Source organism: Ascaphus truei, unplaced genomic scaffold (assembly GCF_040206685.1).
Source record: "Ascaphus truei isolate aAscTru1 unplaced genomic scaffold, aAscTru1.hap1 HAP1_SCAFFOLD_1594, whole genome shotgun sequence".
Lineage (NCBI taxonomy): Eukaryota > Metazoa > Chordata > Amphibia > Anura > Ascaphidae > Ascaphus > Ascaphus truei.
Window position 1 is genome coordinate 1,880 of NW_027454485.1, and position 72,089 is coordinate 73,968.

Sequence of the window (72,089 nt, forward strand, 5' to 3'; positions counted from 1 at the left end):
TTTCATACACAAGAGCCCCACAAACAGGGGTGGTTGAGCCTTTCAGGTACAGACACATCTCAAATAAACACTGATACCTTATGAATATTTCTCTATTAAACAGAAAGTAATCAGCAGCTTTGTGCTTTTTCAGTAACAGACCCTCTTTAATCACAGAAGATTCCCAGAGATAAAAAATAAAGCAACTTACTGTATTTGAGACACACACCACTCGGTTAAACACTTTGAATTGAAGCCCAGGCCCATCTGACATCACATGATCAGTGACCAATTAGAGAATTTGTAGCAGAGACAAAAAAACTACAGTGCCCATGAAGCTTTGCTGCAAACTCATCCTGGAGTTCAAGAGTTTACAATGATTGATGTCTTACAACTGGAGTGAGACAAATTGTAACAAAAACTAAATGTATCTATTCTGCTTATTGTATGTCAGTGTGTGTGTCTGAGGTCCAGGGATATGTCATTTAATTGTGTGTGTGTGTGTATGTGTGTGTGTCATCTTAAATCAATCTATTCTTAACAAATAAAAATATTTACATGTACTAATTCTCTAATTTCTTTTAATTCACTATGAATTGACTGAATTATTTTAGTATTTTTCTCTCCGCTCTTAATTATTGCTTAATTATATATTTTTTCATGTTTGTGGTTCTGAATCCACACATTAGGAAGTATAGACAGTTGCTTTCTTTCTTTCTTGCTTTCTTGCACTCTTGCACTCTTGCACTCTTGCACTCTTGCACTCTTGCACTCTTGTGGAGAGGGAGTGGCTCAGTGAGTAAAAGACACTGAGTGGCACTGAGAGTTTGAAGCCTGGGGCCTGGTTCAATTCTGGTGTCAGATCCTTGTGACCTTGGGCAAGTCACTTTATCTCCCTGTGCCTCAGGCACCAAAAACATAGATTGTAAGCTCCATGGGGCAGGGACCTATATTATATTATTATAAATTATATTATTATATTATTGAGCATTTCCCATTTTAAATGCAAAATTACTAACTAATATGTTTTTCTCCTTGTGCTATGAAATGCCTTATTTGAATCCAAAACTCATTGTATGAGGATAGACGCCATTGATTTTTCTTTCATTATTGCACATATGAATGTACAGCTGCAGCAGCAGCGGCCTTTATTCGAACACTTCACGCTGTGTATACTTCAGAATACCCATGTAGTGGCACGTGATCTCTTCCAACCTTCCCGCCTTATCAGCCACTATCACTGCTTACTGAATAGCAGTAGGCATTAAGTGCTTGATAAGTGGCTTATGAACGCTTACTGCATAGGCGTGTGTGTGTGTCTGTGTCTATCTGAGGTACTGAGATACAGTAGGTCATTTAATTGTGTGTGTGTGCATGTACAAACTAAAAAAAAGTAACAGTGTTATTATAGGCAATTACCAGTGTTACAAATATAGAAGTGCAAATAGCTAAAATGTAAGGAATCTACCGTTTTTTTTAAAAAAGGGGGGGGACTATTCCATTGTGCATTTCACTTAATGTGACTTATTACCTTGCAATTAGATTTCTAGATATCTCTTGTATTTTCTAGGGTTACTCTTTGGGAGTATGTGTGAGAGCAAGAGACGGGTTGAGTGAAAGAAATAGAGTGGAGTCAGGTGAAAAAATGGAGAGAAGGGAAAGTGAGAGAGAAGGGCAATGTGAGATAGAAGGGAAAATGAGAGAGAAGGGAGAGGGAAGAGAGAAGGGAGAGGGAGAGAGAGCAGAGGTAAAGAGTGGTGTTTAAAGAGGGGGCAGTTTTAGTCGGGGAAGTAAGGCAAGGGTCATATCGAGAGAGATAAAGGGGGAGTGAGTGATAAAGGGAGAGAGAAAGGGGAGAGAATGAGCTCTTAAAACAGGACTGCTTTAATGTTTTTAAAGCCTAAGAAATCAGATCAACATACACTGAAAATGAAGGATTTTTTAAAACCGATCGAATTGGCAGAACCAGACTGAAACAGCTTCGTACAAAGCCTTTTAATATACAGATTGGACATGCGAGAAGGGCTTGCAGCATAGCAAACCATGCCAATTCGCATCTAGAGTGCTCTTTCGAAGTGATTTGTCTCACTTCAGAGTTTCTAGACTAGGCCGCAAAATCCTTTACGGTGTACAGGAAAAAAGAGACATAAAATACCAAGTCTATTTCAAAACAATGAATGCAACTTAAAGACTCAACATATCTGGCTGATGAATGCAAGGGTTAAACCTGGGAATACTATATTTTCAGTGTGACATGACCCTATTAAGATGCATTTCTCAAGGTTTACAAGTTACTGTATGGTTATTTTGCTGTTTAAAGTTTTTCTACCTTTTTTGTTTAATTTCTTGAAATTACCTATGTACTGGTAGAGAATAAATGTTTGAACAGGGGTTCTCAACTCCAGTACTCAAGCCTGTCCAACAGGTCAGGTTTTCAGGATATCCCACCTTAAGCACATGTGGTTCCATCAGGGGCTCAGTTTCAACCAAGCCTCTGATTGAGCCAAGATATATGACACATATTACTAATGCAGGAATAAGTCATCAGAATAGGCCCCTTGTTCAAAACAATATAACCATTTTCTCCTGGGATGTTGGAAGCATTAATATGCCTGATGACGCCATATGCTGGCACAATGACCGAGATAGCAGCTGAGAGAAAGAGCAGAGAATGTAATAGTGTTTAAAATTGTTTCCCAATAGCTCAGATATAGCGATCAGTGAAAGAACAGTGTCCCATCAGCAGTGCTGGACTGGATGTCTTGCTCACAAGTGCTATGTAATGTGGAAAAATGTTGCACACCAAAAATCAAATAAATCTGAGATACTAATACCAGTGGGAGTCCGAGTGAAAAAATGGAGAGAAGGGAGAGTGAGAGAGAAGGGAGCGAGAAGGGAGTGGGAGAGGGAGAAGAGGTAGAGAGAGGTGATTAAAGATTGATTAGTTTGAGTCAGGGGAAGTGAGGCAAGGGTCATATAGAAGGAGATAAAGGGGGAGTGAGTGATAAAGGGAGAGAGAAAAGTTGAGAGATAAAGGGGGAGAGAATGAGCACTAAAACAGGACTGCTATAACATCTTGAAAGCCTAAGAAATCAGATCACATACATAGACCTGAAAATGGAGGATTTTTAAACCGATCGAATTGGCAGAACCAGACTGAAACAGCTTCTTATCAGCCGTCTACCACTGAGATGTATATTCTTTCAGTGGTAGAGAATGTATCATACCTCCATTAGCAGTGTCTGATTACAATGGCTGCAGTGAAAGAAGTTAGGGTTAGGGTATCCTGAAAACCTGGCCTGTTTGCGGCTCTCGAGGACTGGAACTGTGCAGGCCTGGCTTACAGCATAGCAAAGTAGGCCAATTCACATAAAGAGAGCTATTTAGAAGTGGTTTGCCTCACTCAGAGTTACTAGAATAGGCCACAAAATCCTTTGCGGTGTACAGGAAAAAAGAGGCATACATACAGGCTGCCATCTCTTAATATTACAAGGTTACTAGATGCTCTGCAGAATTTTATAAATGCAGTAATTAATTGAAGCCAACTAAAGTGTCACTAATTTTAAATATCTTGGCATTTGGTTTCACTCCCATTTAAAATTTGAGTTGCATATTGATAATCTGACATCCAAAATCATTGCCAAACTGGGTGTACTTTATAGGAACAAATCCTCCCTAGGCCAAGGTGCATGATGGGTTAACTTTTGTATCTTACAGACATGCTTAAATGTAGTTAGTACTGCATTGCTGTGAACAGGACACATAGTGGAAAGTTACCTTAATTAAGAGAAACTCTCCAGAGTTGTATGGGAGTCTCCTGGGCCCTCCCCCTAGGTCATGCTTATAGTGCCAGCAACGCGACTGGCGAAGTGACGGGTGACCGTCACCTGCGAAAGTTATAATTTAACTTTCGGGGATGTCGCTGGCGACATGGGCATTGATTGGTTCAGAGGCTGTCACATGTGGCGACAGCCTCTGAAAAATCTGATTTCCCCAGCTCCAAATTTTGAGTCGCCAGCGTTACTCCCGTCGCGTCGCACTGTACTATAAGCGCTGCCTAACTGGGATGTATACTGAATGCCTGGATGTGTTCTCTGACACATTTGTACAGCAGAGAAATGTGCCAGACTCTCAACTGTGGCAAAGCTGATAGTATACTCAGGACTGCGTGCAGTAAAAATTGATCACATAATAGCAACTATTGGGAGTCCCCTGGTTGTTGATGACATCATGAGCGCTATCCTGAGTGTCATAGAATGCTGAAATATATCCAAAGCTATGTATCCAATAAATTGAGCAGAAAGAGATAGGGGAAACTGTCAAGCATTGCTGGGAGTCAGAGGTAATATGGACCGCAGCCAGTTTGTTCAACTATCTGGGCTGTGAAATACCAGATGGGTAGTGTAGGGTGGCTGTGCACTGTAGAACCCTAAACACAGTAGTGCCACTGTTGGTCGCTGTCATCGCTGACGTAGTTACTTTGGTGGAACATATGCTGTGAAGTATGTATATACAATTATACCAAGGTACAAAAATAGGAGAATGAGAAAAGGAACATAGAGTAGTACGTCTTTGGCTAAGAGAAGAAGAAACACTTGATTGTCTCTCTCTCTCTCTCTCTCTCTCTTTTTATATATATATAAAATATAAAAAAGTGTAAAATGGGGGGGTTTGCGAGGTGTGAAATAGGCCTTGCAACACTACCATTTGAGTAAAAGTTGTGCCCTAAAAAAAATGTCATGGTAGGTGTGCTATGGGGTAGGGAGGGGGGCCTGATCCTTGCATTTGTCCTGGGCCCCAAGATTTCTGCTGCGGCCCCTACTGACAAGGGATTCCTCAAATTGGGCCCAGCAGAAGCTACTTCCCAAGCAAGCAATTGCCTTTTTATATTATTTGTTCTGCTTTTTACTATTATCAGTATATATATGTAACATCGCCAAAGAAGGGTCGTGCGGTCACTGCTGTATTTCATCTCCTGTCTGCACCGCTGATAAGAGGCATAGAGGAATTTGTGAGGGCGGACCCTCGCTCTCGCAGAGGGGAGGGGTTTGATGTCTGTCTGTGTGTGTGTGTGTGTGTGAGAGGGAGAGAGAGAGTGTGTGTGTGTGTGTGTGTGTGTGTGTGTGTGTGTGTGTGTGTGTGTGTGTGTGTGTGTGTGTGTGTGTGTGTGTGTGTGTCTCACCCACCCTGTTTCCCTCTGTCTCACTTTCTGTCGCCCTCTGTCTCACTTTCTGTCACCCTCTGTCTCACTTTCTGTCACCCTCTGTTTCCCCCTGTCACCCTCTGTCTCACCCTGTCACCCTCTGTCTCACCCTGTCACCCTGTGTCACACCATGTCACCCTGTGTCACACCATGTCACCCATTTTCTCCCTGTCATTCTCTGTCTCACCCTGTCACCCTCTGCCTCACCCTGTCACCCTCTGCCTCACCCTATCTCACACACTCTCTGTGTCTCACACACTCTCTGTGTCTCACACACTCTCTGTGTCTCACACACTCTCTGTGTCACACACACACGCACACTCTCTCTGTGTCACACACACACTCTTAACAAGGACTAATTGTAGTATAATGTAATACAATAAATAAACATGTCAAAAACGAATGTTGTTCTTACTAGGAATTTATTCAATTTTTTTTAAAGCGGGCCTGGGGCGGGGCTAGGTGATGAGTAGATTTTTTTGTTCAGCGAGTAGATTTTTGGGTGATTTGTCAACCACAATATATATATATATATATGTAAGGGGGCCACTCCCGGCTTCCCTGATGTTCCTTTGCCCCTTGCCTTACCCCTGTGGCAGTGGGGGAAGGGGATGGCGACTTTTCCCAGTTGGCGCCGCTATCTGTGCCGGCGCCGTCGGGGGCCCTGATGCTCGAGCATGCGCAGATAGCCACAGCGGCCATGTTGTGTTTGGTGCGAGGTTCGCGCAATACGCAGAGGTTGGCAAGGGTAGTGGTGGCCATTACAAGTGTACAGGAGATCTGGTAGGTTGCGCAGGTGCAGTTATGTGTAGCGGTGGCCACTACAGCTTTGCACAGGTACAGTAGAGACCGCGCACACAGACCCCATAGGAAAGAGGTTCTGAGTGGACTACATCCCCCAGCAGCCTCTGGTGAATGCCCTATGTTCCCTGTCACCTGCAACCAACCAGCCACTGAGACTTGCAGATTCTCTGCAGCAGGGAATTTGATACATTGTTTTGTGCAGTCAGGAAGCAGACTGGGAAGCACGTGAGTGAGTGAGACTTAGGGGACAAAGGGGGAAAGAAGGTGGGCAGAGAGCTGCGAGATTCTGCCCTAGGCCAGAAATCCCCAGGCTAGAGTTGAGGCCCTGACTTCCCACTAGTGAGGGTGGGTGGTCACAGGGACAGGCCCTAGTACAGGAACCTGTCACTTTAGAGAGAGAGAGAAGTGAAGGAAGCAGAGACTGTCGCAGCACCATTACAGAGGTTTAGGATCAGACCTCTTCAAGCACAGCAGCAACCAACCGGGTGGGATCGCCCTGGAAGGTAACCCTGACGTATCTTCACCGTCGGATCCTTTGCGAAGTCTGTTTGCAGGTCCTAGCGCTGGAGCGCTCGGCAGGTAACATCCATAAGTGCACCAACTATAAATCAGTACATAGTGGCTGTGCAGTCACACACACACACACATACCTTACTTTGGGGGTGGGGTTGTGGTGTGGGGAGTTGGACATGGTGTGGGTACACGGTGAGGGGTTGCATCCTGCGAGACACGTGAGTTACTGTGTCTCCTAGAAGAGAGACACTTAATGTATGACATGCATAGTTATGTTACTGTTAGAAAAGTCACTGTTCTTTTATATGCTGTGTGCGTGATATTATATTATTGTCCTGTGAGGAACAACTCCCGCTCTGCTTGGAGCCATCACAGGTGGAGGCGCTGCACCATATAGTATTGTTCAGGAGGATACACCCCAGGCTCTCATTGGCGGAGGCTCAGGCCTCCTGTGAGCCTCACAGGTAAAGCACCACACTGGGTAATACATATAGCTCCCCTCACATGCACCCTATCTGCGATTGGGTGGGGGAATATGGGTTACATATATATATATATATATATATATATATATATATATATATATATATATATATATAGTACCGACACACTTTATTCGAGTGTGGCCGGTACCGCAAGCCGGGAGATTTCCCGGCTTGCTAGTGGCCGCCCCTCGGCATGCCGCGCGTCATAGACGCGCGGTCACGTGTCTTCGGGAGCGTGCGCCCCCTGCACGCGCGTCCAGGGGCTCCCCGAGGGAGCCCTGGTGTCCCGCGATCGCGGGACAGCGGCAGGGGGTTCCGGGGGACCCGGCGGACCCGGCAGCGGTAGGGAGAGCGCCCCGATCGGAGGGCGCTCTTCCGCTGCTTCGGCGCGCGCCCGTCACTCTCGGGCGCGCGCCAGGCTACTGCTGCGGCCAAGAACGGGCAAATGCTCGAATAAACTTGGCCGCAGCAGTATATATATATATATATATATATATATACAGTGGTTGACAAATCACCAAAAAATCTACTCGCCACACAAAAAAAATCTACTCGCCACCTAGTACCAAACGTGTGCTGCTTGGGCCAATATTTACTCGCCCGGGGGTTAAATCCACTCGCCCGGGGCGAGCAAATGTATAGGTTTGTCGAACACTGTATATATATATATATATATATATATATATATATATATATATATATATATATATATATACTTATTATTAGGCTATAACTGCAGCACTGATTATTGTGCTACCTAGTTCTTGTTGGTTCTTAATAGATTGCTATGAGGGATATTGTTATATGCACTTATGATATAATACACCTCATTTAGCAATCAGGACGCCACACTCCATATATTTTAGCACCCTCCCCATCAGTTACATATGTTGCTGGTACCATGGTTTTTTACCTCACTACTTCTTATTGGGACTCACACTGGTACTGTCATTTAGCGCATGAATATTTATTTTGTTCTAACAAAATTAACACAGTATAGGAAAATATGCATTTGTCAGAGGGAAAGGCCAATAATCTGGAGTCAGGTCACCCTAATGTATATTAAAAATAAACACAGGCCTGTCTGATACTCCCTGATATTATAAAGTAAAGAGGCCACTCTATAATAAATATTTACACAGGCCTTTTTAAGTCTGTCCCTAATAATCTGTAATCAGGAGGTCATTATAAGTGTTAAAACAGTAGTGGTACTGTGATATTAAAGTGACAATCCCATACAAGTTTAATTCAGCCCAAATCCACACAATAATGTTAATAAATGCATTATAAATATCACATGACCATATGTATACTGTCTTAGTTCATGGCTGTGTTATTACATCATTACATGTGTAATTAAATCCGTGACATTCTCAGGCTCCCCCCTTCTGTGACAATCATACAGCCGGGCCGTTACATTGCAACACACTAATCCCGCCCCTAGTGACATCACGTAATCAGTAACCAGTCAGAGAAGCTAGCAGGCAAAGAACTACATTTCCCACAATGCACCTCGTGGAGTGTGGCTAGCAGCTACACCTTCTCTCACTAGTTTGTCTCCTGCGAGCTTCCGTACACAGCGTCTTGTTAGAGTGGGGCGTGGACATGTGTAAACTTCAATGGTGGGAAAATGAGACAGTTTTAGCTGCTAGCTGAGCAGTGGTACAGCGCTCTGTAGAAGGCGCTCTCAGTCGGGTGAGTGATTTTTCAATGTGTGTGTTTATTTTATTTCATTTCTCATTTTACTTTCACTTTAAGTACTGCTGTGAGCCGATTCCTCCATTGAAGGAGGAGCTATGAGGCCAACCTATCACAGCTACTGTACCATCTTCAGTTGCTTTCAGTATACTGATTAATCCACGGCACAGAATATGCAACTTCAAATACATCTATCAACTGTCTATATGTTAAGCCCCCGGACAAGCAAGTGGTGAAACATGCATGTCAGGACTTGTCTGTCTCATCTAGGATGTGGTGGTGATCTCAGCTGTTTCTCCTTCTCTCCGCTGAATCTTGCAGTCTGTGCTCCAAGCAACCCTGGGAGCATGTGCTGAGACTCACTCTCCCTGAACCTACGAGCAGTTAAGCTGTGGATATATGCTATCACTCTGCTGGACACTTTGCTGTACACTCAGGACTGGTCTAAGTACTTTTGCTACCTATTTTGGCTTGTTAGTTATATCTGCCAATTTTTTGCTCATCTGTGTGTTTCATATCTATAGGCTTGGATCATATTACTAACTTATATAATTAACTTATTCATTTCCTTGCTTGTTAGTTATACACTAGTTTCATACAAGCACTTCACACAGGGGGCTTCAACTTAGGTAGTACTTGACCGGCCGGTCTGAGTGTTCTCATTTCCATATATTTCTTGCCTCTACACTTTATTTACACATGTTGTACTTATTACTGCAGTGTAGCATTTTTCCCCACACCTTAAGGTTCAGTTTATAACAGCTTTGTAGGTCACCACTGCTCCTCATTTTAACCATTTATGTGTATGTGATTAATAAACCTTTATTGATACAATTTGTGTATGTTAGAGTGCTATTCAGGGGATTATTTTTTTCTGTGTTAGTTTTCATATATATGTGTGTGTGTGTGTGTGTGTGTGTGTGTGTGTGTGTGTGTATATATGTATATATTTATGTATATATATTTGTGTGTGTGTGACCTTGGGCAAGTCACTTCATATCCTCTGTGCCTCAGGCACCAATGTCATAGATTGTAAGCTCTATGGGGCAGGGACTTGTGTCTGCAAAATGTCTCTGTATAGCGCTACGTAAAACTAGCAGCGCTTTAAAAGAACATGCTGTTATTATTATTATATATAAATGTGTATGTATTTATTTATATAGCACTATTAATGTATATAGCGTTTCACAGTAGTAATACATGTGAAAATCCTATAAATAACAAATACAAATATCAGGTCATGGGAATAAGTGATTTGGACATAAAAGTAACATTTCGGAAGTGTGGACAACTAATACATCTTGTAGATTGCCTTTACAGTGTGATGTCATTGATTCAGTAGATTGTGTGCAGAGCAGGACTGCAGTACAGTGTCACTCACATGGATGACTTGCGTTTTAGAAGCTCAAGAACAAGGATGTCAAACTCCAGTCCTCGAGGGCAGCAAACAGGCCAGGTTTTCAGGATATCCCTACTGAAAACCTGGCCTGTTTGGGACCCTCGAGGACTGGAGTTTGACATGCATGCTCTAGACGGAGCACAGCTGTGGGTGGGAGGTGGATTTGCTTTGCATCAAATGGTTTGGAGCAAGGTTTATTGTATGTATTATCATAATAACAATGCAATGCTTAACTTTTATTTCAGGAGGGATGACTGCAGAACAGAAGTGAATATTGAAGCCATGTGTTCCTTTTCTTGCAAAAGAGAAAATTTGAAGGACAGTTGAACAGAATGAAAATTACTACACAGAGACAGATAAGCAATGTGTATATTTCTCATTTACCATTTAGTATTTGTCGTTTTATTGACTCCACACAATCCGGCTGCTACGGGTTTCACATTGAACATTTTCATCTCTACTCTACCCCTTCCTGTGATCTGAACCATGCAAGTTTTCATTGATTCAATACATCATGAGTAGAGTGTGGCTACAGTATGAAGTAAAGACCCAAGGACCACATCTACTACCATTCATAACAAGAACATGTGCAGTAGCGCACAGCTGCAGTTCTATGTGATTGTTATGAAAGGTTGAGGTGGTTCAATTCTATGAATCTGGAGTGGGATGGATCCTGTTTGCATCACATGGTTTCATCTAGGCCAGTAGATTATATAACTCTCAGTACAGGTTACACATGGCATCAGTATTAGTGATGTAAAGAGGAGGAAAGCTTCAATGTGGAGAACAAAGCCAAGTAATGTTGAAGTTACTCCTTTTACCATTTACTTGGTCAGTCTGTACTGTCTACTCCCCACACAGCTGCTAAGGATCTTCCATTTTAAATACTTTCACCTCCTATTCTGCACTGCTTTGCTGCCCATTATTCAGAGATGCGTTCCAGTCATGTTTACCACTCTGAATCTCTCTGCAGTCATTGGTTCAGCACATCATGGGTAGAGCATGGCTACAGATACAGTCCATAGTCCATAATATTGCATTAAAACATAGAATATCACTTAATTTCCAAAAGATTCAGTGATGCTGATAATGCAGAATCTCACAACATTTCCCATCATAATGCCATAATGCACCAGAGGAAGAAATAATCCTTGCTATATCTGTACATTGTGTGACGTATTACCTCCATGACCATTGATAGCAAGTACATCTTCTGTATAGAGCGGCTGTGATGCAGTTATTGATCATCATTGACATAATCACAAGAATCTTATGCAAAGGGAAATTGTCCGCAGCGAAGTGAGATGTGTGCCTGTTTTAAGTCCTCCAGCTTAACGCCCCTACACCTCCCACTACACAGACATACTTACTTATGCATACACTGACATCTGGCATACCTACACACACCCCAGGGCCACTTCCTTCCCCTGATGTCAGGGAGAGGATGGGCATGCAGAGTGCAGTAAGTCTCCACGTTACTCTGGCCAACAGTCTTGGCCTACCCCCAGCATCTGTCACCCACAACATCTGTTCCCTCCTTGTAAAGTGCTGAACTATCTCACCTGGGTCAGTGCTATAGCTGATCACAGTGCCCGATCATGATGTCACTGTGACAGGCAGCAGTGCAGATTGACCGGTCAATCAATGCAGTGCCGCACCATATGCACTAAATGAGATTTCCGTGCCCCCTGTCAGGTTACTCCCTGGGCAGTGACCCTGCTCACCCCCTCCCCTAGTTCCACCTCTGACCACAATTATCTCTCTTGGAGAGTGTAGCAAATTGGTGTTGGTGGAATCTCACCTCTGCCATGCATGGTCACAATCTGGGCACAGGACCCAAATAGTGGGCAATGTGGCACTTCTTACAGTAGAGAATAAGTAACTATATTCTTTACTTGTGTATTGAGGACCTTATTTGCATTAAAATTCAGTCCCCATGGGACCAAGACTTTCTGGCTTACTGAACAAAGTGGAATTGTTTCGTAGAGGGTGGAGAATTGTATTTTATCTGAAATTACCCCCTCTGCACAAAATACAAACAATTATACACATACATGTACCTTGTGGAAGTTGTTGCCCTCTATCTTCCTGTGGTCTCTCCCTGTTTCTCACCGTGCCTCCTCCCATTTCCTTGCACCTCTGCGTCTCCGCATATATCCCTATACTCAGAGCCGGCTCCGGTCAGTGACATGGGATGCCCAAATATGAGCATATCCATACATGGGCATCCATGCCACTGACCGGAGCCCACTCTGTTGCGGATATGGAGAGAGACTGGGAGATTTACATCCCCTTATAATTCATATGGTGCATAGTACCGGCACGTATTGTTTTACCGTTACTGTGTACCTTCCTACTTTCACACTGGTACAGTATGTGCTGCAGTGGGACTGAGAGGGATATATTGGTAACACATAGTTATTGTTGGGGGAATTCAATCCATTTTGAAAATAGTAATGCAATGTTTTATACTTTTTTTTTTGCAGTAATGAAGAATGAAAAAGTTCTGTTAAAATTGAATTGGAGGTGAACTGGAATCATCATCAACTCTGCACCAGTGTGAATTGATGTTCTTTAATGTTCTGATAAGGTACATGCAACATCTCTTCCTCAACCCCTGCACCACTCTCTGCCTCTTGCCTCTCTCTCTCCACCTCCCTGCTAAGCGTATTAACCCATCTAATGTAATCCACATTCCATGTCTCACTTTACTCTTCACTTCTCACGTGCCCTCTGGAATGTCTGCTCTCTGACTAACAAGGTCTATTTGTACATGACCTCTTCTGCTCTCATCATCCACCACTTCTCATTCCCCTCACCCCTGTCCTACTCGATACCTCAGCTTAATTGAACTCTCTCCTCTGACATCTACCCTTATCTCTAACCTCTCCTCACTTTCTGCTTAAACTAACTATCTTGTTAACTTTTACAATGCTATCATCTCCTCCTCCTCCCTCCTCCCTCCTCCATTATATATTTATATGCCCCTTCTAGGCTCTGACACACTCATCCCTCTAAGGCCATGATTATCATGGGCACATGCTTGGTCATCCACAGTGCGTGCGAGCGATGCAGAGCCGCCTCGGACCTCAGTGCAGGGATTGCTGCATACCCCAGCATCTGTCACCCACAAACAATACACACACTAATACTCCCCACAATACACACTATAATACCTCCTCAATACTAATCTCCCCAATAATATTATAGCTCCAAACACAATATACACAACACCCTTACACAAGATACACAATCTAGTACTCTCCTCTGCACCTCTACACACAATATAATACTCCCACACACACAATATACACACTACCCTCCTACCCCCATAAAATACAACCAATAATACACACACACTTTGTGGATGTTGGGACCAGCTCCCGGCATGCACCAGTGAAAGAGAGAGGCCAGCAGAAGCTCGGAAGAACTCCCTCTCTCCATCCGTGCCTCCCTCCGTTTCCCATCTTCTCCCTGTCTCTCTCCCTCCCTTTCCTTGCATCTCCCTGCGTCTTTACGTATACCCAGTCAGTGACGGCTCTGGTCACGTGATGCCTTAATATGGGCTTATCCATATATGTTCATCCACGTCACTAATGTGATGCCCGCACTGTTGCGGAGCTGGTACTTACGACGCGCACTTATTGTTTTATCAGTACTGCGTACCTGACTCTACCGGCCTACTTTCAACACTAGTACAATAAGTGCTTCACTACGAGTGAGTGGGGAATATTGGCATCACACAGTCACTGTTGAATATGCCATTCAATCCATTTTGAAAATAGTAATGCAATGTGGTTTTGTTTTGTTTGCTTTTTGCAGTAATGAAGAATGGATAAGTTATATTAAAATTAAATTGGAGGGGAACTGGATTCAGCATTTCATCATGAACTCTGCACTTGTGAGAATTTACCTTCTTGAATGCCCTGAGAGGTACACGCAACTTTAAGACTATAATCTGCTGTGCAAGCTTTCGTGCTATACCTCCCCCTCAGGTTTTGATTTATACATTTGCTCCCTCAAGTCATGTCCTCTAATATTTGAAAGCTCTCTCCTAGCATTTTCTCTCTACCACAGAACGTCATCCCAATGTAACCTCTCTCTTGTTCTCTCTGCTTGCTGTTTCCTCACTTTTCTAATTTCTCTAACTTCCACACTCCTGCTTTTATCCACATGTTCTCCTCTTTCCTTCCCCTACCTTTGCATGTGTCTACACACTGCACCATTTGTACAGACCTCTATTGCAGCTATTTCTGCACTGCTCAATGAAAAGCACTCATGTACATCCTATTCTCTGCGCCCCCTCTCTCTGCGCCCCCTCTCTCTCTGCGCCCCCTCTCTCTCTGCGCCCCCTCTCTCTCTGCGCCCCCTCTCTCTCTGCGCCCCCTCTCTCTCTGCGCCCCCTCTCTCTCTGCGCCCCCTCTCTCTCTGCGCCCCCTCTCTCTCTGCGCCCCCTCTCTCTCTGCGCCCCCTCTCTCTCTGCGCCCCCTCTCTCTCTGCACCCCCTCTCTCTGCGCCTATCTGTCTCATTCTCTCTACGTCCCTCTCTCTCTACATAGAGCTATCTCTGTCTCTCTCTACACCTATCTCTGTGTCTCCTTCTATGTTTGCTGATGTGTGGGATATCTCTTATAATCTTGAACCTGCTCATATACACATCGGGTCTCCCTGCCTCTGCCTCCCTGCTAAGAGTGTTAACCTATCTAATGTAATCCACATTCCTTTCCTTACTTTTCTCTTCCCTTCTCCTATGCCCTCTGGAATGTCCGTTCTCTGACTAACAAGGCTCTAGTTGTACATGACCTCTTCTGCTCTCATTATTCACAATCAGTCATTCCCCTCACCCCATCTTACCTGTCCCACTGATTTTCCTCTGCTTAATTAAACTCTCCTCTGACATCTACTCTAACCTCTCTGCTCTCTCTCTCTCTTTCTGCTTAAACTGACAATCTTATTAACTCTTACAATGCTATCCTCTATATGCCCCTTCAAGCTCTGACACACACGTCCCTCTAACCCACACCCTTGGCTAAATTCCCAAACATGTTCATCACACTTCCACTCACTGTTCTTAATGCCTATGAAGGAAATCTCACACTTGATGTTTGATTTTTCTACAGTAAAAATGTCTCCAGTCCTGTATAAAGCTGCTCTCTGGGGCCAAACCACACTACTTTTTTTTCCACATTCATCAACACACAAATTTAATTTACGCTGTCTTTTTTCCCCTGTATTTGACTCCCTCCACTAACCTTCTTCTCACACTTGCCATCCTTCCTTCACTTCTCCTCAAGCATTTGACTACTTCAGAGGCAAGGTGGATGCCACCCACAAGGAGATTCCTTCTGTCCCTTCCCCCTTCTCTCCTTCTACCTAATTCTCCTTCTGCATTTGACTCCTTTTCTTCTCTTACAGAGCTGGAAGCTAATCATCTTCTCTTCTCCCTCTACCACATGCCCTCTAGATCGTATCCCCTCACACCTTACTGCATCTCTTAGTCCCCACTCTCACCCACATCTTCAATTCCTCCCTATTCTCTGGCTCTTTACCCTCTTACTTTAAGCCTGTAGTGGTCACCCTTTTCTCAGAAACAACCTACACCCTATGTGCCTTACTAACTACCGCCCTGTATCCCTCCTGCTGTTTGTCTCCTAATTGCTAGAATGTCAACATTCTTAAATCACATTCCCTCCTGGATCCTTTACAACCTGCCTTTCGTACAGCTCGTTCTACAGACTGTGCTTAAAGCAAATTCCCAAGGTCACTTTTCCCTACTAATCCTACTTGATCTATCTGCTGCGTTTGATGCTCTCAATCACTCTCCTCCTTCATATTCTAAACTCTCTCTTGGTATCCGTAACACAGTTCTATCCTGGTTTTCATCATAACTTTCCTGTCACACATTCTCCATCTCTGTTGCTAACATGTCTTCGTCTTCTATTGATCTGTCTGTGGGTATACATCAGGGCTCTGTTCTGAGATCTCTCTTTCTCTCTACATACTATCATTTGGTGACCTCATCAACTCTTTGTGACAATCCTATAAATAACAAATACAAATATCAGGTCATGGGAATAAGTGATTTGGACATAAAAGTAACATTTCGGAAGTGTGGACAACTAATACATCTTGTAGATTGCCTTTACAGTGTGATGTCATTGATTCAGTAGATTGTGTGCAGACCAGGACTGCAGTACAGTGTCACTCACATGGATGACTTGCGTGGTAGAAGCTCAAGAACAAGGATGTCAAACTCCAGTCCTCGAGGGCAGCAAACAGGCCAGGTTTTCAGGATATCCCTACTGAAAACCTGGCCTGTTTGGGACCCTCGAGGACTGGAGTTTGACATGCATGCTCTAGAAGGAGCACAGCTGTGGGTGGGAGGTGGATTTGCTTTGCATCAAATGGTTTGGAGCAAGGTTTATTGTATGTATTATCATAATAACAATGCAATGCTTAACTTTTATTTCAGGAGGGATGACTGCAGAACAGAAGTGAATATTGAAGCCATGTGTTCCTTTTCTTGCAAAAGAGAAAATTTGAAGGACAGTTGAAGAGAAGGAAAATTACTACACAGAGACAGATAAGCAATGTGTATATTTCTCATTTACCATTTAGTATTTGTCGTTTTATTGACTCCACACAATCCGGCTGCTACGGGTTTCACATTGAATATTTTCATCTCTACTCTACCCCTTCCTGTGATCTGAACCATGCAAGTTTTCGTTGATTCAATACATCATGAGTAGAGGGTGGCTACAGTATGAAGTAAAGACCCAAGGACCACATCTACTACCATTCATAACAAGAACATGTGCAGTAGCGCACAGCTGCAGTTCTATGTGATTGTTATGAAAGATTGAGGTGGTTCAATTCTATGAATCTGGAGTGGGATGGATCCTGTTTGCATCATATGGTTTCATCTAGGCCAGTAGATTATATAACTCTCAGTACAGGTTACACATGGCATCAGTATTAGTGATTTAAAGAGGAGGAAAGCTTCAATGTGGAGAACAAAGCCAAGTAATGTTGAAGTTACTCCTTTTACCATTTACTTGGTCAGTCTGTACTGTCTACTCCCCACACAGCTGCTAAGGATCTTCCATTTTAAATACTTTCACCTCCTATTCTGCACTGCTTTGCTGCCCATTATTCAGAGATGCGTTCCAGTCATGTTTACCACTCTGAATCTCTCTGCAGTCATTGGTTCAGCACATCATGGGTAGAGCATGGCTACAGATACAGCAAGCTATTATTATTTTACCGGCTGATCATCCATAATATTGCATTAAAACATAGAATATCACTTAATTTCCAAAAGATTCAGTGATGCTGATAATGCAGAATCTCACAACATTTCCCATCATAATGCCATAATGCACCAGTGGGAGAAATAATCCTTGCTATATCTGTACATTGTGTGACGTATTACCTCCATGACCATTGAGAGCAAGTACATCTTCTGTATAGAGCGGCTGTGTTATGATGCAGTTATTGATCATCATTGACATAATCACAAGAATCTTATGCAAAGGGAAATTGTCCGCAGCGAAGTGAGATTTCAGCCCCCAAACGTCTGTAATATTAATGCAATGTCTTACTTTTGTTGCAGTGAACACTGAAGAGACGGATCTACTACAACACTGTACAGGATGAGCATACGCTACAAGCAGCAAAATGATCTTGCAGTTGACAGTATGTTGTTCTGGTAATGTGCACAATTATTATTTATGGGCTACACACCACAGTGCTGGACATATTCTGTTAACTTCAACTCTACTCCTAACATGGAGATGTCTTCCTGGTGTTACTGATTCAGTACATCATATGCACAGTGTGGTTATGATATGATGGATTGATTTAATGAACCCACCAACCAATGATGACATCTGCATCATCTTCTGTAAAGTGCAGCTACAGCATGATATTATCAGCATTTGGTGCGGTATAATCAGAGGTATCTATGTGCTTTTGTGCCTGTTTTAAGTCCTCCAGCTTAACGCCCCTACACCTCCCACTACACAGGCATACTTACTTATGCATACACTGACATCTGGCATACCTACACACACCCCAGGGCCACTTCCTTCCCCTGATGTCAGGGAGAGGATGGGCATGCAGAGTGCAGTAAGTCTCCACGTTACTCTGGCCAACAGTCTTGGCCTACCTCCAGCATCTGTCACCCACAACATCTGTTCCCTCCTTGTAAAGTGCTGAACTATCTCACCTGGGTCAGTGCTATAGCTGATCACAGTGCCCGATCAGGATGTCACTGTGACAGGCAGCAGTGCAGATTGACCGGTCAATCAATGCAGTGCCGCAACATATGCACTAAATGAGATTTCCGTGCCCCCAGTCAGGTTACTCCCTGGGCAGTGACCCTGCTCACACCCTCCCCTAGTTCCACCTCTGATCACAATTATCTCTCTTGGAGAGTGTAGCAAATTGGAGTTGGGGGAATCTCACCTCTGCCATGCATGGTCACAATCTGGGCACAGGACCCAAATAGTGGGCAATGTGGCACTTCTTACAGTAGAGAATAAGTAACTTTATTCTTTACTTGTGTATTAAGGACCTTATTTGCATTAAATTCAGTCCACATGGGACCAAGACTTTCTGGCTTACTGAACAAAGTGGAATTGTTTCGTAGAGGGTGGAGAATTGTATTTTATCTGAAATTACCCCCTCTGCACAAAATACAAACAATTCTACCCATACAAGTACCTTGTGGAAGTTGTTGCCCTCTATCTTCCTGTGGTCTCTCCCTGTTTCTCACCGTGCCTCCTCCCATTTCCTTGCACCTCTGCGTCTCCGCATATATCCCTATACTCAGAGCCGGCTCCGGTCAGTGACATGGGATGCCCAAATATGAGCATACCCATATATGGGCATCCATGCCACTGACCGGAGCCCGCTCTGTTGCGGATATGGAGAGAGACTGGGAGATTTACATCCCCTTATAATTCATATGGTGCATAGTACCGGCACGTATTGTTTTACCGGTACTGTGTACCTTCCTACTTTCACACTGGTACAGTATATGCTGCAGTGGGACTGAGAGGGATATATTGGTAACACATAGTCATTGTTGGGGGAATTCAATCCATTTTGAAAATAGTAATGAAATGTTTTTTACTTTTCTTTTTTTTCAGTAATGAAGAATGAAACATTTCTGTTAAAATTGAATTGGAGGTGAACTGGATTCATCATCAACTCTGCACCAGTGTGAATTGATGTTCTTTAATGTTCTGATAAGGTACATGCAACATCTCTTCCTCAACCCCTGCACCACTCTCTGCCTCTTGCCTCTCTCTCTCCACCTCCCTGCTAAGCGTATTAACCCATCTAATGTAATCCACATTCCATGTCTCACTTTACTCTTCACTTCTCACGTGCCCTCTGGAATGACTGCTCTCTGACTAACAAGGTCTATTTGTACATGACCTCTTCTGCTCTCATCCACCACCTCTCATTCCCCTCACCCCTGTCCTACTCGATACCTCAGCTTAATTGAACTCTCTCCTCTGACATCTACCCTTATCTCTAACCTCTCCTCACTTTCTGCTTAAACTAACTATCTTGTTAACTTTTACAATGCTATCACCTCCTCCTCCCTCCTCCTCCTTCCTCCTCCATTATATATATACCCCTTCTAGGCTCTGACACACTCATCCCTCTAAGGCCATGATTATCATGGGCACATGCTTGGTCGTCCACAGTGCGTGCGAGCGATGCAGAGCCGCCTCGGACCTCAGTGCAGGGATTGCTGCATACCCCCAGCATCTGTCACCCACAAACAATACACACACTAATACTCCCCACAATACACACTATAATACCTCCTCAATACTAATCTCCCCAATAATATTATAGCTCCAAACACAATATACACAACACCCTTACACAAGATACACAATCTAGTACTCTCCTCTGCACCTCTACACACAATATAATACTCCCACACACACAATATACACACTACCCTCCTACCCCCATAAAATACAACCAATAATACACACACACTTTGTGGATGTTGGGACCAGCTCCCGGCATGCACCAGTGAAAGAGAGAGGCCCGCAGAAGCTCGGAAGAACTCCCTCCATCCGTGCCTTCCTCCGTTTCACATCTTCTCCCTGTCTCTCTCCCTCCCTTTCCTTGCATCTCCCTGCGTCTTTACGTATACCCAGTCAGTGACGGCTCTGGTCACGTGATGCCTTAATATGGGCTTATCCATATATGTTCATCCACGTCACTAATGTGATGCCCGCACTGTTGCGGAGCTGGTACTTACGACGGGCACTTATTGTTTTATCAGTACTGCGTACCTGACTCTACCGGCCTACTTTCAACACTAGTACAATATGTGCTTCACTACGAGTGAGTGGGGAATATTGGCATCACACAGTCACTGTTGAATATGCCATTCAATCCATTTTGAAAATAGTAATGCAATGTGGTTTTGTTTTGTTTGCTTTTTGCAGTAATGAAGAATGGAAAAGTTATATTAAAATTAAATTGGAGGGGGACTAGATTCAGCATTTCATCATGAACTCTGCACTTGTGAGAATTTAACTTCTTGAATACCCTGACAGGTACACGCAACATTAAGACTATAATCTGCTGTGCAAGCTTTCGTGCTATACCTCCCCCTCAGGTTTTGATTTATACATTTGCTCCCTCAATTCATGTCCTCTAATATTTGAAAGCTCTCTCCTAGCATTTTCTCTTTACCACAGAACGTCATCCCAATGTAACCTCTCTCTTGTTCTTTCTGCTTGCTGTTTCCTCACTCCTCTGTTAAACTTTTCTAATTTCTCTAACTTCCACACTCCTGCTTTTATCCACATGTTCTCCTCTTTCCTTCCCCTACCTTTGCATGTGTCTACACACTGCACCATTTGTACAGACCTCTATTGCAGCTATTTCTGCACTGCTCAATGAAAAGCACTCTTTAATATCCTATTCTCTGTGCCCCCTCTCTCTGCGCCCCCTCTTTTGGCGCCTCCTCTCTCTGCGCCCCCTCTCTCTGCGCCTATCTGTCTCATTCTCTCTACGTCCCTCTCTCTCTACATAGAGCTATCTCTGTCTCTCTCTACACCTATCTCTGTGTCTCCTTCTATGTTTGCTGATGTGTGGGATATCTCTTATAATCTTGAACCTGCTCATATACACATCGGGCCTCCCTGCCTCTGCCTCCCTGCTAAGAGTGTTAACCTATCTAATGTAATCCACATTCCTTTCCTTACTTTTCTCTTCCCTTCTCCTATGCCATCTGGAATGTCCGTTCTCTGACTAACAAGGCTCTAGTTGTACATGACCTCTTCTGCTCTCATCATTCACAATCAGTCATTCCCCTCACCCCATCTTACCTGTCCCACTGATTTGCCTCTGCTTAATTAAACTCTCCTCTGACATCTACTCTAACCTCTCTGCTCTCTCTCTCTTTCCGCTTAAACTAACAATCTTATTAACTCTTACAATGCTATCCTCCTATCTATATGCCCCCTCTAGGCTCTGACACACTTGTCCCTCTAGCCCACACCCTTGGCTAAATTCCCAAACATGTTCATCACACTTCCACTCGCTGTTCTTAATGCCTATGAAGGAAATCACACAATTGATATTTGATTTTTCTACAGTAAAAATGTCTCCAGTCCTGTATAAAGCTGCTCTCTGGGGCCAAACCACACTACTTTTTTTTCACATTCATCAACACTCAAATTTAATTTACGCTGTCTTTTTTTCCCTGTATTTGACTCCCTCCACTAACCTTCTCCTCACACTTGCCATCCTTCCTTCACTTCTCCTCAAGCATTTGACTACTTCAGAGGCAAGGTGGATGCCACCCACAAGGAGATTCCTTCTGTCCCTTCCCCCTTCTCTCCTTCTACCTAATTCTCCTTCTGCATTTGACTCCTTTTCTTCTCTTACAGAGCTGGAAGCTAATCATCTTCTCTTCTCCCTCTACCACATGCCCTCTAGATCGTATCCCCTCACACCTTACTGCATCTCTTAGTCCCCACTCTCACCCACATCTTCAATTCCTCCCTATTCTCTGGCTCTTTACCCTCTTACTTTAAGCCTGTAGTGGTCACCCTTTTCTCAGAAACAACCTACACCCTATGTGCCTTACTAACTACCGCCCTGTATCCCTCCTGCTGTTTGTCTCCTAATTGCTAGAATGTCAACATTCTTAAATCACATTCCCTCCTGGATCCTTTACAACCTGCCTTTCGTACAGCTCGTTCTACAGACTGTGCTTAAAGCAAATTCCCAAGGTCACTTTTCCCTACTAATCCTACTTGATCTATCTGCTGCGTTTGATGCTCTCAATCACTCTCCTCCTTCATATTCTAAACTCTCTCTTGGTATCCGTAACACAGTTCTATCCTGGTTTTCATCATAACTTTCCTGTCACACATTCTCCATCTCTGTTGCTAACATGTCTTCGTCTTCTATTGATCTGTCTGTGGGTATACATCAGGGCTCTGTTCTGAGATCTCTCTTTCTCTCTACATACTATCATTTGGTGACCTCATCAACTCTTTGTGACAATCCTATAAATAACAAATACAAATATCAGGTCATGGGAATAAGTGATTTGGACATAAAAGTAACATTTCGGAAGTGTGGACAACTAATACATCTTGTAGATTGCCTTTACAGTGTGATGTCATTGATTCAGTAGATTGTGTGCAGACCAGGACTGCAGTACAGTGTCACTCACATGGATGACTTGCGTGGTAGAAGCTCAAGAACAAGGATGTCAAACTCCAGTCCTCGAGGGCAGCAAACAGGCCAGGTTTTCAGGATATCCCTACTGAAAACCTGGCCTGTTTGGGACCCTCGAGGACTGGAGTTTGACATGCATGCTCTAGAAGGAGCACAGCTGTGGGTGGGAGGTGGATTTGCTTTGCATCAAATGGTTTGGAGCAAGGTTTATTGTATGTATTATCATAATAACAATGCAATGCTTAACTTTTATTTCAGGAGGGATGACTGCAGAACAGAAGTGAATATTGAAGCCATGTGTTCCTTTTCTTGCAAAAGAGAAAATTTGAAGGACAGTTGAAGAGAAGGAAAATTACTACACAGAGACAGATAAGCAATGTGTATATTTCTCATTTACCATTTAGTATTTGTCGTTTTATTGACTCCACACAATCCGGCTGCTACGGGTTTCACATTGAATATTTTCATCTCTACTCTACCCCTTCCTGTGATCTGAACCATGCAAGTTTTCGTTGATTCAATACATCATGAGTAGAGGGTGGCTACAGTATGAAGTAAAGACCCAAGGACCACATCTACTACCATTCATAACAAGAACATGTGCAGTAGCGCACAGCTGCAGTTCTATGTGATTGTTATGAAAGGTTGAGGTGGTTCAATTCTATGAATCTGGAGTGGGATGGATCCTGTTTGCATCATATGGTTTCATCTAGGCCAGTAGATTATATAACTTTCAGTACAGGTTACACATGGCATCAGTATTAGTGATTTAAAGAGGAGGAAAGCTTCAATGTGGAGAACAAAGCCAAGTAATGTTGAAGTTACTCCTTTTACCATTTACTTGGTCAGTCTGTACTGTCTACTCCCCACACAGCTGCTAAGGATCTTCCATTTTAAATACTTTCACCTCCTATTCTGCACTGCTTTGCTGCCCATTATTCAGAGATGCGTTCCAGTCATGTTTACCACTCTGAATCTCTCTGCAGTCATTGGTTCAGCACATCATGGGTAGAGCATGGCTACAGATACAGCAAGCTATTATTATTTTACCGGCTGATCATCCATAATATTGCATTAAAACATAGAATATCACTTAATTTCCAAAAGATTCAGTGATGCTGATAATGCAGAATCTCACAACATTTCCCATCATAATGCCATAATGCACCAGTGGGAGAAATAATCCTTGCTATATCTGTACATTGTGTGACGTATTACCTCCATGACCATTGAGAGCAAGTACATCTTCTGTATAGAGCGGCTGTGTTATGATGCAGTTATTGATCATCATTGACATAATCACAAGAATCTTATGCAAAGGGAAATTGTCCGCAGCGAAGTGAGATTTCAGCCCCCAAACGTCTGTAATATTAATGCAATGTCTTACTTTTGTTGCAGTGAACACTGAAGAGACGGATCTACTACAACACTGTACAGGATGAGCATACGCTACAAGCAGCAAAATGATCTTGCAGTTGACAGTATGTTGTTCTGGTAATGTGCACAATTATTATTTATGGGCTACACACCACAGTGCTGGACATATTCTGTTAACTTCAACTCTACTCCTAACATGGAGATGTCTTCCTGGTGTTACTGATTCAGTACATCATATGCACAGTGTGGTTATGATATGATGGATTGATTTAATGAACCCACCAACCAATGATGACATCTGCATCATCTTCTGTAAAGTGCAGCTACAGCATGATATTATCAGCATTTGGTGCGGTATAATCAGAGGTATCTATGTGCTTTTGTGCCTGTTTTAAGTCCTCCAGCTTAACGCCCCTACACCTCCCACTACACAGGCATACTTACTTATGCATACACTGACATCTGGCATACCTACACACACCCCAGGGCCACTTCCTTCCCCTGATGTCAGGGAGAGGATGGGCATGCAGAGTGCAGTAAGTCTCCACGTTACTCTGGCCAACAGTCTTGGCCTACCTCCAGCATCTGTCACCCACAACATCTGTTCCCTCCTTGTAAAGTGCTGAACTATCTCACCTGGGTCAGTGCTATAGCTGATCACAGTGCCCGATCAGGATGTCACTGTGACAGGCAGCAGTGCAGATTGACCGGTCAATCAATGCAGTGCCGCAACATATGCACTAAATGAGATTTCCGTGCCCCCAGTCAGGTTACTCCCTGGGCAGTGACCCTGCTCACACCCTCCCCTAGTTCCACCTCTGATCACAATTATCTCTCTTGGAGAGTGTAGCAAATTGGAGTTGGGGGAATCTCACCTCTGCCATGCATGGTCACAATCTGGGCACAGGACCCAAATAGTGGGCAATGTGGCACTTCTTACAGTAGAGAATAAGTAACTTTATTCTTTACTTGTGTATTAAGGACCTTATTTGCATTAAATTCAGTCCACATGGGACCAAGACTTTCTGGCTTACTGAACAAAGTGGAATTGTTTCGTAGAGGGTGGAGAATTGTATTTTATCTGAAATTACCCCCTCTGCACAAAATACAAACAATTATACCCATACAAGTACCTTGTGGAAGTTGTTGCCCTCTATCTTCCTGTGGTCTCTCCCTGTTTCTCACCGTGCCTCCTCCCATTTCCTTGCACCTCTGCGTCTCCGCATATATCCCTATACTCAGAGCCGGCTCCGGTCAGTGACATGGGATGCCCAAATATGAGCATACCCATATATGGGCATCCATGCCACTGACCGGAGCCCGCTCTGTTGCGGATATGGAGAGAGACTGGGAGATTTACATCCCCTTATAATTCATATGGTGCATAGTACCGGCACGTATTGTTTTACCGGTACTGTGTACCTTCCTACTTTCACACTGGTACAGTATATGCTGCAGTGGGACTGAGAGGGATATATTGGTAACACATAGTCATTGTTGGGGGAATTCAATCCATTTTGAAAATAGTAATGAAATGTTTTTTACTTTTCCTTTTTTTCAGTAATGAAGAATGAAACATTTCTGTTAAAATTGAATTGGAGGTGAACTGGATTCATCATCAACTCTGCACCAGTGTGAATTGATGTTCTTTAATGTTCTGATAAGGTACATGCAACATCTCTTCCTCAACCCCTGCACCACTCTCTGCCTCTTGCCTCTCTCTCTCCACCTCCCTGCTAAGCGTATTAACCCATCTAATGTAATCCACATTCCATGTCTCACTTTACTCTTCACTTCTCACGTGCCCTCTGGAATGACTGCTCTCTGACTAACAAGGTCTATTTGTACATGACCTCTTCTGCTCTCATCCACCACCTCTCATTCCCCTCACCCCTGTCCTACTCGATACCTCAGCTTAATTGAACTCTCTCCTCTGACATCTACCCTTATCTCTAACCTCTCCTCACTTTCTGCTTAAACTAACTATCTTGTTAACTTTTACAATGCTATCATCTCCTCCTCCCTCCTCCTCCTTCCTCCTCCCTCCTCCATTATATATATACCCCTTCTAGGCTCTGACACACTCATCCCTCTAAGGCCATGATTATCATGGGCACATGCTTGGTCGTCCACAGTGCGTGCGAGCGATGCAGAGCCGCCTCGGACCTCAGTGCAGGGATTGCTGCATACCCCCAGCATCTGTCACCCACAAACAATACACACACTAATACTCCCCACAATACACACTATAATACCTCCTCAATACTAATCTCCCCAATAATATTATAGCTCCAAACACAATATACACAACACCCTTACACAAGATACACAATCTAGTACTCTCCTCTGCACCTCTACACACAATATAATACTCCCACACACACAATATACACACTACCCTCCTACCCCCATAAAATACAACCAATAATACACACACACTTTGTGGATGTTGGGACCAGCTCCCGGCATGCACCAGTGAAAGAGAGAGGCCCGCAGAAGCTCGGAAGAACTCCCTCCATCCGTGCCTTCCTCCGTTTCACATCTTCTCCCTGTCTCTCTCCCTCCCTTTCCTTGCATCTCCCTGCGTCTTTACGTATACCCAGTCAGTGACGGCTCTGGTCACGTGATGCCTTAATATGGGCTTATCCATATATGTTCATCCACGTCACTAATGTGATGCCCGCACTGTTGCGGAGCTGGTACTTACGACGGGCACTTATTGTTTTATCAGTACTGCGTACCTGACTCTACCGGCCTACTTTCAACACTAGTACAATATGTGCTTCACTACGAGTGAGTGGGGAATATTGGCATCACACAGTCACTGTTGAATATGCCATTCAATCCATTTTGAAAATAGTAATGCAATGTGGTTTTGTTTTGTTTGCTTTTTGCAGTAATGAAGAATGGAAAAGTTATATTAAAATTAAATTGGAGGGGGACTAGATTCAGCATTTCATCATGAACTCTGCACTTGTGAGAATTTAACTTCTTGAATACCCTGACAGGTACACGCAACATTAAGACTATAATCTGCTGTGCAAGCTTTCGTGCTATACCTCCCCCTCAGGTTTTGATTTATACATTTGCTCCCTCAATTCATGTCCTCTAATATTTGAAAGCTCTCTCCTAGCATTTTCTCTTTACCACAGAACGTCATCCCAATGTAACCTCTCTCTTGTTCTTTCTGCTTGCTGTTTCCTCACTCCTCTGTTAAACTTTTCTAATTTCTCTAACTTCCACACTCCTGCTTTTATCCACATGTTCTCCTCTTTCCTTCCCCTACCTTTGCATGTGTCTACACACTGCACCATTTGTACAGACCTCTATTGCAGCTATTTCTGCACTGCTCAATGAAAAGCACTCTTTAATATCCTATTCTCTGTGCCCCCTCTCTCTGCGCCCCCTCTTTTGGCGCCTCCTCTCTCTGCGCCCCCTCTCTCTGCGCCTATCTGTCTCATTCTCTCTACGTCCCTCTCTCTCTACATAGAGCTATCTCTGTCTCTCTCTACACCTATCTCTGTGTCTCCTTCTATGTTTGCTGATGTGTGGGATATCTCTTATAATCTTGAACCTGCTCATATACACATCGGGCCTCCCTGCCTCTGCCTCCCTGCTAAGAGTGTTAACCTATCTAATGTAATCCACATTCCTTTCCTTACTTTTCTCTTCCCTTCTCCTATGCCATCTGGAATGTCCGTTCTCTGACTAACAAGGCTCTAGTTGTACATGACCTCTTCTGCTCTCATCATTCACAATCAGTCATTCCCCTCACCCCATCTTACCTGTCCCACTGATTTGCCTCTGCTTAATTAAACTCTCCTCTGACATCTACTCTAACCTCTCTGCTCTCTCTCTCTTTCCGCTTAAACTAACAATCTTATTAACTCTTACAATGCTATCCTCCTATCTATATGCCCCCTCTAGGCTCTGACACACTTGTCCCTCTAGCCCACACCCTTGGCTAAATTCCCAAACATGTTCATCACACTTCCACTCGCTGTTCTTAATGCCTATGAAGGAAATCACACAATTGATATTTGATTTTTCTACAGTAAAAATGTCTCCAGTCCTGTATAAAGCTGCTCTCTGGGGCCAAACCACACTACTTTTTTTTCACATTCATCAACACTCAAATTTAATTTACGCTGTCTTTTTTTCCCTGTATTTGACTCCCTTCACTAACCTTCTCCTCACACTTGCCATCCTTCCTTCACTTCTCCTCAAGCATTTGACTACTTCAGAGGCAAGGTGGATGCCACCCACAAGGAGATTCCTTCTGTCCCTTCCCCCTTCTCTCCTTCTACCTAATTCTCCTTCTGCATTTGACTCCTTTTCTTCTCTTACAGAGCTGGAAGCTAATCATCTTCTCTTCTCCCTCTACCACATGCCCTCTAGATCGTATCCCCTCACACCTTACTGCATCTCTTAGTCCCCACTCTCACCCACATCTTCAATTCCTCCCTATTCTCTGGCTCTTTACCCTCTTACTTTAAGCCTGTAGTGGTCACCCTTTTCTCAGAAACAACCTACACCCTATGTGCCTTACTAACTACCGCCCTGTATCCCTCCTGCTGTTTGTCTCCTAATTGCTAGAATGTCAACATTCTTAAATCACATGCCCTCCTGGATCCTTTACAACCTGCCATTCGTACAGCTCGTTCTACAGACTGTGCTTAAAGCAAATTCCCAAGGTCACTTTTCCCTACTAATCCTACTTGATCTATCTGCTGCGTTTGATGCTCTCAATCACTCTCCTCCTTCATATTCTAAACTCTCTCTTGGTATCCGTAACACAGTTCTATCCTGGTTTTCATCATAACTTTCCTGTCACACATTCTCCATCTCTGTTGCTAACATGTCTTCGTCTTCTATTGATCTGTCTGTGGGTATACATCAGGGCTCTGTTCTGAGATCTCTCTTTCTCTCTACATACTATCATTTGGTGACCTCATCAACTCTTTGTGACAATCCTATAAATAACAAATACAAATATCAGGTCATGGGAATAAGTGATTTGGACATAAAAGTAACATTTCGGAAGTGTGGACAACTAATACATCTTGTAGATTGCCTTTACAGTGTGATGTCATTGATTCAGTAGATTGTGTGCAGACCAGGACTGCAGTACAGTGTCACTCACATGGATGACTTGCGTGGTAGAAGCTCAAGAACAAGGATGTCAAACTCCAGTCCTCGAGGGCAGCAAACAGGCCAGGTTTTCAGGATATCCCTACTGAAAACCTGGCCTGTTTGGGACCCTCGAGGACTGGAGTTTGACATGCATGCTCTAGAAGGAGCACCGCTGTGGGTGGGAGGTGGATTTGCTTTGCATCAAATGGTTTGGAGCAAGGTTTATTGTATGTATTATCATAATAACAATGCAATGCTTAACTTTTATTTCAGGAGGGATGACTGCAGAACAGAAGTGAATATTGAAGCCACGTGTTCCTTTTCTTGCAAAAGAGAAAATTTGAAGGACAGTTGAAGAGAAGGAAAATTACTACACCGAGACAGATAAGCAATGTGTATATTTCTCATTTACCATTTAGTATTTGTCGTTTTATTGACTCCACACAATCCGGCTGCTACGGGTTTCACATTGAATATTTTCATCTCTACTCTACCCCTTCCTGTGATCTGAACCATGCAAGTTTTCGTTGATTCAATACATCATGAGTAGAGGGTGGCTACAGTATGAAGTAAAGACCCAAGGACCACATCTACTACCATTCATAACAAGAACATGTGCAGTAGCGCACAGCTGCAGTTCTATGTGATTGTTATGAAAGGTTGAGGTGGTTCAATTCTATGAATCTGGAGTGGGATGGATCCTGTTTGCATCATATGGTTTCATCTAGGCCAGTAGATTATATAACTCTCAGTACAGGTTACACATGGCATCAGTATTAGTGATTTAAAGAGGAGGAAAGCTTCAATGTGGAGAACAAAGCCAAGTAATGTTGAAGTTACTCCTTTTACCATTTACTTGGTCAGTCTGTACTGTCTACTCTCCACACAGCTGCTAAGGATCTTCCATTTTAAATACTTTCACCTCCTATTCTGCACTGCTTTGCTGCCCATTATTCAGAGATGCGTTCCAGTCATGTTTAGCACTCTGAATCTCTCTGCAGTCATTGGTTCAGCACATCATGGGTAGAGCATGGCTACAGATACAGCAAGCTATTATTATTTTACCGGCTGATCACCCATAATATTGCATTAAAACATAGAATATCACTTAATTTCCAAAAGATTCAGTGATGCTGATAATGCAGAATCTCACAACATTTCCCATCATAATGCCATAATGCACAAGTGGGAGAAATAATCCTTGCTATATCTGTACATTGTGTGACGTATTACCTCCATGACCAATGAGAGCAAGTACATCTTCTGTATAGAGCGGCTGTGTTATGATGCAGTTATTGATCATCATTGACATAATCACAAGAATCTTATGCAAAGGGAAATTGTCCGCAGCGAAGTGAGATTTCAGCCCCCAAACGTCTGTAATATTAATGCAATGTCTTACTTTTGTTGCAGTGAACACTGAAGAGACGGATCTACTACAACACTGTACAGGATGAGCATACGCTACAAGCAGCAAAATGATCTTGCAGTTGACAGTATGTTGTTCTGGTAATGTGCACAATTATTATTTATGGGCTACACACCACAGTGCTGGACATATTCTGTTAACTTCAACTCTACTCCTAACATGGAGATGTCTTCCTGGTGTTACTGATTCAGTACATCATATGCACAGTGTGGTTATGATATGATGGATTGATTTAATGAACCCACCAACCAATGATGACATCTGCATCATCTTCTGTAAAGTGCAGCTACAGCATGATATTATCAGCATTTGGTGCGGTATAATCAGAGGTATCTATGTGCTTTTGTGCCTGTTTTAAGTCCTCCAGCTTAACGCCCCTACACCTCCCACTACACAGGCATACTTACTTATGCATACACTGACATCTGGCATACCTACACACACCCCAGGGCCACTTCCTTCCCCTGATGTCAGGGAGAGGATGGGCATGCAGAGTGCAGTAAGTCTCCACGTTACTCTGGCCAACAGTCTTGGCCTACCTCCAGCATCTGTCACCCACAACATCTGTTCCCTCCTTGTAAAGTGCTGAACTATCTCACCTGGGTCAGTGCTATAGCTGATCACAGTGCCCGATCAGGATGTCACTGTGACAGGCAGCAGTGCAGATTGACCGGTCAATCAATGCAGTGCCGCAACATATGCACTAAATGAGATTTCCGTGCCCCCAGTCAGGTTACTCCCTGGGCAGTGACCCTGCTCACACCCTCCCCTAGTTCCACCTCTGATCACAATTATCTCTCTTGGAGAGTGTAGCAAATTGGAGTTGGGGGAATCTCACCTCTGCCATGCATGGTCACAATCTGGGCACAGGACCCAAATAGTGGGCAATGTGGCACTTCTTACAGTAGAGAATAAGTAACTTTATTCTTTACTTGTGTATTAAGGACCTTATTTGCATTAAATTCAGTCCACATGGGACCAAGACTTTCTGGCTTACTGAACAAAGTGGAATTGTTTCGTAGAGGGTGGAGAATTGTATTTTATCTGAAATTACCCCCTCTGCACAAAATACAAACAATTATACCCATACAAGTACCTTGTGGAAGTTGTTGCCCTCTATCTTCCTGTGGTCTCTCCCTGTTTCTCACCGTGCCTCCTCCCATTTCCTTGCACCTCTGCGTCTCCGCATATATCCCTATACTCAGAGCCGGCTCCGGTCAGTGACATGGGATGCCCAAATATGAGCATACCCATATATGGGCATCCATGCCACTGACCGGAGCCCGCTCTGTTGCGGATATGGAGAGAGACTGGGAGATTTACATCCCCTTATAATTCATATGGTGCATAGTACCGGCACGTATTGTTTTACCGGTACTGTGTACCTTCCTACTTTCACACTGGTACAGTATATGCTGCAGTGGGACTGAGAGGGATATATTGGTAACACATAGTCATTGTTGGGGGAATTCAATCCATTTTGAAAATAGTAATGAAATGTTTTTTACTTTTCTTTTTTTTCAGTAATGAAGAATGAAACATTTCTGTTAAAATTGAATTGGAGGTGAACTGGATTCATCATCAACTCTGCACCAGTGTGAATTGATGTTCTTTAATGTTCTGATAAGGTACATGCAACATCTCTTCCTCAACCCCTGCACCACTCTCTGCCTCTTGCCTCTCTCTCTCCACCTCCCTGCTAAGCGTATTAACCCATCTAATGTAATCCACATTCCATGTCTCACTTTACTCTTCACTTCTCACGTGCCCTCTGGAATGACTGCTCTCTGACTAACAAGGTCTATTTGTACATGACCTCTTCTGCTCTCATCCACCACCTCTCATTCCCCTCACCCCTTTCCTACTCGATACCTCAGCTTAATTGAACTCTCTCCTCTGACATCTACCCTTATCTCTAACCTCTCCTCACTTTCTGCTTAAACTAACTATCTTGTTAACTTTTACAATGCTATCATCTCCTCCTCCTCCCTCCTCCTCCTCCCTCCTCCATCATATATATGCCCCTTCTAGGCTCTGACACACTCATCCCTCTAAGGCCATGATTATCATGGGCACATGCTTGGTCATCCACAGTGTGTGCGAGCGATGCAGAGCCGCCTCGGACCTCAGTGCAGGGATTGCTGCATACCCCCAGCATCTGTCACCCACAAACAATACACACACTAATACTCCCCACAATACACACTATAATACCTCCTCAATACTAATCTCCCCAATAATATTATAGCTCCAAACACAATATACACAACACCCTTACACAAGATACACAATCTAGTACTCTCCTCTGCACCTCTACACACCATATAATACTCCCACACACACAATATACACACTACCCTCCTACCCCCATAAAATACAACCAATAATACTCACACACTTTGTGGATGTTGGGACCAGCTCCCGGCATGCACCAGTGAAAGAGAGAGGCCCGCAGAAGCTCGGAAGAACTCCCTCCATCCGTGCCTTCCTCCGTTTCACATCTTCTCCCTGTCTCTCTCCCTCCCTTTCCTTGCATCTCCCTGCGTCTTTACGTATACCCAGTCAGTGACGGCTCTGGTCACGTGATGCCTTAATATGGGCTTATCCATATATGTTCATCCACGTCACTAATGTGATGCCCGCACTGTTGCGGAGCTGGTACTTACGACGGGCACTTATTGTTTTATCAGTACTGCGTACCTGACTCTACCGGCCTACTTTCAACACTAGTACAATATGTGCTTCACTACGAGTGAGTGGGGAATATTGGCATCACACAGTCACTGTTGAATATGCCATTCAATCCATTTTGAAAATAGTAATGCAATGTGGTTTTGTTTTGTTTGCTTTTTGCAGTAATGAAGAATGGAAAAGTTATATTAAAATTAAATTGGAGGGGGACTAGATTCAGCATTTCATCATGAACTCTGCACTTGTGAGAATTTAACTTCTTGAATACCCTGACAGGTACACGCAACGTTAAGACTATAATCTGCTGTGCAAGCTTTCGTGCTATACCTCCCCCTCAGGTTTTGATTTATACATTTGCTCCCTCAATTCATGTCCTCTAATATTTGAAAGCTCTCTCCTAGCATTTTCTCTTTACCACAGAACGTCATCCCAATGTAACCTCTCTCTTGTTCTTTCTGCTTGCTGTTTCCTCACTCCTCTGTTAAACTTTTCTAATTTCTCTAACTTCCACACTCCTGCTTTTATCCACATGTTCTCCTCTTTCCTTCCCCTACCTTTGCATGTGTCTACACACTGCACCATTTGTACAGACCTCTATTGCAGCTATTTCTGCACTGCTCAATGAAAAGCACTCTTTAATATCCTATTCTCTGTGCCCCCTCTCTCTGCGCCCCCTCTTTTGGCGCCTCCTCTCTCTGCGCCCCCTCTCTCTGCGCCTATCTGTCTCATTCTCTCTACGTCCCTCTCTCTCTACATAGAGCTATCTCTGTCTCTCTCTACACCTATCTCTGTGTGTCCTTCTATGTTTGCTGATGTGTGGGATATCTCTTATAATCTTGAACCTGCTCATATACACATCGGGCCTCCCTGCCTCTGCCTCCCTGCTAAGAGTGTTAACCTATCTAATGTAATCCACATTCCTTTCCTTACTTTTCTCTTCCCTTCTCCTATGCCATCTGGAATGTCCGTTCTCTGACTAACAAGGCTCTAGTTGTACATGACCTCTTCTGCTCTCATCATTCACAATCAGTCATTCCCCTCACCCCATCTTACCTGTCCCACTGATTTTCCACTGCTTAATTAAACTCTCCTCTGACATCTACTCTAACCTCTCTCTCTCTTTCCGCTTAAACTAACAATCTTATTAACTCTTACAATGCTATCCTCCTATCTATATGCCCCCTCTAGGCTCTGACACACTTGTCCCTCTAGCCCACACCCTTGGCTAAATTCCCAAACATGTTCATCACACTTCCACTCGCTGTTCTTAATGCCTATGAAGGAAATCACACAATTGATATTTGATTTTTCTACAGTAAAAATGTCTCCAGTCCTGTATAAAGCTGCTCTCTGGGGCCAAACCACACTACTTTTTTTTCCACATTCATCAACACACAAATTTAATTTACGCTGTCTTTTTTCCCCTGTATTTGACTCCCTCCACTAACCTTCTTCTCACACTTGCCATCCTTCCTTCACTTCTCCTCAAGCATTTGACTACTTCAGAGGCAAGGTGGATGCCACCCACAAGGAGATTCCTTCTGTCCCTTCCCCCTTCTCTCCTTCTACCTAATTCTCCTTCTGCGTTTGACTCCTTTTCTTCTCTTACAGAGCTGGAAGCTAATCATCTTCTCTTCTCCCTCTACCACATGCCCTCTAGATCGTATCCCCTCACACCTTACTGCATCTCTTAGTCCCCACTCTCACCCACATCTTCAATTCCTCCCTATTCTCTGGCTCTTTACCCTCTTACTTTAAGCCTGTAGTGGTCACCCTTTTCTCAGAAACAACCTACACCCTATGTGCCTTACTAACTACCGCCCTGTATCCCTCCTGCTGTTTGTCTCCTAATTGCTAGAATGTCAACATTCTTAAATCACATTCCCTCCTGGATCCTTTACAACCTGCCTTTCGTACAGCTCGTTCTACATACTGTGCTTAAAGCAAATTCCCAAGGTCACTTTTCCCTACTAATCCTACTTGATCTATCTGCTGCGTTTGATGCTCTCAATCACTCTCCTCCTTCATATTCTAAACTCTCTCTTGGTATCCGTAACACAGTTCTATCCTGGTTTTCATCATAACTTTCCTGTCACACATTCTCCATCTCTGTTGCTAACATGTCTTCGTCTTCTATTGATCTGTCTGTGGGTATACATCAGGGCTCTGTTCTGAGATCTCTCTTTCTCTCTACATACTATCATTTGGTGACCTCATCAACTCTTTGTGACAATCCTATAAATAACAAATACAAATATCAGGTCATGGGAATAAGTGATTTGGACATAAAAGTAACATTTCGGAAGTGTGGACAACTAATACATCTTGTAGATTGCCTTTACAGTGTGATGTCATTGATTCAGTAGATTGTGTGCAGACCAGGACTGCAGTACAGTGTCACTCACATGGATGACTTGCGTGGTAGAAGCTCAAGAACAAGGATGTCAAACTCCAGTCCTCGAGGGCAGCAAACAGGCCAGGTTTTCAGGATATCCCTACTGAAAACCTGGCCTGTTTGGGACCCTCGAGGACTGGAGTTTGACATGCATGCTCTAGAAGGAGCACAGCTGTGGGTGGGAGGTGGATTTGCTTTGCATCAAATGGTTTGGAGCAAGGTTTATTGTATGTATTATCATAATAACAATGCAATGCTTAACTTTTATTTCAGGAGGGATGACTGCAGAACAGAAGTGAATATTGAAGCCATGTGTTCCTTTTCTTGCAAAAGAGAAAATTTGAAGGACAGTTGAAGAGAAGGAAAATTACTACACAGAGACAGATAAGCAATGTGTATATTTCTCATTTACCATTTAGTATTTGTCGTTTTATTGACTCCACACAATCCGGCTGCTACGGGTTTCACATTGAATATTTTCATCTCTACTCTACCCCTTCCTGTGATCTGAACCATGCAAGTTTTCGTTGATTCAATACATCATGAGTAGAGGGTGGCTACAGTATGAAGTAAAGACCCAAGGACCACATCTACTACCATTCATAACAAGAACATGTGCAGTAGCGCACAGCTGCAGTTCTATGTGATTGTTATGAAAGGTTGAGGTGGTTCAATTCTATGAATCTGGAGTGGGATGGATCCTGTTTGCATCATATGGTTTCATCTAGGCCAGTAGATTATATAACTCTCAGTACAGGTTACACATGGCATCAGTATTAGTGATGTAAAGAGGAGGAAAGCTTCAATGTGGAGAACAAAGCCAAGTAATGTTGAAGTTACTCCTTTTACCATTTACTTGGTCAGTCTGTACTGTCTACTCTCCACACAGCTGCTAAGGATCTTCCATTTTAAATACTTTCACCTCCTATTCTGCACTGCTTTGCTGCCCATTATTCAGAGATGCGTTCCAGTCATGTTTAGCACTCTGAATCTCTCTGCAGTCATTGGTTCAGCACATCATGGGTAGAGCATGGCTACAGATACAGCAAGCTATTATTATTTTACCGGCTGATCACCCATAATATTGCATTAAAACATAGAATATCACTTAATTTCCAAAAGATTCAGTGATGCTGATAATGCAGAATCTCACAACATTTCCCATCATAATGCCATAATGCACAAGTGGGAGAAATAATCCTTGCTATATCTGTACATTGTGTGACGTATTACCTCAATGACCAATGAGAGCAAGTACATCTTCTGTATAGAGCGGCTGTGTTATGATGCGGTTATTGATCATCATTGACATAATCACAAGAATCTTATGCAAAGGGAAATTGTCCGCAGCGAAGTGAGATTTCAGCCCCCAAACGTCTGTAATATTAATGCAATGTCTTACTTTTGTTGCAGTGAACACTGAAGAGACGGATCTACTACAACACTGTACAGGATGAGCATATGCTACAAGCAGCAAAATGATCTTGCAGTTGACAGTATGTTGTTCTGGTAATGTGCACAATTATTATTTATGGGCTACACACCACAGTGCTGGACATATTCTGTTAACTTCAACTCTACTCCTAACATGGAGATGTCTTCCTGGTGTTACTGATTCAGTACATCATATGCACAGTGTGGTTATGATATGATGGATTGATTTAATGAACCCACCAACCAATGATGACATCTGCATCATCTTCTGTAAAGTGCAGCTACAGCATGATATTATCAGCATTTGGTGCGGTATAATCAGAGGTATCTATGTGCTTTTGTGCCTGTTTTAAGTCCTCCAGCTTAACGCCCCTACACCTCCCACTACACAGGCATACTTACTTATGCATACACTGACATCTGGCATACCTACACACACCCCAGGGCCACTTCCTTCCCCTGATGTCAGGGAGAGGATGGGCATGCAGAGTGCAGTAAGTCTCCACGTTACTCTGGCCAACAGTCTTGGCCTACCTCCAGCATCTGTCACCCACAACATCTGTTCCCTCCTTGTAAAGTGCTGAACTATCTCACCTGGGTCAGTGCTATAGCTGATCACAGTGCCCGATCAGGATGTCACTGTGACAGGCAGCAGTGCAGATTGACCGGTCAATCAATGCAGTGCCGCAACATATGCACTAAATGAGATTTCCGTGCCCCCAGTCAGGTTACTCCCTGGGCAGTGACCCTGCTCACACCCTCCCCTAGTTCCACCTCTGATCACAATTATCTCTCTTGGAGAGTGTAGCAAATTGGAGTTGGGGGAATCTCACCTCTGCCATGCATGGTCACAATCTGGGCACAGGACCCAAATAGTGGGCAATGTGGCACTTCTTACAGTAGAGAATAAGTAACTTTATTCTTTACTTGTGTATTAAGGACCTTATTTGCATTAAATTCAGTCCACATGGGACCAAGACTTTCTGGCTTACTGAACAAAGTGGAATTGTTTCGTAGAGGGTGGAGAATTGTATTTTATCTGAAATTACCCCCTCTGCACAAAATACAAACAATTATACCCATACAAGTACCTTGTGGAAGTTGTTGCCCTCTATCTTCCTGTGGTCTCTCCCTGTTTCTCACCGTGCCTCCTCCCATTTCCTTGCACCTCTGCGTCTCCGCATATATCCCTATACTCAGAGCCGGCTCCGGTCAGTGACATGGGATGCCCAAATATGAGCATACCCATATATGGGCATCCATGCCACTGACCGGAGCCCGCTCTGTTGCGGATATGGAGAGAGACTGGGAGATTTACATCCCCTTATAATTCATATGGTGCATAGTACCGGCACGTATTGTTTTACCGGTACTGTGTACCTTCTTACTTTCACACTGGTACAGTATGTGCTGCAGTGGGACTGAGAGGGATATATTGGTAACACATAGTCATTGGTGGGGGAATTCAATCCATTTTGAAAATAGTAATGCATTGTTTTTTACTTTTTTTTTTGCAGTAATGAAGAATGAAAAAGTTCTGTTAAAATTGAATTGGACGTGAACTGGATTCAGCATTTCATCATCAACTCTGCACCAGTGTGAATTGACGTTCTTTAATGTTCTGACAAGGTACATGCAACATCTCTTCCTCTACCCCTACACCACCCTCTGCCTCTTGCCTCTCTCTCCACCTCCCTGCTAAGCGTATTAACCCATCTAATGTAATCCACATTCCTTGTCTCACTTTACTCTTCCCTTCTCACGTGCCCTCTGGAATGTCTGCTCTACGACTAACATGGTCTATTTGTACATGACCTCTTCTGCTCTCATCATCCACCACTTCTCATTCCCCTCACCCCTGTCCTACTCGATACCTCAGCTTAATTGAACTCTCTCCTCTGACATCTACCCTTATCTCTAACCTCTCCTCACTTTCTGCTTAAACTAACTATCTTGTTAACTCTTACAATGCTATCATCTCCTCCTCCCTCCTCCTCCATCATCTATATGCCCCTTCTAGGCTCTGACACACTCATCCCTCTAAGGCCGTGATTATCATGGGCACACGCTTGGTCGTCCACAGTGCGTGCGAGCGATGCAGGGCCTCCCCGTCGCCTCGGACCTCAGTGCGGGGATTGCTGGAGCGACAGGCATGCGCTAACTTTGCCTTCTGTTGTGTGCTTACTATAGACGCAGCCTAAACCATGCATTGGTTTAATTCACAAGCACGCTCTCATCACACTTCATCACATCACACTGCTGCTCTTAACACCTATGGAGGAAATCTCACAGTCTGATTTTCTACACTAAACCTTTGTCCTGTTCTGTAAAACTCTGCTCCTTTTTTTAAGGTCAAACACTACTTTTTCCTCACTCATCAACACTCCAATTTCATTCACACTGTCTTCTATGTATTTGAGTCCCACCACTGACTTTCTCCTCCCACTTAACATCCATCCTTTATTTCTCCTCAAGCCTTTGCTCACTTGAGGCAAGGTGGATGCCATCCACAAGTAGATTCGTTCTCTCCCTTCCCCCTCTCTCTTTTTCTATCTAGATCTCATTGCACTCTTGACTCCTTTTCTCCTGTCACAAAGCTGGAACCTGATCTTCTCTTCTCCCTCTACCACATGCCCTCTCAATCCTATATTCTCACTCTCACCCACATCTTCAATTCCTCCATATCCTTTGGCTCTTTCAACTCTTCCTTTTAAGCATGCAGTGGTCACCCCTATTCTCAAAAATAACCTTGACCTTGTGTGAATTTCTAACTATTGCCCTGTATCCGTCCTACCATTTGCCTCCTAATTGCTAGAACGTCTTGTGATCTCCCGTTTGATCAACATTCTTAAATCACATGCTCCTCTGGGCCCTTCACAATCTGCCTTTCCCAATGTAACCAATTATGTACATAAAGAAAATTCCCAAGGTCCATTTTACTTACTAATCCTGCTTGATCTCTCTTCTGCTTTTGATACTGTCAATCACTCTTCTCATTCATATTCTAAACTCTTTCTTCGTATCCGCAGCAAACTTATATCCTGGTTTTCATCATACTTCTCCATCACACATTCTCCATCTCTGTTGCTAACGTGTCTTTGTCTCCTGTTGTTTTGTCTGTTGGTATACCTCAGGACTCTGTTCTGGGACCTCTCTCACTACATACTATCACTAGTTGACCTTATCAACTATTTTGGCCCTTGATATCATCTCTATGCAGATGATACACACACCTATCCACCCTACCGTCACTCCTGCCATTTAGTTCCTAGTTTCGGGTCGCCTCCTGGCTATATCCTCCATGGATGACACTCTTCTGCCTTAAACCTAATGTCTAAAACTGAGCTCCTCATATTTCCCCCTAAATCTGGCCTAATATCACCTTTCTCCATCGCAGTAAACAGTACTACCATCATCCTGTCATGAAAGCACATTGCCTAGGAGTAACATTTGACTCTTCCCTTTCCATCTTCATTCACGACACTGGCTAAAGTTTGTCGATTCTTTCTCTGTAATATTTCCAAGATTTGCCCTTTTCTCTGTCAATCTACTGCTAAAACGCCAATGCATGCCCTTATCGTATGGGTTAACATACTGCTAACAGGGCTCCCTGCTTCACAACTTTCTCATTTGCAATCTATCCAAAACTCTGCTGCTTGAATAATTTCCCTTTCTCCCACAACAGTATCTGCTCATCTCCTCCTCCTCCTTAAATCCCTCTCCTTGCTTCCCATCAAGTTTCAGATCACCTACAAAGTTCTCCTCCTTACCTTTTTGTTAAGGTTCTCTATTAGTGGTGTACCGAGTACCCGGCGTTACCCGACACATTTCCAGCTACCCGGACATTACTCGAAACCGGCCACTGAGAAGTGGACTTGGCCGGGTAATACCCGGCGTCGGGTAATGTCAGGGCAGCTGGAAATAATCTTTTATACTTACCTTTCCTAAGACATCTAGGATCAGCAGCAGCAGTCCTCTGATGTTGGCAGCATCAGAGGTGTCTTCACCTGGCGGGGGGAGCTGCAGGAATCACTTCCACAGCACCGAAGCAGGTAAGCTGTGTCTGTGAGCCTGCAGCTCCCCCACCGGCTGAAGACACCACAGATGCTGCCACCGTCACAGGACTGCTGCTGATCCTAGATGTCACCGCCACCCGGAAGCTAAGTGCCAAACCGTGTACCCGACCGGGTAGAACCTTTCATTTTGGCCGGGTACCCGTTACCCATTTTTTTATAGTTGAGGACCCAGTCCAACACTATTCTCTATTCATCTGCTCCTTCCTACATATCATCTTTGGTCTCGTTATGCCCTTCCTCGTCTCCTAAGCTCTACTAATAACTGTCTCCATTATACTTCTTACACCTCTACTGCGCACTCGCTCTCTTGCCTGAAACCCTTTCCCATCAATTTACCTGTGAAACTCACACACACTCAGTATATGCCAACATACCCTCTTCCACCCACATTTAAGATCAACCTTAAAATTCACAACTTAAATGAAGCATTTCAATAGCTTTTACTCGTTGCTACTGTCACTCATTCAGTCACTAACTATTGTTCCCAAGAAGTGCTTTATACTACAAGTACCCACCATTAAGGACAAGCATTGTCATCTACTGCACTTGTTCCCCCACCTGTTGTCTCTCTGTAAGTCTCCTTACATTTCTCTTAGATTGTAAACTACCCAGGACAGGGATTTACTTTCCTATTGTCTGTTTTTGTTTGTTGAACTTATTGTATAATAATTTCCTGTACTTTTTGGTCTCTCTTGTAAAGCGCTGAGTACACAATGGGTGGTATATAAATAGAGATATATGCAGAGTCTAGAGACAAGGCACACGTGTATAGGTAGCTACAGTTTATCCGGGACCGTATGCATCCTTGAAGTGCCTGTCCCAGTTATTTTCTATTGATTGCAATGTAGGAGTGTCTGTCCTGTCTTATTTTTTTTATTATTATTATCATTATTATTATTATATATACAAAGATATATACAAAGATTGTTTCCTGTCGTTAGCATGACATTGTGTGACACAGTGTGATGTCATTGATTCAGTAGATTGTGTGCAGACCGGGACTGCAGTACAGTTTCACTGACATGAATAACTTGTGTGGTAGAAGCTCTAGAAGGAGCACAGCTGTGGGAGGGAGGTGGATTTGCTTTGTATCACATGGTTTGGAGCAAGGTTCATTGTATGTATCGTCAATAATAATTATAATAATAATAATGCAATGCTTAACTTTTTTATTTCAAGAGGAAAGACTGCAGAACAGAAGTGAATATTGAAGCCATGTGTTCATTTTCTTGCAAAATAGAAAATTGAAGGACAGTTGAAGAGGAGGAAAATGACTACACAGAGACAGATAAGCAATGTGTATATTTTTCATTTAGTATTTGTCGTTTTATTGACTCCAAAAAATCCGGCTGCTAAGGGTTTCGCATTGGACATATTCACCTCTACTCCACCCCTTCCTGTGATCTGTACCATGCAGATTTTTGTTGTTTCAATACATCATGAATAGAGTGTGGCTACAGTATGAAGTACTGACCCAAGGACCACATCTACTACCATTCATAACAAGAACATGTGCAGTAGCGCACTGCTGCAGTTCTATGTTATTGCTATGAAAGGTTGAGGTGGTGCAATCATATGAATCTTGAGTGGGAGGGATCCTGTTTGCATCATTTAATTTGATCTAGGCCAGTAGAGTATATAACTCTCAGTACAGGTTACATATGGCATCAGTATTAGTGATTTAAAGAACAGAAAAACAGGAGTGGAGAACAAAACCAAGTAATGTTGAAGTTACTACTTTTTACTATTTACTTGGTCAGTCTGTACTGTCTACTCCCCACACAGCTGCTAAGGGTTTCCATTTGAGATACATTCACCTTCTACTCTGCACTACTGTGCTACCCTCTATTCAGAGATGAGTTCAAGTCATGTTTACCACTCTAAATCGCTCTGCAGTCATTGATTCAGCACATCATGGGTAGAGCATGGCTATAGATACAGCAAGCTTTATTTTACCCTAATATTGCATTAAAAAATAGAATATCACTCAGTTTCCTACAGATTTACTGATGCTGATAATGCAGAATCTCACCCTCCCATCATAATACACCAGAGGAAGAAATAATCCTTGCTATATATGTACATTGTGTGACATATTGCCTCCATGACCATTGATGGCAAATACATATTCTGTATAGAGCAGCTGTGTTATGATGTAGTTGTTATTGATCATCATTGAGATATAATCACAAGAATCTTATGCAAAGGGAAACTGTCATTAGCATAGTGGGATTTCAGCCCCCAAACTTCTGTAATATTAATGCAATGTCTTACTTTTATTGCAGTGAACACCGAAGAGACGGATCTACTACAACACTGCACAGGACAAGAGTATACACTACAAGCAGCAAAATGATCATGCAGTTGACAATATGTTGTTCTGGTAATGTGCACAATTATTATGTATGGGCTCCACACCACAGTGCTGGACATATTTTGTTAACTTCAACACTACCCCTACCATGGAGATGTCTTCCTGTGATTGGTGTTACTGATTCAGTACATCATATGCACAGTGTGGCTATTATATGATGGATTGATTTAATGAACCCACCAAACACTGATGACATCTGTATCATCTTCTGTAAAGTGCATCTACAGCAGGATATTATCAGCATTTGGGGTGATATAATCAGAGGCATCTATGTGCTTTTGTGCTGGGTAAAGTCCTCCAGCTGAACCGCCCCCCGCCCCCCACCCCCCTACACCTCCTGCCACACAGGCAAACTTACTTACACACACAGCACACTTACTTATGCACACTGACACTTGGCATACCTACACACACACACCCCACAGCCACTGGCATGCATGCAGAGTCCTGGGCATGCAGGATGGGCATGCAGAGTACAGAATATCTCCACCTTGCTCTGGCCCGTACTCTTGGCCTACCCCCAGCATCTGTCACCCACAACCTCTGTTCCCTCCCTGTAAATTGCTGCACTAACACACCTTGGTCAGCGCTGCAACCGATCACAGCACCGGATCATGTCACTGTGATAGGAAGCAGTGCTAATTGACCGGTCAATCAATGCCACGTGGCAACATACGCACCAAAAGAGATTTCCATGCCCCCTGACAGGCTACTCCCTGGGCAGTGACCCTGCTCATCTTCCACCTCTGATCACAATATTCTCTCTTGGAGAGTGTAGCAAATTGGAGTTGGGGGAATTTCACCTCTGCAGTGCATGTAGAGTCCTGTATGCAGAGTACAGAAAGTCTCCACCTTAGTCTGGCCCGTACTCTTGGCCTACCCACAGCATCTGTCACCCACAAATAATACATACACTAATACTCCCCACAATACACACTTTAATACCTCCTCAATAATAATCTCCCCAATAATATTATAGTCTTAAACACAATATACACAATACCCCCTAACACAAGATACCCAATCTAACACTCTCCTCTGCACCTCAACATAATATACACACTATAATACCCTACACACAATATAATACTCCCACACACACACACAATATACACACTATCCTCCTACCACCATAAAACACAACCAATAATACACACACACTTTGTGGATGTTGGGACCAGCTCCTTGCATGCACCAGTGAAAGAGAGAGGCCTGCCATCCGTGCCTCCCTCCGTTTCCCATCTTCTCCCTGTCTCCCTCCCTTTCTTTGCATCTCCCTGCATCTTTGCGTATACCCAGTCAGTGACGGCTCCGGTCACGTGATGCCTTAATATGGGCTTATCCATATATCTGTTGCAGAGATGGAGAGAGACCTGGAGATTTTACATTTCCTTATAATTCATATTGGTACTTAGTACGGGCACTTATTGTTTTATCAGTACTGGGTACCTGACCGTACTGGCCTACGAGTGAGAAGGCAATATTGGCATCACACAGTTACTGTTGAATATGTCATTCAATCCATTTTGAAAATAGTAATGCAATGTGGTTTTGTTTTGTTTGCTTTTTGCAGTAATGAAGAATGAAAAAGTTATATTAAAATTAAATTGGAGGGGAACTGGATTCAGCATTTCTTCATGAACTCTGCACTTGTGAGCATTGACCTTCTTGAGTGCCCTGACAGGTACACGCAACTTTAAGACTATAATCTTCATCAACTGCTGTGCAAGCTTTCGTGCTATACCTCCCCCTCCGGTTTTGATTTATACATTTGCTCTCTCAATTCATGTCCTCTAATATCTGGAGGCTCTCTCCTAGCATTTCTCTCTACCACAGCACGTCATCCCAATGTAACCTCTCTCTTGTTCTTTCTGTTTACTGTTTCCTCACTCCTCTGTAAAACTTTTCTAATTTCTCTAACTTCCACACTCCTGCTTTTATCCACATGTTCTATACACTTTCCTTCCCCTACCTTTGCATGTGTCTACACAAAGCACCATTTGTACAGACCTCTATTGCAGCTATTTCTGCACTGCTCAATGAAATGCACTCCTGCACATCCTATTCTCTTCCACCTTCCCTCATTCTCTACGCCCCCCTCTCAAAGCCCCCTCTCTCTATGTCTCCTCTCTCTACGCCTATCTGTCTCATTCTCTTGACGCCCTTCTCTCTCTACATATCCCTATCTCTGTCTCTCTCTACACCTATCTCTGTGTCTCCTTCTATGCTCGCTGATGTTGGGGGATATCTCTTATAATCTTGGACCGGCTCATATACACATCAGGCCTCCCTACTAAGAGTGTTAACCTATCTAATGTAATCCACATTCCTTTCCTTACTTTTCTCTTCCCTTCTCCTGTGCCCTCTGGAATGTCCACTCTTACTAACAAGGCTCTAGTTGTACATAACCTCTTCTGCTCTCATCAGTCACAATCAGTCATTCCCCTCACCGCATCTTACCTGTCCCACTGATTTGCCTCTGCTTAATTAAACTCTCCTCTGACATCTACTCTAACCTCTCTTCTCTCTTCTCTCTCTTTCTTTCTGCTTAAACTAACAATCTTATTAACTCTTACAATGCTATCCTCCTATCTATATGCCCCCTATAGGCTCTGACACACTCATCCCTCTAACCCACACCTTTGGCTAAATTCCCAAACACACTCATCACACTTCCACTCGCTGTTCTTAATACCTACGGAGGAAATCTCACACTTTGTTTGATTTTTCTACAGTAAAAATGTCTCCTGTCCTGTATAAAGCTGCTCTCTAGGGCTAAATACACTACTTTTTTCCACACTCATCAACACTCAAATTTAATTTACGCTGTTTTTTTTCTCTGTATTTGACTCCCTCCACTGACCTTCTCCTCCCACTTGCCATCCTTCCTTCACTTCTCCTCAAGCATTTGACTACTTCAGAGGCAAGGTGGATGCCACCCAAAAGGAGATTCCTTCTGTCCCTTCCCCCTTCTCTCCTTCTACCCAAATCTCCTTCTGCACTTGACTCCTTTTCTTCTCTTACAGAGCTGGAAGCTAATCATCTTCTATTCTCCCTCTACCACATGCCCTCTAGATCGTATCCCCTCACACCTTACTGCATCTCTTAGTCCCCACTCTCACCCACATCTTCAATTTCTCCCTATTCTCTGGATTTTTGCCCTCTTACTTTAAGCCTGTAGCGGTCACCCTTTTGTCAGAAACAAACTACACCCTATGTGCCTTACTAACTACCGCTCTGTATCCCTCATGCTGTTTGCCTTCTAATTGCTAGTGTCAACATTCTTAAATCACATGCCCTCCTGGATCCTTTACAACCTGCCTTTCGTACAGCACGTTCTACAGACTGTGCTTAAAGCTAATTCCCAAGGTTTTTCCCTACTAATCCTACTTGATCTATCGGCTGCGTTTGATGCTCTCAATCACTCTCCTCCTTCATATTCTAAACTCTCTCTTGGTATCAGTAACAAAGTTCTATCCTGGTTTTCATCATAACTTTCCTGTTACACATTCTCCATCTCTGTTGCTAACATGTCTTCGTCTTCTATTGATCTGTCTGTGGGTATACATCAGGGCTCTGTTCTGAGATCTCTCTTTCTCTCTACATACTATCATTTGGTGACTTCATCAATGCTTTTGGCCTTAGATATAATCTCTATGCGGATGATACACACACAAATCTATCCACCCCTGTTCTCACTCCTGCAATCCAGTCCCTACTCTTGGGTTGTCTCCTGGCTATATGCTCATGGATGGCACTCCACTGCCTTAAACTTAATGTCTAACACTGGGCTCATATTATCCCCTTTCTCCATCACAGTAAACAGTACTACCATCTATCTTGTCATCAAACATGTTGCATAGGAGTAACATTTGGCTCTTCAATTCCATCTCCATTCACATGCACGGCTATGGGTAAAATGTGTTGCCTCTTTCTCTGTAATATTGCCAAGATCTTCCCTTTCCCCTCTCAACCTACTGCTAAAACTCCAATGTATACTGTTATCCTATAGGTTATTTTAACATACTACTAACAGGCCTCCATGCTTCACAACTTTCTCCTATGCAAAACTCTGCTGCTTGAATTATCTCACTTTCTCCCACAACAGTCTCTGCTCATCTCCTTAAATCCCTGTCCTGGCATCCCATCAAGTTTTTGTATCACCTACAAAGTTCTCCTCCTTACCTTTTTGTTAAGGCTCTCCATTAATCTGCTCCTTCTTGCATATCATCTTTGATCTCTCGTTATGCCCTTGCTTGTCTCTTGCACTATAACCATAACTGTCTCCTGTAAACTTCTTTCACCTCTACTGTTCTCTCACTTGCCTGAAACCATTTTCCATCACTGCACCGTACATGTGAAACTTCCTCACACTCAGTATATGCCAACATAACCTCTTCCACCCACATGTAAGACCAATCTTAAAATTCACGACTTAAATCAAGCATTTAAAAAACTTTGACTCGTGGCTACTGTCCCACACCCACAGTCACTGCTAACAACTATTGTTCCCAAGATGTGCTTTCTACTAATTGTACCCACCATTAAGGACAAGCATTGTCATCTACTGCACTTCTTCCCCCAACTGCTGCCTCTCTTTAAGTCTTCTAACATTTCTATTAGATTGTAAAGTTCCCAGGGCAAGGATTTACTTTCCTATAATCTGTTTTTATTTGTCGCACTTATTTTTTAATTATTTTTCCCCTCTCCCCTAATGATATACATATAGGTTTTCCTGTCATTTGCATGACAGAGTTATTATGGTTAACTATTGCATCATGTAGACTGCCTTTTCAGTGTGATGTAATTGATTCAGTACTTTGTGTGCAGACTGTGACTGCAGTACAGTGTCACGAACATTAATGACTTGTGTGGTAGAAGCTCTAGAAGGAACACAGCTATGGGAGGGAGGTGGATTTACTTTGGATCGCATGGTTTGGCGCAAGGTTCATTGTATGTATGATCATAACCATGCAATGCTTAACTTTTATTTCAGGAGGGAAGAACAGTGAATATTGAAGCCATGTGTTTCTTTTCTGTCAGAAGAGAAATTTTGAAAGACAGTTGAAGAGGAGGAAAATGACTACACAGAGACAGATAAGCAATGTGTATATTTCTCATTTAGTATTTGTCGTTTTGTTGACTCCACACAATCCAGCTGCTAAGGGTTTCGCATTGGACATATTCCCCTCTACTCTACCCTTCCTGTGATCTGTACCATGCAGGTTTTTGTTGATTCAATACATCATGAGTAGAGTGTGGCTGCTGTATGAAGTATTGACCCAAGGACCACATCTACTACCATTCATAACAAGAACATGTGCAGTAGCGCACTGCTGTAGTTCTATGTGTTTTATTAAAGGTTGAAGTGGTGCAATCATATGAATCTGGAGTGGGATGAATCCTGTTTGCATCATATGGTTTCATCTAGGCCAGTAGAGTATATCTCTCAGTACAGGTTACACATGGCATCAGTAGTAGTGATTTAAAGAACAGAAAAAACAAGAGAAACTTCAATGTTGATAACAAAGCCAAGTAATGTTGAAGATACTCCTTTAACTATTTATTTGATCAGTCTGTACTGTCTACTCCCCACACAGCTACTAAGTCTTCCATTTGAGATACATTCACCTCCTACTCTGCACTGCTGTTCTGTCCTCTATTCAGAGATGAGTTCCAGTCATGTTTACCACTCTGAATCACTCTGCAGTCATTGATTCAGCACATCATGGGTAGAGCATGGCTACAGATACAGTAAGCTTTATTTTACCGGCTGATCATCCATAATATTGCATTAAAACATAGAATATTACTCAGTTTCCAAAAGATTCAGTGATGCTAATAATGCAGAATCTTACAACACATCCCATCATAATGCACCAGAGGAAGAAATAATCCTTGCTACACTACCGACACGTTTTATTGAAGCACGGCTAGCACCGCAAGCCGGGGGATGCCCCGGCGTGCTAGCCGCACTCCCTCAGCGTGCCGCGCATCACCGATGCACGGTCACGCGTCATCGGGTGCCTGCGCCCCCTGCACGCGCGTCCAGGGCTCCCCGAGGGAGCACTGGTGTCCCGCGATGTGGGGGACAGCGGCAGGGGGTTCCGGGGGACCCGACGGACCCGGCAGCGGAAGGGAGAAAGCCCCGATCGGAGGGCGCTCCTCCGCTGCTTCGGCGTGCGCCCGGCACCCTCCGGCGCGCGCCAGGTTACTGCTGCGGCCAAGAACGGGCAAATGCTCGAATAAACTCGGCCGCAGCAGTATATCTGTACATTGTGTGACGTTTGGCCTCCATGACCATTGATAGCAAATACATATTTTGTATTGAGCGGCTGTGTTATGATGTAGTTGTTATTGATCATCATTGAGATATAATCACAAGAATCTTATGCAAAGGGAAAATGTCTGCAGCATAGTGGGATTTCAGCTCCCAAACTTCTGTAATATTAATGCAATGTCTTACTTTTATTGCAGTGAACACTGAAGAGACGGATCTACGACAACACTGCACAGGACAAGAGCAAACACTACAAGCAGCAAAATGATCTTGCAGTTGCAAGTATGTTCTGTAATGTGCACAATTATTATTTATGGGCTACACACCACAGTGCTGGACATATTCTGTTAACTTCTACCCCTACCATGGAGATGTCTTCCTGTGATTGATTCAGTACATCATATGCACAGTGTGGCTATGATATGATGGATGGATTTAATGAACCCACCACCCACTGACATCTGCATCATCTTCTGTAAAGTGCAGCAGGATATTATCAGCATTTGGGGTGGTATAATCTGGGGCATCTATGTGCTTTTGTGCCTGGATAAGTTCCTCCAGCTGAACCACCCCCCTATACCTGCCACACAGGCATACTTACAGAGCACACTTACTTATGCACACTGACACTTGGAATACACACACACACACACACACACACAGACACTGTCATGCATGCAGTGTCCTGTATGCAGAGTACAGAAAGTCTCCACCTTACTCTGGCCCGTACTCATGGCCTATCCCCAGCATCTGTCATCCACAACCTCTGTTCCCTCCCTGTAAAGTGCTGCACTAACACACCTGGGTCAGCGCTGCAGCTGATCACAGTGCCGGATCATGATGTCAATGGGATAGGCAGCAGAGCTGATTGACAAGTCAATCAATGCAGCTCCGCAATATATGCACCAAAAGAGATTTCTGTACCCCCTGTCAGGCTACTCCCTGGGCAGCGACCCTTCTCACCCCTCTCATTCCACCTCTGATCACAATAATCTCTCTTGGAGTGTGTAGCAAATTGGAGTTGGGGGAATCTCACCTCTGTAGTGCATGGTCACAATCTGGGCACTGTACCCAAATATTGGGCAATGTGGCACGTCTTACAGTAGAGAATAGAATAAGTAACTATATTCTTTACTTGTGTATTAAGGAACTTATTTGCAATAAAAATTCAGTCCACCTGGGACCAAGACTTTCTGGTTTTCTGAACAAAGTGGAATTGTTTTCCTATAATTTTATATTCTCTGAAATGTAACATCACAATAAAGTACTCCTATTTTTTTCCTTTGTGCTTTTTTATGGACTATTCCTTTATGTATTTCACTTAATGGGACTAATTACCTTACGATTAGATTTCACTTGTATTTTCTTGGGTTACTCTTTGGAATTTCTCTCTGTGTTCATTTATACTATCTTATTTAGAGCAGTCTTTGCCATTGGACCCCATTTCTTGCCAGAGAGATCTGTAACACAGAGTATTGAAGAGAGTACAGAACAGTGGTGAAGTAGATTTTTATGCTTCTAGGCAGCCTCCCTTCTCACCATGTATTCTGCCCCCGACGGTCTCTTGCACTGCTCCCTCCTACACCCACTCTCCTCACTCTTCCCTCCCCTCCCCGCTATCACTCAATGACCCCCTCTCATTCAATCCTGCTCCCTTACTCCCCCCTCACTCATTCTTCCTTCTGCACACACAATCCTCCCGAATATCACTCCCAAACAACACACACACTAATTCTCCCCACAATACACACTATAATACCTCCTTGTGACGATAGCTTCCACAGGCTTATTAATATTACACAAAAATAATTGGGTTTGAACTGAACGAGGCTTAAGATATAATAAATTGTATTTATTCCTTAGAATATAGGTGAACACAACAGATAATACAGTAACGAACAAGAAGTACACTTACTTAAGGGTTGGGGAATGAGAAGTATGATGTAGCATTTCTTTCAGCAGTGAGGAAATCATTCAGGTGATATCAGGTAACCATATCAGCAAACGAAGACAAAGGATATATGGGTGGACAGCAGTTTATAAACCATTCTCCTTCTATTCTTAACCTTAAGCACAGGGGATTGGTTTACAATTACCTCCAGCCACTCACTAACGTGGGAAAGCATTCTGACCCATGCCCCCCTGCTAGTTGGCACATGCGCAGTAGAACTCTGGGGGTCTCATTTCTGAAGCCCCACATTTACGTCAGGAATGCCAGACAGTCTACCATTTGGAGTTCTGGCAGGAAAACCTTTGTTGAAAGGTGTTAACTGGAACACTTAAGACCTGCCCTGGTTTGGGCTTCGGATAAACAGTGAGGGTGATAAAACTCTTTGAACAGCACTTAAATCCTAGACATAGCGGCGTCCCCAGGGCCATCTGCTACCTTATGGCCCAAAAGAATCTCTTCTGGGTCTTTGTCCATACCTTAAGATACACTATTAAGCATAAAACATAAACGTATTAAAATATCCGGTTCCGTTAGGTTTAGCAGGTCCAAACTTCCCAGTTCGCATTGCCAGAACTGGGACACCATATGGTCCAAAAAGCGACTTGCTACGACCTAAGAAACCGGAGTTACACCAATGCACATTAAATCATTTTAATACAAAAATCTCCATTGAAAAAGAAATCTCAGCTTTTCACTAAATCCCCATTGAAAACAACGGGCAGCTCCGCCATAGACTTTCAATGGTAAATCGCCGCCATTGAAGTCAATGGGGGTTTTCTGCCATTGAAGTTTATGGGAAAAGTCCCGAACTTCAGGGGGGTCCATACTCCGTCGGGTTGGTCCAAGCGGGTCAAGGATGGTTCTGCAGCGATGCCGGAGCAGTGGCTACAGATACCCCAAACCCTGATCCGCTGAACCCTCCGGAACCGGAGATATGGATTCCTAAAATTCAGCATTTCTCACTTAGTCATTTTTCTGAGCCGTTTCTGCCGCCGCCGGCAAAGCCTATGGCGCGACCCGCTCTATCTGGTTCGACCCTTATCGGGGGTCCAGGATTCGGGGACCCGGTGGTGGTCGAGTGGGGGGACGCTTAGGAACTAGGGGCAAAAAGAATTTTATCCCTAGGTGCCCTAAAACAGTTTATTTCCCCGCTAATTGACGTTGAACTTGACCCAGTGATTTTAGCTCTTTTGAAGGACATTGTATCCGCTTTGCGGTTTGCGGTCTGGACGGCAGCCAACTAGGTTACCTCGAGGCATCTCCATTGAAGTCAATGAGCCCATTGACTTTCAATGGGAAACCGCCGCTCTCCCTCTCGGACGCCACCTGCTGGTCACTACAGGAAACAGGACGAAAACAGCACAAATTCCTATTGAAATGCATTGAGCCCTAATGGCGGCCAATGGGGACCTGCAAAATGGTGCCCGAAAAGGCGGGAAACTTACACAAAGAGCTATAATCATTAAAGAATTATTAACCCTTGTGCTCCCGGATGGATTCTAGTGTGTGTGTGATGCAAACACTGAGTAACCAGACATTACAATGGAACAGGGGAAAATACATTTACATGTCATAACAAGGGTTACATCACATTTCTGGACCTCAGCCCAGTTAACCCCTTGTCTCCCTGGTGCGGTCAGGGGTGGCCAAATGGGGTGCAACCCCTTTAATACCGGGCCACCCCCTCTCTCCCTCTACACCTCCCCTTCTTAATGCGTGTCCTGTGGCCCACTGGCCCTGACGGGGAGTGGGGCACTGCTGGCACCATTAATGAATTCAGTCTCAGAGGGATAGTCCTGGCGTGAAAGTCCATCAGCATTGCTGTTTTCACTACCCTTTTTGTGCTGAATGGTGAATTCAAATTCTTGCAAAGCCAAGCTCCATCTCAGCAGTTTGGCATTTTCCCCTGATACCCTCTGTAGCCAGCTCAGGGGATTGTGGTCGGTAATGACCGTGAAAGCCCTCCCATAGACATAGGGCTGGAGCTTTTTGAGTGCCCACACAATGGCCAAGCACTCCTTTTCAATGGTGGCATATGCCACCTCCCTGGGGAGCAGTTTGCGACTGAGATACACCACAGGGTGCTCTTTGCCGTCGTCCCCCACCTGGCTCAACACAGCCCCCACACCAAAGTCTGAGGCATCAGTCTGAATAAGAAAATGCTTGGTATAATCTGGGGCAGCCAGGATGGGGGCCTCAGCAAGCGCAGCTTTCAGTGCCTGGAAAGCAGTTTCACAGCAGGAGACCAGGTAATAAGCACAGGCAGTTGCTTCTTAGTCAGATCAGTCAGGGGTTTGGCCACGGCGCTGTACTGTGGGACAAATTTCCTGTAGTACCCTGCGGTGCCCAAAAAGGCCATGACCTGTTTCTTGGTTTTTGGAACAGGCCACTGAACTATGGCTTCTACCTTGGCTGGCTCTGGCTTGAAATGCCCTCCACCCACCCTGTGCCCTAAGTACAGGACTTCTGCCATACCTACCATACACTTAGTGGGTTTTAAGGTAAGCCCAGCCTCCCTGATTCTATCCAGCACCGCAGCTACATGTCCTATGTGGGATTCCCAGGAATTACTAAAGACAGCAATGTCATCTAAGTAAGCCCTGGCATAGCTCTGCATCCCTTCCAGTAACCTATTGACCAGGCGTTGGAAGGTAGCCGGGGCATTCTTCATCCCAAATGGCATCACCAAAAACTCATAGAGGCCACTTGGAGTGAAGAATGCTGACTTCTCCCTAGCCTCCAGGGTCAGGGGAATCTGCCAGTAGCCTTTGCTCAGATCCATGGTGGTCAGATACTTTGCCCCCGCGAGTTCATCTAGTAACTCATCCATGCGGGGCATGGGGTAAGCATCTGACACCGTCCCAGCGTTGAGCAACCGGTAGTCCACACAAAACCGGGTGGTTTTGTCCTTCTTAGGCACTAGGACTACTGGACTTGCCCAAGGGCTCTGGGACGGAGTAATTACCCCTAGGGTCAGCATCTCCTCAATCTCTCTCTCCATACTTGTCTTGACCTCTGCTGACACTCTATAAGCGTGCTTATGCAGAGGCTGCAGGTCCCCTGTGTGTACTGGGTGTTTGGTGAGATGTGTGGTCCCTGGCATGTCAGTGAAGAGGGCGCTATACTGAGCTAGCATGTCCCTGGCTTCTCCCTTCTGCCTAGCACTCAACTGTGCCCCGATCTCTACCTGCTCAACAGTGTTTCCTTGCTTTGCCTCCCCTAGGAGATCAGGCAGAGCATTGCTCGCCGGATCCTCCAGCAGTGGGCTACAAATGGCCATTACTGCTCCCATACTCGGTGCTCTGTATTCCTTTAACATATTAATGTGATATGTCTTGTGCCTCTCAGGCGCTACCTGTACAACATAGTTGCACTCATTCACCTTTCGGATAACCGGGTACGGTCCCGACCAGGCAGCCATCAGCTTGTTCTCCCGAGTGGGTTTGAGAACAAGCACCTGCTGTCCTGGGATGAATTCTCTGCTACGGCCTGCTGGTCATACCATTGCTTCTGCTTGGTCTGAGCAGCCCTGAGGTGGTCCTGGGCCATCCCCATAAGCATCTCTAACCGGTCTCTGAGATCTACTGCTGCGGCACAGTTTATTCGAGCATTTGCCCGTTCTGTGCCGCAGGAGTAGCCTGGCGCGCGCCCGAGTGTGACGGGTGCACGCCGAAGCAGCGGAAGAGCGCCCTCCGATCGGGGCGCTCTCCCTACCGCTGCCGGGTCCGCCGGGTCCCCCGGAACCCCCTGCCGCTGTCCCGCGATCGCGGGACACCAGGGCTCCCTCGGGGAGCCCCTGGACACGCGTGCAGCGGGCGCACGCTCCCGATGACGCGTGACCGCGCGTCTATGACGCGCGGCACGCTGAGGGGCGGCCACTAGCAAGCCGGGAGATTTCCCGGCTTGCGGTACCGACCACACTTCAATAAAGTGTGTCGGTAGTGTACTACATACTGGATCACTGAAGCATCAGTAGCAGTAGTCTTCCCCTCCCATCCCTCACGGAAGAGGTCCAGAGGTCCACGTACCCTGCGGCCATATAGTAGCTCGAAGGGGGTGAAGCCTGTAGATTCTTGCGGTACCTCTCGGTATGCAAACAGCAAGTGCTGCAGGTGAATCTCCCAGTCTTTCCCCTCCGCCTCTATAAAGGTCCGAAGCATCTGCTTCAGGGTACCATTAAACCTCTCACATAATCCGTTTGTTTGGGGATGGTAAGGGGTAGTGCGCTGGTGCTGTACACCGCAGGCATCCCAGAGACAATGTAACAGTTCACTCATGAACTGCGACCCCTGATCAGTTAGGATCTCACTAGGGAAACCTACCCTAGCAAAAATGTTCAGCAAAGCTGCTGCCACTGTCTTGGCACTTATGGTGCCCAGCGCTACCGCCTCAGGGTACCGGGTGGCAAAATCCACCACCGTGAGGATGTAGCACTTCCCTGACCTGCTAGGAATCATGAGGGGTCCTATCAGGTCCATCGCTACCTTCTGGAAGGGTTCCCCTATTATCGGTAGGGGTCTCAGGGGTGCCTTCACACGGTCGCCCGCCTTACCTACTCGCTGGCAGGCATCACAGGAGCGGCAGAAATCAGCCGCATCCCTGGATGCCCCCGGCCAGAAATAACGCTGCAATAACCGGGCTCGAGTTCTGGTGACCCCCTGATGTCCCGCTAACGGAATAGAGTGAGCTACCCATAACAATTGCTGTCGGTACCCCTGGGGTACTACTAGCTGTCGCTTACCGGTCAATCCCTTCTCTATTCTCGGGTTCCCTTCTTCTCTGTATAGGAGTCCCTTATGCCATAGGCAGCGCTCAGTGCCCTCCCCTGCCTGAGATTCGGACGCCCGAAGTCTCACGCCGGCCAGGGTAGGGTCTGCCTTCACTGCCTCCCTAAACTGGGCTCCTAAATCTGCCCCCCCCAGTCATGTCATTGTCAGGGGAAGGGGACACGGTAAGGGGGAACAGTAAGTCAGCCTGTGGTTGCAACTGATCCTGGCTTACCTCCCTGGGCTCCTCTGTGCCCTCCGCTAACGTTGGTCCCAAAGGCTGGGGGACTGGGGTGGCCACCGCCGACATTGCCGCGGTCTGGCTCCGGGTAACCGCCGCCACTGCAGCGGGCTGGGGCACACGGTCGTAGGTGCAGGTCATCGGTCCCAGGTCATTGCCCAAAAGAATTTCAGCATCCAAACCTGGTAAAACCCCCACCTCCCGCACACCCTTGCCCACCCCCCAATCCAAAAAAATGCGGGCCACCTGCAGGAAACGTGGCTCTCCGTCAGCCACAGTGATCTGTATCCCAGGGCCTGGGATCAATTCCTCTGGCCGGACCATATCAGGTCGGACCAGGGTCACTGCAGCTCCTGAATCAAGTAAGCCAACTGCTTGCCGGTCACCGACTGTGACCGGGGTGAGATGCTTGCTCCTGCCGTCCGTCTGCTGCAGGTCTGCGCTGTGATGTCCTCCGCTCCTGGCTGTAGGCACTGAAGAAACCGGGGTAGGGGTGACATGGGACGTCTCGCTGGGAGTTGTTTCCATGACCGGTCCTGGTTCTTTGGTGGAAGCCACCCGCACGCGGGCTACCGGCTTTGCAGCTGGGGTGCGTTGCCCTCGATAGGGTCCGTTGGAACGCAGGGGTTCCGGGCAATCTGGTCTGATGTGACCAGTGCTGTTGCAATTGTAGCACCGGCGCTCATGCCGGAGCTCTCCCGCCTTCTGTGACCCGCTGCCCGCAGGCGGCTTTTGGGTCCACTGGGGGGTACTCACAGCTTTCTTGGCCGGCGCCGGTGGGGTTACCGCTTTGGCTGGTACCTTGGCGGTCATCTGGGACCGGCTGACCACATAGTCATCTGCCATCCTCGCCGCCTCGGTGTAGGTCTTGGGCTTTTTATCATACACAAAAGCCCTCACCGCCGGCGGGCACTGCTGCATGAGCTGCTCCTGAAAGATGAGGTCCAGCAGGCGTTGGTAAGTCTTGGCCTCAGAGCCCTCCACCCAGTGTAACCCATACAAAGCCATGCGGGTCACATAAGTGACATAGGTCTCCTGAGGGTGCCTCTCCTCCAGCCGGAACTTACCCCGGTAAGCTTCAGGGGTAAAACCATGCTGAAACAGCAAAAGTTCTTTCAGGTGGTCATAGTCATCAGCAAACTCCTCTGTAAGCGCCATCAAAGTCTGTTTAGCCAAGCTGGAGAGTAGCGGGTCCAGGCGTGCAACCCTATGCTGGGGAAGCACCCCGTACCGCCGGCACTGCATTTCAAAGTTCCTTAGAAACATGTCAATCCGATCAGTGCCCTCCACATACTTGGTGAGACTGTGCTTGTCCAGTTGGAGTCCATCTCTGGGGGTTCGGACCGGGGGGCAATAAGCGGGTCTGTTCATTGCCATAGAGATAAACGTTAGGGTTAGGGTTAGGGTTATAGGGGAATACGAAAATTTAGGAATGTGACTCATTTGGGTACTAACCAATCAGAGAAGAGTTAGGGTTGAAAGTTAGGGTTGAAAATTAGGGTTGAAAGTTAGGGTTGAAAGTTAGGGTTGACATTTAGGATTATTTTTCTATTTTTGTTTGGCCCAGGGTTATAGGGGAATACGAAAATTTAGGTATGTGACTCATTTGGGTACTAACCAATCAGAGAAGAGTTAGGGTTGAAAGTTAGGGTTGAAAGTTAGGGTTGAAAGTTAGGGTTGAAAGTTAGGGTTGAAAGTTAGGGTTGACACTTAGGATTATTTTTCTATTTTTGTTTGGCCCAGGGTTATAGGGGAATACGAAAATTTAGGTATGTGACTCATTTGGGTACTAACCAATCAGAGAAGAGTTAGGGTTGAAAGTTAGGGTTGAAAGTTAGGGTTGAAAGTTAGGGTTGAAAGTTAGGGTTGACACTTAGGATTATTTTTCTATTTTTGTTTGGCCCAGGGTTATAGGGGAATACGAAAATTTAGGTATGTGACTCATTTGGGTACTAACCAATCAGAGAAGAGTTAGGGTTGAAAGTTAGGGTTGAAAGTTAGGGTTGAAAGTTAGGGTTGAAAGTTAGGGTTGACACTTAGGATTATTTTTCTATTTTTGTTTGGCCCAGGGTTATAGGGGAATACGAAAATTTAGGTATGTGACTCATTTGGGTACTAACCAATCAGAGAAGAGTTAGGGTTGAAAGTTAGGGTTGAAAGTTAGGGTTGAAAGTTAGGGTTGAAAGTTAGGGTTGACACTTAGGATTATTTTTCTATTTTTGTTTGGCCCAGGGTTATAGGGGAATACGAAAATTTAGGTATGTGACTCATTTGGGTACTAACCAATCAGAGAAGAGTTAGGGTTGAAAGTTAGGGTTGAAAGTTAGGGTTGACACTTAGGATTATTTTTCTATTTTTGTTTGGCCCAGGGTTATAGGGGAATACGAAAATTTAGGTATGTGACTCATTTGGGTACTAACCAATCAGAGAAGAGTTAGGGTTGAAAGTTAGGGTTGAAAGTTAGGGTTGAAAGTTAGGGTTGAAAGTTAGGGTTGACACTTAGGATTATTTTTCTATTTTTGTTTGGCCCAGGGTTATAGGGGAATACGAAAATTTAGGTATGTGACTCATTTGGGTACTAACCAATCAGAGAAGAGTTAGGGTTGAAAGTTAGGGTTGAAAGTTAGGGTTGAAAGTTAGGGTTGAAAGTTAGGGTTGACACTTAGGATTATTTTTCTATTTTTGTTTGGCCCAGGGTTATAGGGGAATACGAAAATTTAGGTATGTGACTCATTTGGGTACTAACCAATCAGAGAAGAGTTAGGGTTGAAAGTTAGGGTTGAAAGTTAGGGTTGAAAGTTAGGGTTGAAAGTTAGGGTTGACACTTAGGATTATTTTTCTATTTTTGTTTGGCCCAGGGTTATAGGGGAATACGAAAATTTAGGTATGTGACTCATTTGGGTACTAACCAATCAGAGAAGAGTTAGGGTTGAAAGTTAGGGTTGAAAGTTAGGGTTGAAAGTTAGGGTTGAAAGTTAGGGTTGACACTTAGGATTATTTTTCTATTTTTGTTTGGCCCAGGGTTATAGGGGAATACGAAAATTTAGGTATGTGACTCATTTGGGTACTAACCAATCAGAGAAGAGTTAGGGTTGAAAGTTAGGGTTGAAAGTTAGGGTTGAAAGTTAGGGTTGAAAGTTAGGGTTGAAAGTTAGGGTTGAAAGTTAGGGTTGAAAGTTAGGGTTGACACTTAGGATTATTTTTCTATTTTTGTTTGGCCCAGGGTTATAGGGGAATACGAAAATTTAGGTATGTGACTCATTTGGGTACTAACCAATCAGAGAAGAGTTAGGGTTGAAAGTTAGGGTTGAAAGTTAGGGTTGAAAGTTAGGGTTGAAAGTTAGGGTTGACACTTAGGATTATTTTTCTATTTTTGTTTGGCCCAGGGTTATAGGGGAATACGAAAATTTAGGTATGTGACTCATTTGGGTACTAACCAATCAGAGAAGAGTTAGGGTTGAAAGTTAGGGTTGAAAGTTAGGGTTGAAAGTTAGGGTTGAAAGTTAGGGTTGAAAGTTAGGATTATTTTTCTATTTTTGTTTGGCCCAGGGTTATAGGGGAATACGAAAATTTAGGTATGTGACTCATTTGGGTACTAACCAATCAGAGAAGAGTTAGGGTTGAAAGTTAGGGTTGAAAGTTAGGGTTGAAAGTTAGGGTTGAAAGTTAGGGTTGAAAGTTAGGATTATTTTTCTATTTTTGTTTGGCCCAGGGTTATAGGGGAATACGAAAATTTAGGTATGTGACTCATTTGGGTACTAACCAATCAGAGAAGAGTTAGGGTTGAAAGTTAGGGTTGAAAGTTAGGGTTGAAAGTTAGGGTTGAAAGTTAGGGTTGACACTTAGGATTATTTTTCTATTTTTGTTTGGCCCAGGGTTAGGGTTAGGGTTAGGGTTAGGGTTAGGGTTAGGGTATTAGGGTTAGGGTTAGGGTATTAGGGTTAGGGTTAGGGTTAGGGTTAGGGTTAGGGTTAGGGTATTAGGGTTAGGGTTAGGGTTAGGGTTAGGGTTAGGGTTAGGGTATTAGGGTTAGGGTTAGGGTTAGGGTTAGGGTTAGGGTTAGGGTTAGGGTTAGGGTTAGGGTTATAGGGGAATACGAAAATTTAGGTATGTGACTCATTTGGGTACTAACCAATCAGAGAAGAGTTAGGGTTGAAAGTTAGGGTTGAAAGTTAGGGTTGAAAGTTAGGGTTGAAAGTTAGGGTTGAAAGTTAGGGTTGAAAGTTAGGGTTGAAAGTTAGGGTTGAAAGTTAGGGTTGAAAGTTAGGGTTGACACTTAGGATTATTTTTCTATTTTTGTTTGGCCCAGGGTTATAGGGGAATACGAAAATTTAGGTATGTGACTCATTTGGGTACTAACCAATCAGAGAAGAGTTAGGGTTGAAAGTTAGGGTTGAAAGTTAGGGTTGAAAGTTAGGGTTGACACTTAGAAAAATAATCCTATTTTTGTTTGGCCCAGGGTTATAGGGGAATACGAAAATTTAGGTATGTGACTCATTTGGGTACTAACCAATCAGAGAAGAGTTAGGGTTGAAAGTTAGGGTTGAAAGTTAGGGTTGAAAGTTAGGGTTGAAAGTTAGGGTTGACACTTAGGATTATTTTTCTATTTTTGTTTGGCCCAGGGTTATAGGGGAATACGAAAATTTAGGTATGTGACTCATTTGGGTACTAACCAATCAGAGAAGAGTTAGGGTTGAAAGTTAGGGTTGAAAGTTAGGGTTGAAAGTTAGGGTTGAAAGTTAGGGTTAGGGTTGAAAGTTAGGGTTAGGGTTAGGGTTAGGGTTAGGGTTAGGGTTAGGGTTAGGGTTATAGGGGAATACGAAAATTTAGGGTTAGGGTTAGGGTTAGGGTTAGGGTTAGGGTTAGGGTTAGGGTTAGGGTTAGGGTTAGGGTTATAGGGGAATACGAAAATTTAGGTATGTGACTCATTTGGGTACTAACCAATCAGAGAAGAGTTAGGGTTGAAAGTTAGGGTTGAAAGTTAGGGTTGAAAGTTAGGGTTGACACTTAGGATTATTTTTCTATTTTTGTTTGGTCCAGGGTTTAAGGGGAATACGAAAATTTAGGTATGTGACTCATTTGGGTACTAACCAATCAGAGAAGAGTTAGGGTTGAAAGTTAGGGTTGAAAGTTAGGGTTGAAAGTTAGGGTTGAAAGTTAGGGTTGACACTTAGGATTATTTTTCTATTTTTGTTTGGCCCAGGGTTATAGGGGAATACGAAAATTTAGGTATGTGACTCATTTGGGTACTAACCAATCAGAGAAGAGTTAGGGTTGAAAGTTAGGGTTGAAAGTTAGGGTTGAAAGTTAGGGTTGACACTTAGGATTATTTTTCTATTTTTGTTTGGCCCAGGGTTATAGGGGAATACGAAAATTTAGGTATGTGACTCATTTGGGTACTAACCAATCAGAGAAGAGTTAGGGTTGAAAGTTAGGGTTGAAAGTTAGGGTTGAAAGTTAGGGTTGAAAGTTAGGGTTGACACTTAGGATTATTTTTGGGTTAGGGTTAGGGTTAGGGTTAGGGTTAGGGTTATAGGGGAATACGAAAATTTAGGTATGTGACTCATTTGGGTACTAACCAATCAGAGAAGAGTTAGGGTTGAAAGTTAGGGTTAGGGTTAGGGTTAGGGTTAGGGTTATAGGGGAATACGAAAATTTAGGTATGTGACTCATTTGGGTACTAACCAATCAGAGAAGAGTTAGGGTTGAAAGTTAGGGTTGAAAGTTAGGGTTGAAAGTTAGGGTTGAAAGTTAGGGTTGACACTTAGGATTATTTTTCTATTTTTGTTTGGCCCAGGGTTATAGGGGAATACGAAAATTTAGGGTTAGGGTTAGGGTTAGGGTTAGGGTTAGGGTTAGGGTTATAGGGGAATACGAAAATTTAGGTATGTGACTCATTTGGGTACTAACCAATCAGAGAAGAGTTAGGGTTGAAAGTTAGGGTTGAAAGTTAGGGTTGAAAGTTAGGGTTGAAAGTTAGGGTTGAAAGTTAGGGTTGAAAGTTAGGGTTAGGGTTAGGGTTAGGGTTAGGGTTATAGGGGAATACGAAAATTTAGGTATGTGACTCATTTGGGTACTAACCAATCAGAGAAGAGTTAGGGTTGAAAGTTAGGGTTGAAAGTTAGGGTTGAAAGTTAGGGTTAGGGTTAGGGTTAGGGTTAGGGTTAGGGTTAGGGTTAGGGTTAGGGTTAGGGTTAGGGTTAGGGTTAGGGTTAGGGTTAGGGTTAGGGTTAGGGTTAGGGTTAGGGTTAGGGTTATAGGGGAATACGAAAATTTAGGTATGTGACTCATTTGGGTACTAACCAATCAGAGAAGAGTTAGGGTTGAAAGTTAGGGTTGAAAGTTAGGGTTGAAAGTTAGGGTTGAAAGTTAGGGTTGACACTTAGGATTATTTTTCTATTTTTGTTTGGCCCAGGGTTATAGGGGAATACGAAAATTTAGGTATGTGACTCATTTGGGTACTAACCAATCAGAGAAGAGTTAGGGTTGAAAGTTAGGGTTGAAAGTTAGGGTTGAAAGTTAGGGTTGAAAGTTAGGGTTGACACTTAGGATTATTTTTCTATTTTTGTTTGGCCCAGGGTTATAGGGGAATACGAAAATTTAGGTATGTGACTCATTTGGGTACTAACCAATCAGAGAAGAGTTAGGGTTGAAAGTTAGGGTTGAAAGTTAGGGTTGAAAGTTAGGGTTGAAAGTTAGGGTTGAAAGTTAGGGTTGAAAGTTAGGGTTGAAAGTTAGGGTTGACACTTAGGATTATTTTTCTATTTTTGTTTGGCCCAGGGTTATAGGGGAATACGAAAATTTAGGTATGTGACTCATTTGGGTACTAACCAATCAGAGAAGAGTTAGGGTTGAAAGTTAGGGTTGAAAGTTAGGGTTGAAAGTTAGGGTTGAAAGTTAGGGTTGACACTTAGGATTATTTTTCTATTTTTGTTTGGCCCAGGGTTATAGGGGAATACGAAAATTTAGGTATGTGACTCATTTGGGTACTAACCAATCAGAGAAGAGTTAGGGTTGAAAGTTAGGGTTGAAAGTTAGGGTTGAAAGTTAGGGTTGAAAGTTAGGGTTGAAAGTTAGGATTATTTTTCTATTTTTGTTTGGCCCAGGGTTATAGGGGAATACGAAAATTTAGGTATGTGACTCATTTGGGTACTAACCAATCAGAGAAGAGTTAGGGTTGAAAGTTAGGGTTGAAAGTTAGGGTTGAAAGTTAGGGTTGAAAGTTAGGGTTGAAAGTTAGGATTATTTTTCTATTTTTGTTTGGCCCAGGGTTATAGGGGAATACGAAAATTTAGGTATGTGACTCATTTGGGTACTAACCAATCAGAGAAGAGTTAGGGTTGAAAGTTAGGGTTGAAAGTTAGGGTTGAAAGTTAGGGTTGAAAGTTAGGGTTGAAAGTTAGGGTTGACACTTAGGATTATTTTTCTATTTTTGTTTGGCCCAGGGTTAGGGTTAGGGTTAGGGTTAGGGTTAGGGTTAGGGTATTAGGGTTAGGGTTAGGGTATTAGGGTTAGGGTTAGGGTTAGGGTTAGGGTTAGGGTATTAGGGTTAGGGTTAGGGTTAGGGTTAGGGTTAGGGTTAGGGTATTAGGGTTAGGGTTAGGGTTAGGGTTAGGGTTAGGGTTAGGGTTAGGGTTAGGGTTAGGGTTATAGGGGAATACGAAAATTTAGGTATGTGACTCATTTGGGTACTAACCAATCAGAGAAGAGTTAGGGTTGAAAGTTAGGGTTGAAAGTTAGGGTTGAAAGTTAGGGTTGAAAGTTAGGGTTGAAAGTTAGGGTTGAAAGTTAGGGTTGAAAGTTAGGGTTGAAAGTTAGGGTTGAAAGTTAGGGTTGACACTTAGGATTATTTTTCTATTTTTGTTTGGCCCAGGGTTATAGGGGAATACGAAAATTTAGGTATGTGACTCATTTGGGTACTAACCAATCAGAGAAGAGTTAGGGTTGAAAGTTAGGGTTGAAAGTTAGGGTTGAAAGTTAGGGTTGACACTTAGAAAAATAATCCTATTTTTGTTTGGCCCAGGGTTATAGGGGAATACGAAAATTTAGGTATGTGACTCATTTGGGTACTAACCAATCAGAGAAGAGTTAGGGTTGAAAGTTAGGGTTGAAAGTTAGGGTTGAAAGTTAGGGTTGAAAGTTAGGGTTGACACTTAGGATTATTTTTCTATTTTTGTTTGGCCCAGGGTTATAGGGGAATACGAAAATTTAGGTATGTGACTCATTTGGGTACTAACCAATCAGAGAAGAGTTAGGGTTGAAAGTTAGGGTTGAAAGTTAGGGTTGAAAGTTAGGGTTGAAAGTTAGGGTTAGGGTTGAAAGTTAGGGTTAGGGTTAGGGTTAGGGTTAGGGTTAGGGTTAGGGTTAGGGTTATAGGGGAATACGAAAATTTAGGGTTAGGGTTAGGGTTAGGGTTAGGGTTAGGGTTAGGGTTAGGGTTAGGGTTAGGGTTAGGGTTATAGGGGAATACGAAAATTTAGGTATGTGACTCATTTGGGTACTAACCAATCAGAGAAGAGTTAGGGTTGAAAGTTAGGGTTGAAAGTTAGGGTTGAAAGTTAGGGTTGACACTTAGGATTATTTTTCTATTTTTGTTTGGTCCAGGGTTTAAGGGGAATACGAAAATTTAGGTATGTGACTCATTTGGGTACTAACCAATCAGAGAAGAGTTAGGGTTGAAAGTTAGGGTTGAAAGTTAGGGTTGAAAGTTAGGGTTGAAAGTTAGGGTTGACACTTAGGATTATTTTTCTATTTTTGTTTGGCCCAGGGTTATAGGGGAATACGAAAATTTAGGTATGTGACTCATTTGGGTACTAACCAATCAGAGAAGAGTTAGGGTTGAAAGTTAGGGTTGAAAGTTAGGGTTGAAAGTTAGGGTTGACACTTAGGATTATTTTTCTATTTTTGTTTGGCCCAGGGTTATAGGGGAATACGAAAATTTAGGTATGTGACTCATTTGGGTACTAACCAATCAGAGAAGAGTTAGGGTTGAAAGTTAGGGTTGAAAGTTAGGGTTGAAAGTTAGGGTTGAAAGTTAGGGTTGACACTTAGGATTATTTTTGGGTTAGGGTTAGGGTTAGGGTTAGGGTTAGGGTTATAGGGGAATACGAAAATTTAGGTATGTGACTCATTTGGGTACTAACCAATCAGAGAAGAGTTAGGGTTGAAAGTTAGGGTTAGGGTTAGGGTTAGGGTTAGGGTTATAGGGGAATACGAAAATTTAGGTATGTGACTCATTTGGGTACTAACCAATCAGAGAAGAGTTAGGGTTGAAAGTTAGGGTTGAAAGTTAGGGTTGAAAGTTAGGGTTGAAAGTTAGGGTTGACACTTAGGATTATTTTTCTATTTTTGTTTGGCCCAGGGTTATAGGGGAATACGAAAATTTAGGGTTAGGGTTAGGGTTAGGGTTAGGGTTATAGGGGAATACGAAAATTTAGGTATGTGACTCATTTGGGTACTAACCAATCAGAGAAGAGTTAGGGTTGAAAGTTAGGGTTGAAAGTTAGGGTTGAAAGTTAGGGTTGAAAGTTAGGGTTGAAAGTTAGGGTTGAAAGTTAGGGTTGAAAGTTAGGGTTAGGGTTAGGGTTAGGGTTAGGGTTATAGGGGAATACGAAAATTTAGGTATGTGACTCATTTGGGTACTAACCAATCAGAGAAGAGTTAGGGTTGAAAGTTAGGGTTGAAAGTTAGGGTTGAAAGTTAGGGTTGAAAGTTAGGGTTGAAAGTTAGGGTTAGGGTTAGGGTTAGGGTTAGGGTTAGGGTTAGGGTTAGGGTTAGGGTTAGGGTTAGGGTTAGGGTTAGGGTTAGGGTTAGGGTTAGGGTTAGGGTTAGGGTTAGGGTTAGGGTTATAGGGGAATACGAAAATTTAGGTATGTGACTCATTTGGGTACTAACCAATCAGAGAAGAGTTAGGGTTGAAAGTTAGGGTTGAAAGTTAGGGTTGAAAGTTAGGGTTGACACTTAGGATTATTTTTCTATTTTTGTTTGGCCCAGGGTTATAGGGGAATACGAAAATTTAGGTATGTGACTCATTTGGGTACTAACCAATCAGAGAAGAGTTAGGGTTGAAAGTTAGGGTTGAAAGTTAGGGTTGAAAGTTAGGGTTGAAAGTTAGGGTTGAAAGTTAGGGTTGAAAGTTAGGGTTGACACTTAGGATTATTTTTCTATTTTTGTTTGGCCCAGGGTTATAGGGGAATACGAAAATTTAGGTATGTGACTCATTTGGGTACTAACCAATCAGAGAAGAGTTAGGGTTGAAAGTTAGGGTTGAAAGTTAGGGTTGAAAGTTAGGGTTGACACTTAGGATTATTTTTCTATTTTTGTTTGGCCCAGGGTTATAGGGGAATACGAAAATTTAGGTATGTGACTCATTTGGGTACTAACCAATCAGAGAAGAGTTAGGGTTGAAAGTTAGGGTTGAAAGTTAGGGTTGAAAGTTAGGGTTGAAAGTTAGGGTTGACACTTAGGATTATTTTTCTATTTTTGTTTGGCCCAGGGTTATAGGGGAATACGAAAATTTAGGTATGTGACTCATTTGGGTACTAACCAATCAGAGAAGAGTTAGGGTTGAAAGTTAGGGTTGAAAGTTAGGGTTGAAAGTTAGGGTTGACACTTAGGATTATTTTTCTATTTTTGTTTGGCCCAGGGTTATAGGGGAATACGAAAATTTAGGTATGTGACTCATTTGGGTACTAACCAATCAGAGAAGAGTTAGGGTTGAAAGTTAGGGTTGAAAGTTAGGGTTGAAAGTTAGGGTTGACACTTAGGATTATTTTTCTATTTTTGTTTGGCCCAGGGTTATAGGGGAATACGAAAATTTAGGTATGTGACTCATTTGGGTACTAACCAATCAGAGAAGAGTTAGGGTTGAAAGTTAGGGTTGAAAGTTAGGGTTGAAAGTTAGGGTTGAAAGTTAGGGTTGAAAGTTAGGGTTGACACTTAGGATTATTTTTCTATTTTTGTTTGGCCCAGGGTTATAGGGGAATACGAAAATTTAGGTATGTGACTCATTTGGGTACTAACCAATCAGAGAAGAGTTAGGGTTGAAAGTTAGGGTTGAAAGTTAGGGTTGAAAGTTAGGGTTAGGGTTAGGGTTAGGGTTAGGGTTAGGGTTAGGGTTAGGGTTAGGGTTAGGGTTAGGGTTAGGGTTATAGGGGAATACGAAAATTTAGGTATGTGACTCATTTGGGTACTAACCAATCAGAGAAGAGTTAGGGTTGAAAGTTAGGGTTGAAAGTTAGGGTTGACACTTAGGATTATTTTTCTATTTTTGTTGGGCCCAGGGTTATAGGGGAATACGAAAATTTAGGTATGTGACTCATTTGGGTACTAACCAATCAGAGAAGAGTTAGGGTTGAAAGTTAGGGTTGAAAGTTAGGGTTGACACTTAGGATTATTTTTCTATTTTTGTTTGGCCCAGGGTTATAGGGGAATACGAAAATTTAGGTATGTGACTCATTTGGGTACTAACCAATCAGAGAAGAGTTAGGGTTGAAAGTTAGGGTTGAAAGTTAGGGTTGAAAGTTAGGGTTGACACTTAGGATTATTTTTCTATTTTTGTTTGGCCCAGGGTTATAGGGTTAGGGTTAGGGTTAGGGTTAGGGTTAGGGTTAGGGTTAGGGTTATAGGGGAATACGAAAATTTAGGTATGTGACTCATTTGGGTACTAACCAATCAGAGAAGAGTTAGGGTTGAAAGTTAGGGTTGAAAGTTAGGGTTGAAAGTTAGGGTTGACACTTAGGATTATTTTTCTATTTTTGTTTGGCCCAGGGTTATAGGGGAATACGAAAATTTAGGTATGTGACTCATTTGGGTACTAACCAATCAGAGAAGAGTTAGGGTTGAAAGTTAGGGTTGAAAGTTAGGGTTGAAAGTTAGGGTTGACACTTAGGATTATTTTTCTATTTTTGTTTGGCCCAGGGTTAAAGGGGAATACGAAAATTTAGGTATGTGACTCATTTGGGTACTAACCAATCAGAGAAGCGTTAGGGTTGAAAGTTAGGGTTGAAAGTTAGGGTTGAAAGTTAGGGTTGAAAGTTAGGGTTGACACTTAGGATTATTTTTCTATTTTTGTTTGGCCCAGGGTTATAAGGGAATATGAAAATTTAGGTATGTGACTCATTTGGGTACTAACCAATCAGAGAAGAGTTAGGGTTGAAAGTTAGGGTTGAAAGTTAGGGTTGAAAGTTAGGGTTGAAAGTTAGGGTTGACACTTAGGATTATTTTTCTATTTTTGTTTGGCCCAGGGTTAAAGGGGAATACGAAAATTTAGGTATGTGACTCATTTGGGTACTAACCAATCAGAGAAGAGTTAGGGTTGAAAGTTAGGGTTGAAAGTTAGGGTTGAAAGTTAGGGTTAGGGTTAGGGTTAGGGTTAGGGTTAGGGTTAGGGTTAGGGTTAGGGTTAGGGTTAGGGTTATAGGGGAATACGAAAATTTAGGTATGTGACTCATTTGGGTACTAACCAATCAGAGAAGAGTTAGGGTTGAAAGTTAGGGTTGAAAGTTAGGGTTGAAAGTTAGGGTTGAAAGTTAGGGTTGAAAGTTAGGATTATTTTTCTATTTTTGTTTGGCCCAGGGTTATAGGGGAATACGAAAATTAGGGTTAGGGTTAGGGTTAGGGTTAGGGTTAGGGTTAGGGTTAGGGTTAGGGTTAGGGTTAGGGTTAGGGTTAGGGTTAGGGTTAGGGTTAGGGTTATAGGGGAATACGAAAATTTAGGTATGTGACTCATTTGGGTACTAACCAATCAGAGAAGAGTTAGGGTTGAAAGTTAGGGTTGAAAGTTAGGGTTGAAAGTTAGGGTTGAAAGTTAGGGTTGAAAGTTAGGGTTGACACTTAGGATTATTTTTCTATTTTTGTTTGGCCCAGGGTTATAGGGGAATACGAAAATTTAGGTATGTGACTCATTTGGGTACTAACCAATCAGAGAAGAGTTAGGGTTAGCGTTGAAAGTTAGGGTTAGGGTTGACCCTTACGATTATTTTTGTATTTGTGTTTGGTGAAAAAAGAATAGAACATTTTTAGTTATGTGACTCATTTAGGTACTTGGCCAATGAGAGTTAAGTTCTGAACAATTTAGGGAGGGTGTGGTTTGGGGTTGAAAGTGTGGTAAGAAAAAGTGTAAGTGGGTAAGAACGTGAGGGAGGTTGTGGGTAGGTGGGTGAGGGAGGTTTAGGGATGTATGGTGGGTGTGGGTAAGGAGGTTGAAGGTTTTTGAGGGAAGGTGGATGATGAAGAGAGTGGGTAGGTGGTGTTGAAGGTGGATTAGGGAGGGTGAGTAAATGTGTCTGGGAGGGTGAGGATGAAGGTGGGTGAAAAAAGTGTGGGTCAGTTCAGGTATGGGTGAGTGGGCAAGGGTGAGGCTGGGTATTGGTGTGCAGGTAAGGGTGGTGAAGGTGAATTTTAATATGGATGATGAGGGTAGAAGGTGGGTGAGGGAGGTTGGGTGAAGGAGGGTGTGGGAAGGTGATGTTGAAGGTGGGTGAGGGATGGTTAATATGGGTATAGGAGGCTTTGTAGGTAAGGTTGAGGCCAGTAAGGTAGAGTGAACATGGGTGAGGGAGGGTGAAGATTAAGGTGGAAGAGGGAGGGTGTGTTTAAGTGGGGTTAAAGGTTGGTGAATGTAGGTGAGGTAGGGGGATGAGTGAAGGTGTGGGTGAGTGAAGGTGTTGGTGAGGGGGCAATGGTGGGTGGGTGAAGGTGGATGAGTGTGAGGGTGAAGGTGGATGAGGTGGTGGGTGATAGTGAACATGGGTCAAGAGCGGGTGAGGGAGGGCATGGAATCAGTCTGTGAGCCTGCCCTTTCTATTTTGTTGTATATATTCTATTCCCTATCCAATTGACATGTTGCATTTATATGCAGTTAGTCATTCAAAAATTTGAAAACTCTTGCATTCGTTGCATGTTAGCGAGAGGCACCCTTAGAGGTAAAGAGCTAGCTTTTACCTCACTACTAAGTACTTGGACATTGAGGACTAGATCCGTTTTGTACAGAGCGGAGCTTCTCCTCTGCCGTATGCTAGGAGTGAAGAAGCACTACTGTCTATCGTCCGTAAAGGGGTATGCTTTCTTCCCCCAATTTACAGTCGAGCTAGCGCTGCAGATGGGACAGTAGCGAAGAGTTCACTGCCTGACTCTAAAAGGGCACACTCGTGTAAAGGGAGAGAAATCAACTCAAAGCTTTATATCCTGAGAGATAAAAGCAATGCATTGTGTAGGTGTACTCACTTACCTCAACTACTTACCTCCTTGTTAGTATGTCCTTTGTGAACATCATCTTGATAGACGAACTTACCTATTTTCATACTGCAAATAAATTTTACCCAAGATAAGTGAAAAAATATAATGCAATCCCCTTTAGAGCAATGCAGTTGAGGACCCTCTTTCACTGATGGACTAAATAAACAATGCTTAGACTGAGTGAGAGAGGGGTTTGTGAGAGAGAGGGGAGAGTGGTAGTCCTTGAAAGAGAGAGAGAAAGAAAGGACATTTGTGAGAGTAAAATACAGGTGATTTAGAAGGAGCAGGGATGCTAGTCAGGGAGAGTAATAGAGAGCAGGGAGAGAAAGAGAGGGTGTGAGAAAGAAAAAGAGAGAGAGAGAAGTGGAAGAAAGAAATGTGTGTGAGAGCAAGAGACGGGTTGAAGTGAAAGAGATAGAGTGGGAGTAAGAGAGAAAAAAATTGAGAGAAGGGAGAGGGAGAGAGAAGGGAGAGGGAGAGAGAAGAGAGGGAGAGAGAAGGGAGAGAGAGAAAGCAGGGAGAGACAAGTGTGAGAGGAGGGACAGAGAAGGGAGAGGGAGAGAGAAGGGAGAGGGAGAGAAAAGGAAAAGGGAGAGAAAATGAAAAGGGAGAGAGAAGGAAATGGAGATAGAAGGAAAAGGGAGAGAGAAGGAAGAGGGAGAGAGAATGGAGAGACAAGGGAGAGGGAGAGACAAGGAAAGGGAGAGAGAAGGGATAGTGAGAGAAAAGGGAGAGGGAGAGAGATGGAAGTGACAAGGGAGAGAGGAGGGAGAGAGAAGGGAGAGGGAGAGCGAAGGAAAGGAGAGGGGAAAGGAAAAGGGAGAGAATGGAGAGACAAGGAAAAGGGAGAGAGCATGGAAAGTGAGAGAGAAGGAAGAAGGAGAGAGAAGG

General features: G+C 43.7%; 1 long non-coding RNA gene across 1 annotated transcript; it reads left to right on the plus strand.

Annotated features, from left to right (window-relative positions):
- Positions 1-37,295: 37,295 nt before the first annotated feature.
- Positions 37,296-43,008, plus strand: LOC142476423 (uncharacterized). The gene is made up of 3 exons (XR_012791663.1): positions 37,296-37,347; positions 38,790-38,901; positions 42,528-43,008. It is a non-coding gene; the product is annotated as an uncharacterized LOC142476423 (long non-coding RNA).
- Positions 43,009-72,089: the final 29,081 nt, after the last annotated feature.